Source organism: Suricata suricatta, chromosome 14, assembly GCF_006229205.1.
Source record: "Suricata suricatta isolate VVHF042 chromosome 14, meerkat_22Aug2017_6uvM2_HiC, whole genome shotgun sequence".
NCBI lineage: Eukaryota > Metazoa > Chordata > Mammalia > Carnivora > Herpestidae > Suricata > Suricata suricatta.
In genome coordinates, this window is record NC_043713.1 from 19,927,372 (window position 1) to 19,999,460 (window position 72,089).

At 41.7% G+C, this 72,089-nt stretch overlaps 1 protein-coding gene across 1 annotated transcript; it reads right to left on the bottom strand.

Annotated features, from left to right (window-relative positions):
* Positions 1 to 47,446: 47,446 nt before the first annotated feature.
* On the bottom strand, positions 47,447 to 59,683 carry LOC115277380. The gene is made up of 9 exons (XM_029921548.1): positions 59,600 to 59,683; positions 57,970 to 58,203; positions 57,260 to 57,535; positions 53,962 to 54,192; positions 52,904 to 53,057; positions 51,022 to 51,131; positions 50,085 to 50,198; positions 48,686 to 48,832; positions 47,447 to 47,786 (listed from the first exon to the last, which is right to left on the bottom strand). The coding sequence occupies exons 1-9, from the start codon at positions 59,681 to 59,683 to the stop codon at positions 47,652 to 47,654; spliced, it is 1,485 nt and encodes a 494-aa protein (XP_029777408.1). The 3' UTR covers positions 47,447 to 47,651.
* Between the last annotated feature and the right edge of the window lie 12,406 nt (positions 59,684 to 72,089).

Genomic DNA, 72,089 nt, shown 5'->3' on the forward strand with positions numbered 1-72,089 from the left:
GAAGACAGAGGGTCAAAGGAGGTTTTTGAGGAGTTTTTGTTTATAACTCTATTTAATGGGAAAAAGACTTGAGAAAATGTATATGCCAAGGGAAAGACACACTGGAGAAAGAGAAAAAAAGAGGGGGACACTGGGCTGGGGCTTAAAGGTCTGGGCCACTTTGGGTACAGTAAATGCATGTGGGTGATGTCACAATATCTGTCACAAGATGAGGTTGGGTTAGTCTTCAGTGAGCATTAATGTCTGAGTTGCTACTGATCTGTTTGTCAAGAAAGTTTAGAGCTTTAATGAGACGGAGAGTACCAGCTTGGAAAGCATAATCTCTTAATAATAATAATAATAATAGTAATATTTCTGAGATGTGCCCACATCTCCAAGAAGCTTTTCTTCCAGATCTTTAGTTGACACTCACAAAATACATAGTAATTACAAAGGCAAAAATATTAAGTCATGGTAGAGAGTCCTGGTGGGCACTGCTTTAGCCAACTGATCATGGTTAACATCACCAGATATCAGTTAAAAAAATCAATGTACAACCAGATATAATACACTGAAAATGTATTTTCTAAGTTGATCTTCCCCATAATGCATAAGCTCAATCTGATCATAGAAAACAACAGACAAATTCAAACTGAGGAACAGTCTACAAAATAATTGGCCAGTGTTCCTCCAAAATATCAAGGTCAGGAGAGATAAGGAAAGACTAAGGAACTATCACAGACTAAGGCAACAAAACAACTGAAGACAATGGAGAATCCAAGATTTGATTCTGGAACAGACAAGAACACTAGTAGAGACACTGGTGAAACCCTACAAAGTTCTGTTCTTTAACCAACAGGATTATACCAAGATTAATTTCTTAGTTTAGATAAATGTTCTATGGTTAGGTGTTAATACAAGCAAAGGTAATCAAAAGGCACATGGTAACTCTCCTTTTTGCAACTCTAAATCTAAAATTTCTTTAAACAAAAAAAACAAACCAAAAAAAACACTGGAAGTAAAGTCTCCACAGTTCCTTCTGCAATTCTATTCTTCTCTTTCTTTCCCTCCAACACTTACAAGGTAAAATTCAACATTCTTTTTTTTTAATCTTTTTATGTTTTTATTTATTTTTGAGAGAGAGAGGGAGAGAGACAGGATGAGTGGGGGAGGAACAGAGAGAGAGGGAGACACAGAATCTGAAGCAGGCTCCAGGCTCTGAGCTGTCAGCACAGAGCCCAATGCGGGGCTCAAACTCACAAACCATGAGATCATGACCTGAGCCAAAGTTGGACGCTTAACCAACTGAGCCACTCAGACACTCCTAAAGTTTAACATTCTTAGTTTAGTCCATAAAAGGTACATTTTCATCTCTAGTTTCCCTCCTGCCACTCTCCAACTTTGATCCAGACAAACAAAAACACTGAATATTTCCCAAATATTTCAATGTATATCATGTTCTCTGCACCTTCACTCATACTGTTTCTTCCGCAGAGAATGCCTTTCCATGCCTATATTCACCAAATGCCTACCAGATTTTCAATCACCCAAGTGCTCTCCTTGAGTATTATATCTCAGTAGAGATTACCCTATGTTATCAAAGTATTCCATGCATTCTGATATCATAACACTTCACTTATCACACTGTATATTAAACTGTAATTATACATTTATTTGTCTATCTTCTCTACTAGATTATCAGCTTCCCAAACCTAAGGTTACAGGGTACATATCTAACAAGTAGAAAACCTCTAATACACTCAATAAATGCTTGATGAAATGAATGAATATCCACCCAACCAACCATATGGCACATAAGTATCTGGAATTAAGTAGCCCTATTTTAATTACGAACAAAAGCATAGCCCCCAATTATGTTTGATCAAAATGAAAGGACAATTTTAATATCTTAAAACCATGAAATACACTATGAAATTTAAGTTAACAACAATGATTTACCCAGTCTAATCAGAGAGCATCAGAAGTTAAACCACTAGAAAAATAGTTTCAAAGGCATAAGGTAAACAAAGGATTTATATCCTAAGGCATAAAGAGTTAGAGTGGGCATAAAGAGTCTTGAGTGTAGGGACTGACACATAGAAGGTATTGGTGTGAATATAAATTGGTACAAATTTTCTGGAAGTCTTTTTTAAATGTGCATAATCTTTGACCCAGTAATTAATATGTGTTAACACACTGCCCAAAAATAACCCTTAGCCATAACATAGACATGTTTTGTGTTGACAAGTTTCTTTAGCAACAGTGTGACTGCATGGTGCATGAGCCGAGATTTTTGTATGACTTCATCTTTGCTCTTTTCCACCGGAGCAGAAGACAAAGTCCAGGACGCTACATCATGTGAAACTATAAGTCAGGACTAACTAAAGTCAAAACTAATTGGGAAAGAAACTTTTTAACCTTTATCACTTTTAAATTTCAAAATTCTACAGATGCTGAAAGGTCCTGGATTTTTTCAAGCTCTTTCTCCTGATTAAAGAAGTAGGTGTGTAATTCTTGTCCTGCTAGCTCTGAAGACTTAGCCATCCGGGTGATGTCCTTCCAATACATATCTTACATTTCTATGATATATTTCATAATGCACATATTTAAAATAATATTAACTTACATGCCTCCTTTTCTTCTTGTTCTATTTCCTATTTCCAGTCTGTTCCTTCTCTTATGGTGAGTGGAATTGAATATTTAAGAGAGGATTCCCTTTTTAAAGAAAAGAAATCATGTCCTGTCTGGCAAATTTTCAAAATCAGGAAAGAGAGAAGGCAGTGACTTCATCTCTAGATTAAGTTGAATAACTTTAATTACTCAAAGGGTATAAAATGGAATACATGTAAATCTACTGTTGAGGCTCTTAAACCCTGTGCCTCTGACCCAAGGGACACACACATACATCATGCAACCAACACCTAATGAAAGAAAGTTCCAGGCAGCCCATCCCAATGTATGACCGATGTCTTGACCTCTCTCATCTCTGATTTATGATTTTTCCTGTAGCTATACAATGCTGGGAAATTCCCCATACTTGTCCTACCACTGTCCTTCCCCTTACTGATGACCAATTTGCCATAATTAGTTTTGATCCTGATGACTTCTTCAGGTATGGTTTTGGCATCGTCTTTTGTTCCATCCTCTTCTGTCTACTATGGATGACTAACCTTCAAAATGCCACCCAAGTCCCTGTTCTGTAGCCTACACCCATCTCTGTGACACAGCCAGGAGCAGCAGCCTGACTTACCTGGCTGCTCTTGATAAGAGACTGTACACATTCCAACTTTAAAATTTGAAGGAAAAAATGTTTGAACCACCATAAAATATCGCCTTAACATTTGAGAGGGTAGGAATAAAAACATAGAGAACAAAACCTCTCGTATGGCCATCTTTATATCAAGTAAGTCTGAACATAAAAATATGAAGTTTGTTTCTGTGGAGAGAGGCACCTGTTGCCACTTCTACAGGTCCCCCATAATGATGCCCTCTCCCCAAAACAAGAATGCTATTGTCTGACTTTTGCCAGGGCAACTGCATGTATCTTTAAGAAGTGCTTGTTGGGATCTTTCCCCACCAGAACACGCTCATTTACCCTAGTCAGCAGACACACAAATAAATGTCTGTCGATGTTTCAAAGGAGGACAAGAATTGCAAGTCATGGCCAATGTGAAAAAAAATTAAGGATGCATGTCATGTGCTGATGTCGCATGTCCTGCTGCTGATGATGAGAGGAGTGTCTCCTTTATTAATAGCAATTAAAATAATAATTCGCATTTGTGCATTGCTTAGCGTCTGCCAGAGTGTTTGCTAAGTTACAGTCTGACAAGCATTGTCCAAGTCCTCACCATGATTTGTAAGGTAGGAGCTATGATTATCTTCATTTTGTTTAAGAAGAAAGAGAGGCTTAGAGGAGCCGATCCATGTTCCAAGTCATAAAAGACATGAAAACAAATTTCCATTAAGAAGCCACCCCATCTTGAGGCGCCTGGGTGGCTCAGTCAGTTAAGCGTCCCGTCATGATCTTGCAGTTCAGGAGTTTGAGCCCCACGTCAGGCTCTGTGCTAACAGCTCAGAGCCTGGAGCCTACTTTGGAGTCTGTCTCCCTCTTTCTCTCTCTGCCCCTCCCCTGCTCACACTCTGTCTTTCTGTCTCTCTCTCAAAATTGAATAAATTTCAAAAAACAATTTAAAAAAAAAAGAAGCCATCCTGTCTTTTGGACAAGAACACAGATACATCAACCCAGTGAGGTGAGTATCAACATTAATTTGAAAAGTCAAAAAGGAAACTATAGAAAGTTTTGCATTGACCAATTCCTGTCTTGAAACATCCTAGAGGAAGTTATTCTCCAAGAACTTTTACCCATATTCCTCCTCCTACAGAATTTATATATTTCTTCCCATGAAGGGGATGGAGAGTAAGAAATCATTCTTCCTCAGTGTCTACAGCTTTTTGTGAAGAAAGATAATTTCTTCCTGAAATTTCAACCTTTCCAGTTCCACTGACATTTTAATTTTCTAATGTTTCTCTCTCTTCCCCAAAAGTAGTTTAAATATGCATATCTAGACCCAAACACTTAATAAGGGGATTAGAGGGAAAAAAATCACTAACTTCATTAGATGATCCAAATTTGACAAACTCAAAATTTTTGCACCAATATATTTGACAAAAGGGCTATAAGGATTTGAGAGCTCATCAAAAACTCTCCTACGAGAAATCTATCCATGTGCTTCAAAAGGCTGATGAAGAAGGAGGGGACGCTGAGCGGTTCCCCAGGAACACTTAACGGCGTATGTGAGGTTGCAACTCCCGATGCAAGTAGTTTTCATTACTTTGTTTTCATGTAAATCTTCTAAGTGCTACGATACAAGTGAATTCTTGTACACAGGAGAACACCATGGGTCAGTGTGGGGCAGAGCAATAAAGAAGCACCAGAAGACACAGCAAGGGACCCAGAAATCTGTTTTGATTTTTCAGAAAGTCCACGTCATGTTAACTCATCTCCATCATGGCGCTAAGATTTCAGGAGAGGAAGGCTGTGGCTTCCCAACTACATCCTTAACTATCACACTCCGGCATGATCCCACTTAGCCCACGTCCATGATTAACCTCAAAGGTCATAGCTTAACTGTCTCACTAGTTCTTACTCTGTCAAAGAATCTACCTCTAAGGGGAACTAATAGGCAATGCTGGACTTGTCATTATCAAAGCACTCATCACATCAACAAAGTGAGACTCATGGTAAGCTCCGTGGTAAGCTCCCCGGTGGCTTGCTTGGGGTCTAACTCTGGCAGCTAGCACTAGGGCCTGAGAAATAGGTACTCAGTAAATGTTTTCAAATGATCGAATGATTTCTCTTGGAAAACACTAGGAAAATATGCCATAATATGTTTTTCCATGTAGTTTATAAAATGTTGGATTTGAGAGAGTTGAATGTTCCCAGGCTTTTTATTCTAGAGATTTTATTTGCCAAACTATTTCTAAATTTAGTCCTAAACTTGAAGAATGAAAAAGTAAATACAGTGAAAAAAAGAGGTGATCTTGCTATGGTTTTCTATTTTAAAAAGTCTATTTTAAAAAGTTTTAGTATCATATCATTGTTCTCTACAAAGTAAATATATTTCATCTGAATCATGAATATGCCAATAAGTGCTATATAGAGATTATTATCATACATGCCCTTAATTCTGTCAGTTTCTTACACAGTTAAAAAAAATAATAAACACAGATGCAAAAGAAAAATAGCTGCAAAAGAATAGGTCAGTGACGTCGTAGGACAGAAAAATACACCATTCCAAAATGTAGCACTTTGACCTGAGACTTAACTCTGAGCTGAAGGCAACCGAGGAAAAGCAGACAGGAGAAAAGCTGTCTGCTGTCCCCCTATTTGCCTACAACAGGACATAAGTGGACAAAGATGATGACGAAAGTCCATCACCTGAGACAACTTGAGACCCCGGTGGGCCCAGGCGGGCACCAGAGGGACAGACATAACAAACTTTACTAACCAGCCCCTACCTTCCATTGGTTCCCATATATTGGCCTTTCGACAATTTGCTACCCCTGGAGACCCAACGTCCTTTTCCTTGTGTCCCATCACTTCTCCCAAAATTGGTTCCTCTGCTCAAATGCCAACCAAACCTTTGAGTTATTCATCGCTAGTACTCCATGTGATACATGCACGATGCACAGGTTAACAGACATCTGTTTGTTTTTCTCTTGTTAATTCTTTCGCCAGTGTGACTAACGGAGCCCCAGCTGGAGAACCCGAAATGGGTCCCGTCCCTTCAGTACCAGCCATGGAAAAACTAAAATGGCGTTTGTGGCAAACCACAAGTATTTTAATGTCAGCAACAACCTGTATTTTGCATCCTTACTAGGTTTATGCACAAAATAATTATTCACAACGTTTTTCTATTCATTGGATTTGTATGTTTTTAATTTCACCATTGCTTCCAACCTTTAAGAAAGCATGGCTTTCTTAGATACATTTATTTTTAAAATAAATAAATTAAACAAATATATTCAGGAAGAGCAGAGTACATGGAGAGACAAGAAAATGGCAATAAGAAGACTGTCCTGGGGAACAACACTGAGGGTCCACCATCCACTGTGGGTTTCTAGGGACCATATAGAAAAACCATTAAAAATCATAAACTATTATATATAGATGACTATTTAAAACACACACATAAAATTAAAGGACTCCTTGAAAGAATATTAGGATTTAAGCCCACTGGCAGAAACAGGATATAATGATTTGGCATATCTGCCCCAAATGAACTTTTTTGGTGAGCTGAACAGTTCCTTATACAAATAAACAGTATGGCCTGTTTTACATGAATTGTTTTAGGAAGGAAAAAAATCTCTGAGATTATCCTTCTCCTAAGGCCCAGCGCTCTGGAGATGGGCATGCCACTTAAATTCCCTACCTTCTTTGTCAGTTCTAATGATGTGTCTAGACATGCAGAAGGAAGTAAAAAATTGAAGCAATCAACTACATCATTTGGACAGAAAATCACATACAGCTGAAATACTGAGTTGATTGGATAAAATGAAATAAACTTCCTACCAGTCCTCACTTTTCACTGCCTGTTCAGACACAATTCTTGTCTAGGATGTAATAACTGGGCTCAAAATTGGCACAAACAAATAATTTGAAAATGTCTGCGATTCAGCTAAGTCGCTGATGGTCCATCCTCATCAGAGAGAGACCGCTAGTCACAGGGAAATAAACCGCCAGTTCTCCGTGTCACAATTCCTTGGCCAGAACCTAAGTTTGCATGTATATTACCCCAAAATAACCGCATAGAGATTGGCATTTTGCCCAGCTATGCAGATTTGATGAACATGCAGATATGCCACCTGATCTTTTGTGTTTCAGTTTCACTGCATATTTACAAAACATCTATTAACTAAAACCTTTTCTACAGATACGGAAGCAAGACTGAACATTAGGTATGTGGGTGGGACTGTTTGGGGAGACAGGAAGAAAAGAAGATTCCAGAAAGCTTATATGTTATCTCTTGCAATCTTCACAAGAAAAAAAAATTGCCATTCCTCCCTTCAACAACAACAAAAACCCACTAATTTGAGTGTCCACTGTGGCAACACAGTTACTGTGAAAAGGGTGACAGTCCCCCTCTCAGAGTTCACACTAAGCAAATATTCAACAGTAAAGTCTGAGCTCTAGTGAAAAGGAATATAATGCTCTGTGAGTATAGAACAGAGCAGGCTGGTCCAGACTAAGGATGCCTCATTGCAGAGATGAGGTCACAGAAGATCAGAGAGGTGAAGTAAATTGATCAAGCCTCCATAGCCAAGAGGTGGGGAAGGCGGGATCCCTCTCCTGCCTGACTCCGGAGTTCTACATTCTTTTCCTCACGCTTCTCCCGAGCTCATTAAGACAACCGCATGAAAGAGGAGGTAGTCACAAAACCGGGAAGATTCTTCGCAGTGGATTATACCTCCCTTTCTTCCAACTCATCCAGTTTAATGTTTTCCTACAAAGGTCCCTCTAAGTCTGAGGAAAAGGTTTACATATCCTTGCAGAATTGATTACTTCTAATTTTGTGCAAACACCACACCTTCTGGCTCCATGATGAGACTTGGTGTCGGTAGCTGAGCTGGCCCGTGAATTCCTGGTCAGTAGTTACTGTTCACTGCCGCATGTTACAAACACCATGCAGAAGATGATGATGAAAACACTTCTGAGCCCGAGAGCAACTGCAGGTGCAGAACATGGCTACTACTCTGTTGTGCAAATTGTCAATAGTAATTAACATTAGGTTGATTTCACACTTCCTGCACTAATATTAAAGGAACCACATGTTGACCAACTTTTTTACATCTTGGTATGACACTGTTAGGGAGATCCACTGTACATCACTTCCAGGAACTTAGCTAATTTTAAAACTAGATGGGGACACCTGGGTGGCTCAGTTGGTTAAGTGTAGACTTTGGCTCAGGTCATAAGCTCACAGTTCATGAGTTCAAGCCCCGCATCAGGCTCTGTGCTGACAGCTCAGAGCCTACTTTGGATTCTGTGTCCCTGTCTCTCTCTGCTCCTCACTCCCTTGTGCTCTCTCTCCAAAAATAAACATTAAAAAAAGGAAAAGAGAGGCTCCTGGGTGGCTCAGTCGATTGAGTGTCCGACTTCGGCTCAGGTCATGATCTCACAGTTCGTGGGTCTGAGCCCCACGTCGGGCTCTGTACTGACAGCTAGCTCAAAGCCTGGAGCCTGCTTCAGATTCTGTATCTCCCTCTCTCTCTCTCTCTGACCCTCCCTTGCTTGTGCTGTCTCTCTCTGCCTCTCAAAAAAAAAATTAAAAAAAAAAGAAAAAGAAACCTATACATACATCCTAATCCTAAGAAACTCCTCAGACCCAGGCAGACGAAGAACGTTGGACCTGAGTCACTGTGCTACCCAGGGATTCGGGAGCTAGCTACAGGGTAACTACTATACATTTTGGAAACATCAGCAAATATACAAATTTGGTGATATTGGATTAAAATACATGGGGCGCTCAATGAAATACATGGAAGTTCAATGAATTTCCCCTCATTAGCCGTGCCTATTTCATTGCAATGTACAAAATGGTAACGAATGAAGTGCATTAACCCAGCATTGCTATCAATCCTTGCATACATATACACACACCTCAGCAGTGCATTGTGTCAGGTGATTTTGTACTCGTTAAATAAACCTGTGCCTTCAGCCTACACCGGAAGAAATAACCGTGGCCTTCATACCCCACTCCACACAGCCACGCAGTCCAAGGCAGTTTGGGCCCCCCGCCAGTCCCTTAACCACTCCAGCGCAGCCCTCCCCCAGCAAGTCAAACGCAGTCATTATTTGATGTCCTGACAAGAGTTTAATGTGACGTGTTTCTAGACTTTATATCTACGCTGTTATAAAAGGCATGGGTTTCCGGGTAGTGTGAATCTATGTAGGACGTAGGATGGGTTTTGTTCCTTTATTTTTGTTTTCACAATTGAAACCAACTGATAGGTAAAATTGTTTGGTTTTGTATTTTTCTACAGAAAGCAAAAGTAAGAGGTCAAAACTGATACACATTCAACTCATGATGCTCTGTTTAGTTCATTTTTGCCAATACAAGAAGTTGCAAAAATGTTGCAGACCAAAGTCAAAATGTTACTTTTTTTAAAAATGACAATTTTGACAACAGAACTTTTGCAGATGAAAAAGCAGTCCTACAAGCATAATCATACTACAGTCCACCTGAGTCACTGTTTGTTCTCTAACGGGTACAGTCTACAGACTCAAATTGTGTCTTACGTTAGGAGCAAAATTCAGCCTTTTGGAGTCTTAGCACACCCCTAAGGTAATCAACAGAAGTTGCAGCAGTTAACCAAGGACAGATTTTGGACAAAAGTAAATAATTATTCCAGGGTGTTACAGGAAACAACGCTACAGCCCGAAAAACATGTCCATCCTGATTATTGTAAGTAATTAAAGTATTTTTCTCTCTTCCTTCCAAAAAAAAAAAATACAGTGAAGTGTAGATATGTAAACAACACAATGCTACTTAGTGTTGAGTTACTTGTGATGTTTGATATAAGCAAAAGCCAATATGTAATAACTTGCTGTAAAACATAAGGTCAAGTCTCCATTTTCACACCCAGCTTCCTCCAGCACAGAATACCAGTCACGCCAGAATCACCTTCGAAGAACCCACTTGCTTCGCCACCAGTATTACTTTGCTTGCTCGGTCCAGCGCATTGGAGGTCCTTTGGGGGCTCACCTCCCGCACACTGCTTAGGCTACCCAAGGCTCTATCTATTGTTGGTTTCATTAGTAAAGCAACAGCCACCAAGTACGGCATATTTAATGTGTATCAGGCTTTGTCTTAGGCTAGCTGCATAAACTATTGTAAATCCTTACAACTATGAATGATAGTTATTGGGGGGTTTTTTGTAATTTTACGGATACGGGAAGCAGCACAGAGGGGTTGCTTAACTGCAAAGATCACCGAGCTGGAAGCGGCAGCAACAGGGCCAGAGAACGCACGTGTGTCAGATTCCGTCCATATATCCGTGTGTGCAGCATGACACTTTGAAGTGTTAAACTATGGCATAAATTAGTATTTTTGCTTCTTTCAGAATACCCCTGTTAAAAAGCTCTTAGTTTTGTAAAACGTGGTGGGGGTTTTTGTTGTTTTATTTAAGTGGGGGCACAAATGCGTTATCCAGACTATTCTTCCCGTGATGTCTGAAATATCTTCTTTTTCTCTCCGGTTTGCTCATGCTTTATCGATGCCGACGCTCCGGCCTCGCCCGCGGACTCCCGCAGCCGGCGTGGCCGCTCCTCCGCCGTCAGGCTCTCCTCGCGCGGGGCGCGGGCGTCTTCCCGGCCGCAGGTGCCGGCGCTCGGCCTTCTACCCCTTGCGGGACTCCCGGAGGCTCCGTTTCTGGGTCTGGTCGAGGACCCTGAGAACACGGGCGGTGGATGTGCGAACAGCTCGGATCCGGGAGAGCTTAGGAAGCCCCTCAGCCTGTCACTTGGGCGACGACGCCTGGGACGGCTCCGCCTTCAGGTCCTGCAGGTGTTTGAGCAGCTCCCGCGCCTCGGTACCGGCGTCTGGGGCCTGCACTCGGCCGCCAGCGCACAGTCCGCCTGCGCGAACCTCCCCGGCCCCGCCCCCGCAGAGGGAAAGAGGCTAAGAGAACGGAGAGATTAGCAATATCTTAACTATTCAGCACTAAAATAAAATAATAAATTATAAACGTTGATGGCATCCAGGATGATTTTATTTTTGGAACACAAATACTGTATGTTTTGTTCAGATGTAGCCTAATGTCTATGAAAATTCTCAGTAGTTGGAGGTCTTGCGCTATTCTGACTTGCTATGGTTTTGTTTTCATTATTCTCATCTCCTTCCAAAAAACAACTGAAGCTGATCAGAATGTTAAAACGCAAATGACAGGAGACAGCTAATTTTTTACAACTGTCAAATAACTGGAAATAGATGTGTTATGTATTAGAATAAGAGAATCGCTAAAGTTAAGCACCAAATTTAGTTTTGCATCTCTATCAGTTTGTTCTACAACATAGGTAAACAAGGGAGAGTACATAGTTCTCATTGTTCATTTTATTAAAAAATGAATGTTTTCTTAGAAGAATCTAATACTTTTTTTCTGCCAATAAATCATAAAAGGGATTTTTAAAAATTACCACCATTTAGTGAGTGTCCACTTTATGCTAGGCCCCCGGCTTGTAAGAATACATATATTATACAACTATTGAAGAACAAACATCATTTTGATTCTTTTGATAGGCTCAGGGAATAAAACAAAATATCTCTGACTATAGTTTTGTAATTGTTCTGATTCATTTGTCAGACGAATATTTTTTTATCTGCCTTCTATTCAAAAATACTTTATAGCATTAACTATTAGTGCAGGAAGAACATTTCTGAAAATTAAGACAAATAAAAGATGATGTGGCCTGGCAAGCTTTGATTTCTGAGAAGCTGACTGAGTGCAGGAATGGAAGGAAAAAAACTAGAGAAAGCAAGCAAGCAAGTTCTTTCACCAGCTCTGTGAAATATCAAATACTTTATAAGTAAGCATTTGGCATTTGCAAAACTGCAGTCAGTTCATAGATGAATTCCTTAATATGTTCCTATTTCATGGTGCTCTCTGTTGCCAAAAAAAACAAATCCTTGATATGCAAAAAGCAGTGTTAGAATTCTATGGTATCGCTAAAACTTCTCATGTCTAGAATCTGTCATCCTGCCTTTGTTTTAAATAAGCTGAATACATATTTTGTAACTTGGAATAAGTAACGTTCACTTTAGAATTTGCAAATAAATACTGTTTTTTAAATGGGAAATATGGTTATTTAGGATGCAATCTCTATCACTGCTGTAGGTAAACTCTGAACTTCGCTTTGGCGTTTTATATTCCCCTTCCAGGTTTTCTGTTTACATTGTCAGAGATAAGCAATGCCTACTCTCTGCAACTCTTTTTCTCTTTGTGCTTTGTTAAAAAAGAGAGAAAGAGAGACAGAATCCAAAGCAAGCTCCAGTCTCTGAGCTGTCAGCACAGAGCCTGATGCGGGGCTTGAACTCATGGACTGTGAGATCATGACCTGAGCCGAAGTCTGACAGTCAACAGACTGAGCCACCCAGGAGTCCCTCTTTGTACTTTATTAAATGAAATGAAGGGATGACTAATAAGGCATTTTCATTTTTTACATTTTTGGTACTGGAACATGTTTCATGTTTAGACCCATTCAATCCCGTCACAGCACTTGGGAGTGACTTGAACTCGGGGTTTTATGAAGACCACCAATGGATTATATGGAAATACAGTAAAGCCTTGGATCGTGAGTAAAGCGTTCTGCGAATGTTCCATGAGACGAGCAAATATTTCTAATAAATTTTAGCTTGATAAACAAGCGATGTCTTGCAGTGCAAGCAGCACGGGATGCCGAACATGACATGGTCACAACGGAGCCCCTGGTTCCTTTCTCTCTTGCTGCGGGACTGTGGATAGTCATCTCCCATGCTCGGATGCTCGGTCTCAGACCACGGTGTTTGGCAGGAATCAGTGCTTTTCCATAACGCTGGAAGGTGCCCACATTGACACTGGTAGATTTTTTGTCACTTCAAAGCACCTATGGACAGTCCTTTGCTTTCCCATACAAGAGGAAGCTTAGGAATGGTTTGCTTCAGTCTAGTCAGGCTGCCTGCAGATGGAGACCACTCCTCTTATGCCTTATCGCCAGTTACATTAAGTACAGTCTGTGACAAGAGTCTATCAATACTGTACCGTAGTCACCCTCTGTGCGGGCATATACAATGGCCCCCAAGCAGGAAAGGATTTCATTGAGCCAATGGATGGCAGTGGTTTCATTAGTGATGGTGAAAGTCGTCCTCCACAATAACCCTCCTCTCTCTTGTCTCCTTCACAGCAGCCACAAAGGTTTTCAAAGGTAAGTGCGGTTAATTTATTTTTCTTTATATTTTGTATTTTTTATTATTTTGTATTATATTACAGTATTATAGATGTAAGGTTAAAATCGGCAAAAGTGAGAAACTCACAAACAGAGAGACTGGGAAAAGAGATCAGAGCACGCTTTATTAAAGAGCTCTTGGGCGAGGTTCCATGGCTCAGAGGGAACGAGCCAGGGAAGTGGCAGAGAGGATACAGAAAACCAAGGTCAGAAATAAATGTACAGGCCCTTATTGGGAGTGCTCTCAGGTGAGGTTCCCTGGTCCAGACGGGATGGGCCAGGGAGGTCACACCAGGGGGACAAAGATCGAGGCCTTATATAGGGCACTAGTTCCGGGGGTGTGTCCAGGGGCAGATGACGTGTTTCCCAAGAAGCCAGCAGTGGGTGGAAAGTTCCAAAATGGTGGTCCATCGGCCATCTTGGTGTTGTTTGGTGGGAAAGTCCTGGGATGGTGGTCTGTTGGCCATCTTGATATTCCTTTCCCCGAGCCTGCCAAACCTATCAATAATCACTTTCATATGAATATTTTTGGGTTGTGGAACAAATCATCTGAGTTTCCATTATTTTTTATGGGGCAATTGGCTTTGATATACAAAGCATGTTTCCGGGGCGCCTGGGTGGCTCCATTGGTTAAGCGCCTGACTTCGGCTCAGGTCATGATCTCACCATTCGTGGGTTCGAGCCCCGTGTCAGGTTCTGTGATGACAGCTAGCTCAGAGCCTGGAGTCTGCTTCGGATTCTGCATCTCCCTCTTTCTCTGCACCGCCCCTGCTTGTACTCTCTCTCTGTCTCTCAAAAATAAATTTAAAAAAAAAACTTTTAAAAAAAACAAAGCATGTTTCCAGAATAAATTATGCTCACAAACTAAGGCTTTATTGTAATTAAAGAATATACTACTCTAAAATGTTACATTTCTATATATGTATATATATACACATACACATTTATAATGCAGTTATAATACATACATAAACACATATATGTTTTATACACAAACACACAATAAATATGATTCAATGTGTTTAGTTACTAGTGAGAAATAACCAAGACAACATCTTTGCTCCTGGGCATTCTAGATTCCTCTGGACTCCTCCTTTCTGGGTTCTGTAAATGTCTTCTTGCTGTGTGGCTCAGTTCTGCACTTCAGAGTTCTGACCTTACATTAAGACCCTGTTACAACAGGCAAAACAAACCCTTAGCTTTTTGTTATGAATTTCCTCAAATCTCACTTTGGTCACTGTATGTAATTTATTTTCTGTGCTGTCTTACATCCCCCAGAAATCACACTCAAATATCTCCACTTACTCAGGACCAAGGTGGGCTACTCTCTCCTTAAACTGAAAACAAGTCCTGTTTGTATGCGCTGTATTTTCATCTGTGAATAGAGGCAGGAGTTTCTTCCAGATCTCTTTGGCCAAACATTACTGTCGGTGTTTCAGAAAGAGTATTTTGGAACGAGTTAACATTTGATTTTTTTTAAGTTTATTTATTTGTTTTGAGAGAGAGAGAGCATGAACAGAGGAGGGGCAGAGAGAGGTGGGGGAAAGAACCTCAAGCAGGCTCTGCACTGTCAGCACAGAGCCGGATGCAGGATTCAAACTCACTAACCCTGAGGCCATGACCTAAGCCCAAATCAAGAGTCAGATGCTTAACCGATTGAGCCACCCAGGCGCCCACGGAACGAGACTGACATTTAAATGGGTAGAGTTTGAGTAAAGGAGACTGCCCTCCCTAATGTGGGTGGGTCTCATGCAACCAACCGAAGGCCTGAACTGAACAAGAACAAAAACAGCCTCTCCTGAGCAAGAGAGAATTCTCTGGTACACTGCCTTCAGCCTTCATCTGCCACACTGACTCTTGCTAGTTCTACAGCAGAATGCCTTTGCACTTGGACTGGAACCTCAGCTCTCCTGGGGCGCCACCCCGCCAGCCTTCCAACTGCAGCTGCAGCAGCCGCCTCCACTATGCTGTGAGCCATTCCATATGATAATCTACACACACCCCCCCTATTGGTTGTTTCTCAACCCTCACAAACACAGAGGGCTTACATCACAGTACCTTCCTCCTGTCGTTTAGTAAAGGAAGACTCTGAAGACTTCTGAGCCAGGGATGGCCTGGCCAGGGTGAAGCCAAGCCATAGGAATGTCAGAATGAAGCACAGCATCGGTTAGAAAGAAGAGACCAGAAGGACCATGCCAAAGGAGGAGGACCCTAGGCTCCTCTCGTCTCGAGAACACAACTAGGTAACTGTCGAATTATTCTCAACACCCCAGAAATCAACCTGATGATGGACGGAACAAACTCCACAACTAACAAGAGAGTAGGAAGGAAAGACCAGAGGCAGATTGGTCAGTTAGGAAGTCACTGTGAGTGTTCAGGGTGGTAACACGGAGAATGAAAGGAGGGAGGTGCACGGAAACTTTTAGATAGAACTTGGTGACTGGTTACAGGTGGAAACTGAGCAAGGGTTAGGGAGGAGTCAGTGAGGACAGAGGTTTGAGGACAGGAATCTAGAAAAGTGGTGATGGCCTTAATCTAAGTAGGAATGCCTAGAAAAAGAACTAGTTTGTGAGGAAGTGTTCATGAGTTCAGTCTGGAATACTGAATTCGGTTTGCCAGAGGGACATCCAGGACAGCTGGGAAATTGAGGCCAGTACTAAAGGCACTGACACAGTGTCTCACACATTACAAGCCTAATCCGCTATAATCTCTCTAAGCATCATGAGATGGAAAATCTCAACTGTACAAATATTCCCTTTGTACAAAGGGAACTGAAGCTTCAGGAGTTTAAGTCCCTTAGGAGACGGCGTGCACAGTGAGTCAAGAAGACCCGTAAGAAGGCCAGTGTGGCTGGAAGGGTATGAGCAAGAGGTGAGGGAAGTAGAAAACTAGACTAATGACATGGCCAGGAGCCAGGTCACAGAGGGCCTCAGGAAGGCATTTGCCTCACTTCTAAGGGGATGAGAAGTCACTGGGGAAGCAGGGGACTCAGGTTTTTAATATAATTTAATGTTTCATAAGACCGTTTCTGACTGCCATGTGGGAAAAGGCTATAGGAGGCAAGAGTAGAATCAAGGCACCAAAGTAGGAGGCGCTTGTGGGAACCCAGGCCACAGGAGATGATGCTTTGGACCAGAGTAAGAAAAATAGGGTTGGGTAGGAAAACATCTTGAAATTTGAATGTCTAGGCTTTATTTAGGAGCTCCCTGGGGCTATGGAGGAAAAAAAAGTCAAGGATGACTGCAGGGTCTCTGGACTCAGCAACTAGGTGCTTGGCAGTGGCATTCACCACTGTGGGAAGCACAACGAGGAAGAGGAAGAAGTTAGAAAGGGACACCACGAGATCTATTTTAGACACGGGAAAGTTATCCGTGTAACTTAGTAGAAGTACCCAGAGCCCAAATGTGGACACCCTGAGCGTGGCTGACAGAGCAGGATCGTAAGTACTGAGAGGATCTCCAGACAAACAGTATCTCGCTGTCGTCCAGGGAAGATCATCGCTCTGAGGACGGAGTCATCTTTATGTGTTAGAAACTGAACCTGAAACCCACCTATCTGCCTCATTGCACTGAGCGCCTGAAGCAACAGCAGACAATACACATGTGTTAAAGGAAAGAACAAAGGGGAAACGGAAGAGAAACACAGAGACATGGAAGGAAATAAGTTAGAAAGAAGAGAGGGAGAGAGGAAGAGAGGAAAAGAGGAAGGGGAATGTTAAGGTGGTAAAATTGGTTTTTTATGTGTGTGTTTAGGAAGTAATTACACACTGGAAATTTTTACTGTCAGACTTTTCAGATTTTCTGAAGATCTAATTCTCCAAGCTCCAGTTTCTTCATCTAAACTTGCCACCTAATGTGCCAATGTTTTTTTTTTAGTATCACAAACAGTTGTTAGCAATAATATAATTACCATTAGGTATACTTTCTTCCTCATTCTTCAGAGTGTCTGAAGGTGTAGAGGGTGTAACAGAGAGAGAAAACACCCAATCATCACAACCGTAAAATTCTATTATTGTTGCTTATGTAATACATTTACTACAGCTCTCTGTGTTTTTCTTTTTCAAAATGATATATAGTTATATGCCGGTTTCTTTAACAAACAGAAATTAATCATGAATAGAATCCTCTGCCCAAAGACCTAAGATTTTTTACTCAACATGTTTGCTACACAAATGATGTCTTTTTAGGTACAGACGTAGCTACTTTTGCCCTAAAGGTAACTATCTAGACATGCAAATACCTTACATAAAATTTTTAAAAATGAAAGGATGTACTAATGGAAAAAAATCTCTGGAAATTCAAACACCTCAGTAATACAGTTCACAGTGTGCACTGCATTCCAGTGAGATGTGTTAAAATAAATCAGGCATATGTTGTTTTCCAGTCTGTCTTTTCAAGACTTCATTCTGTTGTTTGCTTCCTTATTTCTTTTTTCTTTTCTTTTTTTTTTCCACCTCAAATTGTCATTTATATGTGAGTTTAGGCCTCAAGATTCCGGTTTTATCATGCCAGAGAACCCTAAGCACAAAAGAAAGTACTAGAATTCCTGGGATATGGTCCTCACTGACTGCTCCAACAATGAACAGATTGTCATAGATACTCTCACTGGAAATGAAATACAACAACGTTTCCCCAAAAACTGTCCCTAAGAATTCTCGGTATACATGTCATAGTTAGCAACAGTTACGAAAACTGAGAGGATTCTGTTTGGTAGCAACACAGAATACTGGTCAAGTGCAAGGCCCTGGGGTCAGGCTACACAGCTTCAGGTTCAGGCCCAGATGTTCCCGATTTCTCTCCACTGCGGTTTCCTCTCCATAAAACAGCTGACAGTACTGGTGACGACAGTGGCACCTAACGCACAAGACTTTTGTGAGGAATAAAGAGGTTAATTTACATAAACCATGATGCTCACTTGGCACTTACTATCATTTCTTCCTAAAACACACATGGCTGGTAGACAAGCCACTTCCATTAAATTAAAAAAATAAATAAGAATCTTTAGTGATCTGGGATTTAACCAACATGAAGATTTTCACCCAGGGAGAGAGACTGAATTCTCTGATTAGAATGGGAATTGTCTGCTGCTATGAAGTTCCAGGAAAAAATAAATCTAAAAATATATATCTGAGGAGATATATCTGGATTTGTTTTGGTAGACATTCAAAGACTTGGTAAATGATTGTTTTATTTACTTTAATTTCATAAATTTTTAGTTACATACAAAAATCTGACCCTAGCTCTTTACTTTGCCCCAATAAATCTTTTTTAAAAGTTCCCCTTGGCTGAACATCCTCTAATTGTTTCACATCTATTACACTTGTTCTCGTCTGAGTTCATCTGCAAGTTCACTGCGATCTGAAGTCATGTTGGGCTCCTCTCTATTTTTCTGGCTCAAGCACCAAACTTCAAGTTCTCAAAATCCTTGTTGACTAATTGGTGATAACCCCTTAAATTTGTGTAGTACTTTATAATTTACGAAGCGCTCCCACATATACCATTGCATTTTGGACTTATTAAGAAGTTATCAGGGCGCCTGGGTGGCTCAGTCGGTTAAGTGTCCGACTTCAACTCAGGTCATGATCTCGCGGTTTGTGGGTTTGAGCCCTGTGTCAGGTTCTGTGCTGACAGCTCACAGCCTGGAGCCTGTTTCTGATTGTGTATCTCTCTCTGCCCCCCCCCCATCCTGCTTTGTTTCTCTCTGTCTCTCAAAAAATAAATAAAAGTTTAAAAAAAATGTTTTAATTATCAACATTTTCCAGTTTCGGAAACTGGGGCAAGGAAAAATTAATTAATTTTCCAAAGGTCATACAAATTAGCATTAAAAGTCAAACTCTGAGTACCAGGCCTTGGAGCCAGCCCAGCATTCTTCACACTACACAGTCCCCACAATTTGCTCCCATCCTAACCCCTACCAATGGGGGGCTCTCAGGCTAGTCATGGGCTTAGGTATTCAGGAGGTAAATGGCTTGTCCAAGGCCGAGGTTTGGAATCCAAGTCCTGATTCCCAGCTCTGTGCTCTTCCCACAAATGACAAGGGTGTGAGTTGACTATGGACGGAAAAGGACAGCTGGAAGTAAAGTCAATGACTTGCTTTGGTGTGAAAGATCAAGATTTTCCCCTCAAATCAATTCGCCATGAATTAATTCTAGTGTAGCCGATATGAATCTCAGCCCACAAGCTCAGGTGTTCTAGAAATATTGCTGTTTTATTGCTTTTTAATCAACTTAAGATGGCCCCAAGCCTGTATTTTCATCCATCATATAAGCACCCCTTCCATTCCTGGGTTACACCAGCATCAGTGGGGTCACGTGAAGTGCACACAATATTCGAAGAGTCTTGGGTGAACATCCTCATCCTCCAAACCCAGAGTCATCCTGCAAAGGCAGGGGTCCTGGTCTCCTTGCCATGAATGGGCCACTAAAGATCTTCTCCTGGACTTCCAGTCCTCAGGCCAACGGTCTCCCTTCTCTTAGGTGCCACTGCCTAAAGCAGGGCATTCATTCCTACCCCCCAAGGCCTCAATCCTTTCTCATCAGTTTGGGAAGAATTTTCTACTCTAATTTCTCCTGGACCTCAAAGCCTTATCTAGTTTCCTTCTCCTGGCAGGACATCCCCACTAGTTCTTAGATCATCAACTCTTTTCCAAGAGAGGGAAAGAAAGAGGGAAGGGCAGCTTCTCCTCTCCATCCCACAACAGTCTCTGAGGGAAAAAAAAATTAGACCAGGAGATACTCCTCAAAGAGAGAAGGAGGGGAAATAACAGAAGAAAATGGCCAGCTGATTGACCTGCCATATTTCTTCTGCTCCTAGGTCTTGGGCACTGATGCTACACAACTTTACATAGAATAGGATTTAACAAGACTAGATTCTCAAAACATGAAGGTGAGCATAATAGAAGCCACACATTGAGGTCTTATGCAAATATCCACTTTCAACAGGCCCTGTGGATACAGGGCCAAGCTGCCAGATGAACCATCCATCCTATGGGAGGGAAGCAGGAGAGAGGTGCCGACGGCTGAGGCCTTGCCTGACAAGGGCAGAAACCCCTACCAGATTCCTGCATTCTTTCTCCCTGATCCTCTCCTGAGCACTTTCAGGCCTTCCACTGTTTCCATCTCTTCCTGAGATCACCAAGAGGGCTTTTGGGAGATAAGAAACACGTATTTTTCACTTTTCCAAAAATATCTGACCTTTAGCTAAAGGAACAGTTTTGAATACCTATAACATAACATTTAAGGGGCATGGTGGGTAAAGATGGAGAGAAAGAGAAGGAATGACATTATCAAAGTCTTCTCTCTGACATGTCAGCAAACTAGAACTAAATTTGCCAGCCTCATTTTTCTGAGTGAGAGGAAAAATAAAAGGATGCTAAGGAATCAGCAAAAAACGGTACAACAGGATTACAAGCTTAAAAATTATTTAAAACAAAGGTGGAAAGACTTCAAGGGCTCCCCTTTCCACAGACAGAAAGTTATTAACATCATCTTAAAGCTTTACAAGCAATTATCTCCCGCTGATATCCCTAACCTTTCCAATGTTTAGCTCACTATCATTGCGTGTTACAAATTCTTTAGGATGGCCTGGGTTTTTTCTGAAATTAATTTATTTACCATTAGACACTTTGTTTTGACCTGGGATTGAAAAATGTGTTGGACTTTGGATTATAATTCAATATTACTTTATTTATTTTGTTGACTGAATTGTTCTAGAGTTGTAAAATGGGGTTTTTAAAAACCAAATAATATTAAGAATTTTGAAACAGCAATAAAAAAAGACAACCCTATGAAATAGAGATTATTATCCCCATTTTACAAAGGAGAAACTGAGTCTCAGACATCTGAAGTGATTTTTCAAACTACAGGGCTCCGAAGCAAGTATGAATTTTACAAACTATTGCCTCCAATGGCTGCCAGAAAAAAAAAAAAAAACAGAGAGAGACCAAATCAATGTTTTTTATTGCACTTAAAAGAAAAATGAATGGTCCGTTAAAAGGGACTATTATAGGGCAGAAATGTAAGATCAGTCAAACATAATCATTTAACATTATTCTATCTGGACCCACATCAGTTCTTACTAAATATTGAAGAGCCAGTAGATGCAGAAAAAACAGCAAATAAATACCTACAAAGAGCAAAGAAATCTTTGAGTAGTAAACTGAAGCAATACCAATACTTTCACCAAGGCATCACCAGCTGGACCCGTGTCTCCAAATTTTCAAATGTGAAAATTTGAATTTTCTCTCATTCTCCTCCACTTCTAACTGTCTCACTTTTTTAAGCTCCCTTTAAAACCCCTGGATTGCAGAGATTAACTGATTAAAGGGGCAAATCTGTAAAAAGCCACTTCGTTAGATGTAAAGGTCCAGGGCGAATCTAAATGGGCGTAGGCTCGGTTAGGAACTGTCCATGGTCTTGCAGTGGGGAAGCCTGGAGAGAAATGGTGTAGGGGAGAAGCAGGGTGGGTCCAGCCTGCTTTATTCAAGACCCTCAGTGCACACAGGGCCACCAAGCAGTCTGAAAGGGATGCTTGAGAGAAGATAAGTTTAATTCTATTCCTGGGCTGGGGATTCATCCTTTCCTGTGCACTTATCCAAAGCACAAAATAAACCTAAATCTTTATACTCAAAATTTTACCTCAAAAGGGCGAGAAGCAGAGCCCAGGCCTGGCTGTGCTATAAAATCACCTCTTCAATCTTTGAGACCCAGGCCACGTTCGAGACCAAGTAACACAGAAGTACTGAGACTCAGTTGTTGGCATTTTAAACCTGTCCCCAGGGGCCCTAACGGACCCTCAGTCTGAAAACAATCGTGCAGAGCCAAAGTGCCAGCTGCCAAGGGACACACACCGTAAAGGTTCACTTCTGCTTCACTTCCGAGAAGGAAAAGGCTGACAATATGAAGCAAAAACCACTCTGACTGCATTTGTAACCCTTTTCTACTATGTCTGTTCGACTTGTAACTTTAATAACATAATCTTTTAGACCCAGATTATCCACAAGTTCTGAAAACTCCGTTACAGTTAAATGTCTCTTTTGCTTAGAAAGGAAGATGCAAGGAGAGAAGAGAAAACAGAGCTATTTGCCTTCATGGCTGCCACTTAGAGGTTCTATATTTCTATATATTTGTTTTAGATATTCATGCTTTGATTCTGGAGGGGAACTTCTAAAGAACAGAGCTGCTGCGGAAAGGCAAGTGGGGGTTTGAATAAAAGTAACTTCTTAGCAGCTGACAGGAGGGACACGAAGGTCCCCAACAGAGCAGAGCTGGGACTAAAAGGTGGCAAAGCAGATGGAAGCAGGTCAAGGACTCCTATCAGAAAACTGCATCCGGCCAGAAAAACCACTACCACCAGAGAATACATGAGCTCAGAGAATTCTCAAATTATAAGGGAACATTTTACCAAATCTAATTAGAAATACAAATCTAACTACCACACCCACACAGACACTATGGTTTACTCTGAAAACAAGCAAATACATATTTTTACATTTTATTATGGCCATAGACTAGTTTGGGGAGACAGGAGTACGTGTTGAAAACCTTTTATCTGACCCAAAGGGGAAAAGGTGTAATTTCAAACCTTCTTAAAATAGCTTACCAGCAGTCATTAAGGGACAGGGGGCCCTGATGTTCGAGAAGAGGAATGATTGTCCCGTGAATGAGGAGAATCACTAGTCCACATAAATCATGTGGCTCACTCAACGCTGTGGGCTGCAATGTCTGTGCAGACGGTGAGCCTTCCACAGCACTTCTCGCTGTCAGTTTAGATTTAGACTGCATCGAATCCAAGAATATGTTTTGTCTCTAGAAGTGGGATATGGGAGCATGTCTGTGTATATGCACCTCAACAAAAGCCAGTGCTGGGGCTTTCTGCTCATGCCCCTTGTAACTCTAGACAAAACAACTCAGAATTTGGCAAAGGTGTGGCTACAGATTACGGTGTCGACTAGTAGATTATTGTGTCACCCAGAAGAGGGTCTGAGGGAGGAACTACTTCTCTGGAAAGGAGTTCATAGATTCCTTTAAAAGAATGGAGAGGCACATCGGCATCGCCCTCCCCCTCTCCCTTCCCCGCCCAGTCCAAAAGCAAGAAAGCACACCTGAAATAGGAAAGCAAAGATTGTAACTAGACAATGTCTATTAGGCAAAGCATCCCTCCCAAAGAGATTTAATAGTTTAGTCTTTTCTAATAGACTCTTGGTACAGCCATATTTACCATCAAGTTTTATAGTTTTATCCTTTTTTATAATTCTGAGGCAGAGATTGATAATTAGCTCTCAATATTCATTCTTCTCTTTTCATGGTGATAGACCCGTTGAGCTTAAGCTGGCTCCTTGGTCACCCAGAGCACAGACAAGATTCCTCAGCTTCCCTTGTGGCTAGCACCCTGTGACCATGCTTTGCCCGAGAGGATGACTGTCAAAGTGATGGGTGCCACTTCCAGGCTTTCTTTTAAAACACCCAACTAGGATGGGTTGGTGCAGCACCATGGACCTTACACGAAGCTGCCACGGAGAGGCACATTGGCATCGCCCTCTCCCTCTCCCTCCCCCGCCCGATCCAAAACAAAGAAAGGTGGAAGTCTGGGCCCCGTCCCTGTGCTAAAGAGAGCCATGTCACAGCTCGGGCTTTTATGTGGCTTAGAAACAAACTCCCATCACAGTGAAGCCATTATTAATGTTGGGTCTGTGTTTCCACAACTAAACCTACATCCAAACTAAGATAACCTCCAGTTCATTCCTTCAGTTAATGACGTACCTTAATATTTGGCACAATGCCTGTCATGTAAATGCTCAATAAATAGCCTTATGAAAAAACAAAAACAAAAACAAAACTCCCCACTCCGGCCAGGAAAAAATCATCACCTTTCCTCAAAAATCAGTCCTTTTCCATTCCTGCTCCAGGTCACAGGATCCCTCCACTCCTAAAGGACCCTCCGGCCTCCCCTGTCTGCCGTCTAGGTCTGAACAGACTCTTAGCATCCTCATAAGGCCCTCGCAGCTCATTCTCTGCCTTCTCCAAACTCCACAGACGCATTGTCTTGTCTATATCACTCATGGCCACTTAATCCCACAGGGTTTCATTGCAACTTATGACTTTCACGTGTGTTACACCTGTCTTCCATTAGATGCTAAACTTTACAGAGTGCGTCCTTTTCCTTCAGATCGCGTGTCCTATCTATCCCAGCATGGTGTGCTCTCAGAGCTCTCATTAAAGGAATAACTGATACCCTTCAAACAAATGTGCATGTGTGGCTTACAGAGAGCCAAGTAGAATAAATGTCATTCTATTCATATACTGAGTAACCAAATGGTAGAATACCTTAAACTTTAAAAATCAAATTAATGGAATTTTGACATTTGCAATCATAAACGAAGCCAACACTATGTACTTTAAGTTTTTTCCATGACAGGAATCGTTCCTTCCCCAGCAGCAGGTGAGTTCTAGCTGCAAACACAGCTCCCCGGACAGCTGTTTTCCCTGCCGTTTCAAAGCCCATCATCGTGCTATATTTCGTTGGGCTTATAGTTAATAATATTCATTAATTTACTTCTCAAACATTTATGTGCTAAGTAACACTTGGGGCATCACATATAAATAATTCAAGAGACTTCCAATCTAGTGTCGTTTCCTACTCACCTACTCCTGGACGAGCTTTGATACCCATGCTTTATTCTCCCAAGAACCAACTCAGGGGAGGACAAGAAGCATCTGCACCCACCGTAGGTCTAACCTCATGGGACGTTACTAGTCGTTACTCTATAGGAATTGACTAGAATTAATGTTTTGCACAGAGTAGTCAGTCTACGTAAATCACTTAGAATAGCCCCTGGTAATATGGTTAAGTACTTACTTAGTAAACAAATGTTAGCTACCGGCAGTAGCGGTATTCACATTATTAATATTAGTTAGATTGTGAAATCACAACGTTCAATGTAAAGTCAAAAACAATGCACTCCTAGCTCTGAATATCAGTAACACTTGAAACCTAGGGAAGGGTGGAGGTAAAAAGCACAATGTGGTAGGTTTGGTGCAGTTGTGCATAACTGGGAACTTAGCCTGTTACGAGCTGGAGTTAGTTAGGATTATAAAAATTGAAGTGTGATGAAGGTATTGTGTAAAAATAGCCCTAATGTATCTATCATGTGTTTTCACTGTAAAACAGCAAAAATGTTGACTGCTGTTTGAGCAAAAAAATGCTCCAATGGGACACGTTTAATGAATGACACATGCAGCCCTATACATTTCTGAATGTTAGACTTATAAAAATAAAGAAATGCATTCAGATTATTTAGTTCAAAAGCTTGGGAGATTTTAAAAAGGGAGATTTTAAAAAGATATACAAATGGTTAAGATGATAAATTGTATGTTACATGTATTTTACGATTAAAAAAAGGTTTTTAAGTTTACTCATAACGATGTAAATATTCTCAAAAGGTGCAACAACCATGATGATACTTACAAACTTTTATAATGTAATGATTTTAAAGAAAATGAAGCCTATACAAAAGAGTTAGCCAGCAATCATAAGATGAACTAATTTTTTAAGCGAAATAGAATTGGGAAAATTGACTTGCTTACGACCTTGAAAGGAGAGAAACTTAACAGGTGCATATTCAAGATTTCCTCGGCTTTAAAAGGAAGCACTACCCTAGACACCGAGCTAACTAGAAGCTTCTATTTGAGGAAATGATATGAAATATGAAGTCATAACAGAAAAAAATCAGCTCTTCAAAGGCATGCTGATTTAATCGTAGGATGAACGGTTTAGACTCTAAGCACCACAGGAGTCTGGGAAGAGAGGAATCGGTGGTGAGGTCCTGGGAAGGCTTCCGTAGAGAGGCAGGTTATGCTTTGGATTCTGTGTCTCCCACTCTCTCGCTCTCTGCCCCTCCCCTGATCACACTGTCTCTCTCTATCTCTCAGAGATAAATAAATGTTAAAAAATAAATAAATAATGAGCTGTGTGCCCTTTAGTCAGGAAAAGCAATGATGCTGAACTTCAGGGAAAGGAGACAAAAGACAAGATTTTCAGCAACAATAAGTAAAGGAGTCACGGATAAATGTCATGGTGTGGCTAAATTTATCACCCACTTTCCCCTTGAGGTCATTCCGAGTGGGTGTAATGAAGTCTACATGGTCCTCTTAAGCAAAATAGAATTGCTACCAGGGTCTTGAAATCTCCACTCTGGCTCAGGCCCCACACCCAACCCAGAGAACAAAAGGAGCGGAGAGAGAAAAGCAAGAGCATACAGTGGAACTGTATGACCTGCCGGCCGTATCTTACAAACCCAAATGTTCGTTGCTTCCATCACTAATTTACTCACTTACGTCACTTCAGAAACAATTTACAACTGCATTATGACAGTGCGCTCCAAGGCATGATACACCGGAACAGCAAAGCAAAGCAGTCAGTGAGGAAGAAAAGAGGTGCGTCTTCACATCTATATTGTTTGTGACGAAGCTAAGGCTCCAGGGCCAGTGTGTCCTGTCTGGTGGTGGCTTCCCAGCTCCTCCGGCAGCCGGTTCCAGAAGTCCTGCTCAGCTACCCCTCCATCACAGCCCTGTCGGACTGTAGTTTGTCTCTCTACATCTCTGTCCCCACAACCAGGCCATAAGCACCTCAAGAGTGGGGACCCTGTTAAGGCTCAGGCTCGAGAGCTGAACTGCCCAAGTCTGAATCCTGTCACTACCATTCCCTAGCGGTACGATCTCAGGGAACTCACCTAACCTCTCTGGACCTCACTGTGGTTTACCACAGGGACTATAAGCCTACGAGTTAACACATAAAAAGTACCTTGAATGGTCACTGTCTATAGTGAGCATCCGAAATATGTTAGCGATTTGATTCCTCTGGAGCCCAGCTCAGCAGCATGCATGTAATGTGTGCTCAGGAAACAGTTGTGGAATAATGAATGAATGAATGAATGAATGAATGAATGAATTTCTTGGCCAGGGTAGGGGGTGGTGGTGGAGGGGATGATTTGTGTCCTTCTCTGCCTTCTCCCAGAACCTAACTTGGCAGGATGGATCGACACATTTGTATTTAAAGAAAGGCTGCGAGGCAAAGATGTTACGTGAAATGAAGAACCGAAGTCATGGGGGAGACTCCACATCCCCCTGAGATCTGGTCTTTATGTCGTTCCATTTGGCGCCTCTTCCGCTACCTACTTAACCTACCAACCCAGGAGACACACGTGACTTCACCTCCTATCAAGGAGGGGTGGATGTAGATGGGAACGTGAAAGAATTCATCTCCTACTCTTAAAACACGGATTGATTTTCTACAATTTACACCATAGTGTCACATCACCTCTCCTGAAGTTTTGGAATCATTCTTTAATAACAACTCACAGAGGCACTGGAATTTTGGAGCTAATCACTGGTTCGTGAAACACACCCAAGAATCAGCAATTGGCAGGTGTGAACCCATCCAGAATCTGACGGGTGGAGTGTAGGTGCTGTGGATAATTCCACTGGGATTAAGACCAGTACTACCGAGAAACAACTGATTCCCTACAAGATTATACAGGTTTTAGTCTAATGCACAAACTGTGTCTCTCCTAAGCATTCTTGCATAGTGAAGAAAAATTCCACAAACAGTAGGATGAAACTTTTTTAAAATTTTTTTTGTTGTGTTTATTTATTTTGAGAGAGAAAGACAGAATGTGAGTGGGGGAGAGGCAGAGACAGGGAGACACAGAATCCAAAGCAGGCTCCAGGCTCTGAGCCGATAGACCGATGCAGGGCTCGAACCCACAAGCCGTGAGATCATGACCTGAGCCGTAGTTGGAAACTTCAACTGACGGAGCACCCAGATACCCCAAGGATGAAACTTTAATTCCAAAGAGTGAAATACTGAGAGCAACACTGGAGTAAATATCAAAAATATATGTATTGGGATCCCAGTCCTTGTGACTCCCTTGTGACCCCCTTGTGACTCATAAGGCCAGGGACAAGTCTTACAAAGAAGCAGTAATACCCGCCTTGCCTACAGCGGGGGACCTTGTAACTACATTCATTCAACAAGCATGCAGCGGGCACCCGCAGTGGGTGAGGGGAGACCGGTGCACCCGACACGATAAATATGTTAATATTTGTTACAGAACAGATGGTATTATTACATTATCATAAGCACAGCTGCATTTATTATATCAGAATAATAAGAATTAAAATCTCAGGACGCCTGGGTGGCTTGGTCAAGTTAAGCATCTGAGTCTTGACTTTGGCTCCGGTCATGACCTCACGGTTCATGAATTTGAGCCCCGCACTGGGGTTCTGCACTGGCAGCACAGAGCTTGCTTGGGATTCTTTATCTCTCGCCCTCTCTCTCTGCCCTTCCCCTGCCCGTACTCTCTCTCTCTCTCTCCCTCCCTCCCTCCCCCTCTCTCACAATAAACAAACATTAAAAAATAAATAAAAATCTCGCAGCAGGTGTTCATGGATTGTTTCCCAGCCTACTCCAGAGGAAAGTATTCACCTCTGTCTCCGTTTCCTTTGTCTTTGGATTTTGCCTCCCCAAAAACACCTTCCCAGACCATGGTAACTAACATATCCCTCCACCCACTGTTACTTTGTTTACACAATGACACTTGTTTGTTTCTTTCATAGCAACTATTTGCAATTACATATGTTTACTTGTTGATTACTTATGTCTGCCACTAAACATACATTCCATTAGGTCAAGGATTTTGTTCTTTTTTTAAGATTATTCATTTATCTTAGAGAGACAGAGAGAGCATGAGCAGGGGACGGGCAGAGAGAGAGAGGGAGAAAGAGAATCCCAAGCAGGCCCAAAGTGGGGCTCGAACTCATGAACTGTGAGATCATGACCTGAGCCAAAATCATGAGTCAGCTGCGCACACAACTGAGCCCCCCCGGTGCCCCAGGGATTGTGTTCTTGTTGCCATAGTCTCAGAAGTACCTAGCACAGTGCCAGGAGCACACTGGGTGCTCAATAAACATTTGTCCCATAAAAGAATGATGGAGAAACACTATTGTCAAACTGAAGAGAAACAAATATGATGGCTGAGAAGTAATAAGACTGAAAATGAATCAGTGAAGATTTTATTTTGTAATTTTTTTAATTTTATTTATTTTTGAGAGAGAGAGAAAGAAGAGGGGTAGGGTCAGAGAGAGACACAGAATCCGAAGACAGGCTCCAGGCTCTGAGCTGTCAGCACAGAGCCTGGCACGGGGCTCAAACCCACAAACCATGAGATCATGACCTGAGCTGAAGTCAGAGGCTTAACTAACCAAGCCTCCCAGGCGCCCCAAATCAGTGAAGATTTGAGACTCAACTTCTTGGTTAGTGTTAGTCTACATTTGTTGTTTCTTTAGAGGTTTAAGAAAGTACATAATTGACCATATATTTACTATTTTGTTCAATTCTTACAAAAACAACCTTTCCAAGTATGTGTTGTTAACCTCATTTTACAGATAAGTACACTGAGGCTCAAAGAGGCCACTAGCTCAGGAGGTAAAAGAGAGGGAGATTATAGCACACCAGTGTTGCAGAGTAAGGAGATGAGAGGTGACAAGACATGAAAGCACTGAGGTAGCATCCTCATTCCATATAAGAAGAAACCCAGGCTTGCTCACTGACACAATCAGGTTTTCCTGCACGTATATGGAACCCTTCTTTGGAAACAAAAGCAATGGCCCAGAAGTCCTCAGGAAATCAATTTGTTGCAGAATTTCCCATAGTGCCAACTCTCTCCGTCAGTAAACACCAACTTCAGACTAATGTCAGCCACAAAACATTCTGTGGTGGTGTGTGGGCGCCATCTGGTGTCCAGAGGCAGGATAGCTCCAACATCAGACCTCCGGTTTCAGACTTGACATTCTAACCACAAAATGCCACCAAAACTGCTGAATCGCTATACTGTACACCTGAAACTTATACAACTCTGTATGTTAACTATACTGGAATTAAAACAAGAACTTAATTAAAGACTACAGAGCCACCTGCTCAGATTCTATGAATTTCCTTGTTAATAATGCATAAGCCAGTAATATCCATTATAACTTAAAACCTCAGTTGTAAATTTGATGTCCATATTTTTTTCTCTATACGAATTTTACTTTATAGCTGTGGCATGAGTCTCATTGAGGCATAGTTCATATATTTATATTATGTATTTATATTATGTCACCTCCAATTTCATTCATTCAACTAGTATCTGTTGAGCACTTACTAGGTGTGATACCCCATTCTTGGTACTGCAGAGGAAATAAAGGTGGATAAGGAGGGAAAAAACTCTGTGCCCCAGGAGTTTCCACTCCGGCAGTGGAGATAAAAAATCTCAACAGCCTGGGGGAGAAAAGTCAACACAAGGAATTGTTTTTCAATCATTTATATGGTGGGCATATTTTATGAATAACTAAATCTGCAGTTTCAAAAACAGATTTGAAGCACATATATAATATGCAATGATCTGGTAACGGCATCATTTATGACACTTAAGCTTATGATAAAAAGTGTTTAACTATCAATTATAAATGTGAAAAGGGCAATGAATGTTTTCCAAATTACTTGGAGGTAATGCAAGAAAAAAAAAACAAACAAGAGAGAGGTGCTGTGCTATTAAACCAAAGGAAAAGTTACCTAAGTCAAGTCCTGGTTGTCATTTTTCAGTCCTTGAACCTGGACCCGAGTCTGTGTGACTCTGGTGCAAGACAGGGCCCCCAGGCATGAACCAAATGTGAGCAACCAGCTCACACAGAGGTCCTCCTCGGGGCTCGGGAGGATGCAGGCAATTCAGAATCTCCTTCCTGTCAGTTAAGCCCAATTTGAGATCTGTTGTTCATTTATAAACACTCTCTTCAGTACACATCGTTTCTCGCTTTGTCTTTCATGTGTTAGTGTGACGTCCTTTACTTAGGGCCAGAGAGCCGTACCACAGCCTTCCAGCTCTCCTCCCCACCTCTTCCCCTTTGCTGTAGCACAGTGCACCCAAACTGCTTTCTACAGAACACGAAAGCTGTTAATCAGTGTTCCTCTAGAAGAGACCCATGTGTAAATATGGGCATGCCCCGTGCCCCTTCTCCTCGAGATTCACAGTCTATATGAGGATTGTCTCCCCCTCTATCCTGCGGGGGCCAGGCCTGTGGTACTCACCAGGGAACCTCGTCTGCCTGGTAGAGGCTCAGGGAATGGGACTTGAACAGATCAGGACACCAGAGACCCAGAATGAATCTACTAAGAACACCTGTCCAATATTGTTTAACCCGCTGTTTCCGGGATTACGTCACCCCAGAAGTGTGTGTGTGTGTGTGTGTGTGTGTCACTAAAATAGGATGCAAAGACAATCCCAGAGACAGGAGTAAACTGTCTGGTTCTGCTTGGGCTCCTATGGCCTATTTAAGAACAATTCCTTCGCCTCCCACCCCAGGCTGCCTTGGAAACACTCTAGCTCATGGGTGCCCCAGGGAACAAAGGCCTACCCATGGCCCATATTTTGCAGGCTCTGACGCTTAACCTGCCACACAGGACTCTCAACCCCTCAAACCGTGCTTCTGTATTTCCTGAGAATCCCCGCAGACTCCTCGAATGCACTGACAGGGAAGCCCAGTTAGGTTCACATGGAGACTCAGCCACCATCTCCTCTCGGGTCATAAGGCACCACCATACCCCCCAGGGACTGCCTCTGCCTCGGGAAGCGCCTGTCAGTCCTTCCAGCCACTGCTGCCACCACCGGTCACGGTTACGTCTGGAACCAGTGACTGTGCCGCTATGCACTACGCCGTGTGCCGGGCACCGCAGCATAAGCTGCTGGCAAACACCTGGTCCGCTGGGCTGATGGCCTGGTGGCCTTGGGAAGCCAGAGCCGCCCTGCAGCCTCTGGACTCCTCAGGGCTGCACATTCCAGCACAAAGCAGGGAGATCCACTCTCTCATTGGCTGTCACTCTCCGTTAACGCCCACAGGGGCTCAAGCCCTAATAGAAATGGGCTTCCGGTGTAGCCACCCACAGGGGACCTTCCCAGGCACACATCTGAGCCCCAACAAGGCATACGAACCAGCCAGCAAGCCAGTGGACAGCCTGCCCCTCCTTCTGTCCCCCTGTGGAGCTCTTCTGTCCTTTCTCCCCTCCCACCTGCTCTGCAATCAGTCCTCGACTCCACCCCTCCCGTGATCCCAAGAGCTTATGAGTGACCTTCCGAAAGCTGACATCCGTGGGCTTGTCACCCACAGCTCCCTGGACCACTGTCCCGAATGTCTCCTCATCTGTCTCCATTGTGTCCGCTTCCCATCTTCAGTTTAGCTTCATACACGTCCTCCCATCCACGCCCCCCCAAAACACCCTTTCTGTAATGGCAACAGTGATTTTCCTGACACATTAAGGACCTAAGTAGCGCGTTCATAAACTTAAACCTCTCCAAGTTCCAGATCTGTATGTTCAGCCGCTGGACATACAACTCCGTTTAGAGCTGCACAGGCACTTTCGACTTAGCACGTCCAAATCTGAGCCCCTACTTCGCTCCCACCCAGCCAGCGGCTTTCCCTGCGCGTCCTACCTCCGTCCGTTTACTCAGAACTCCCTCACTGCCCTTCCCTACGCGTACGGTCTCAGTCTTCCCAGCAGACTCGTGACACCATTACGGCCGCCCTCCAGATTTTCAGGGGGTAAAGCTGAAACTGAGAAAAGTGACATGGGGTGCCTGGGTGGCTCAGTCGGTTGAGTGCCCAACCTTGATCTCAGCTCAGATTAGGATCTCACAGTTCCTGAGTTCGAGTCTGGCATTGGGCTCCACACTGATAGCGCAGAGCCTACTTAAGATTCTCTCTCTCCCTCAAGCACACACTCTCTCTCTTAAAATAAATACATAAACTTAAAAAAAATTTTTTTAAAGGTAAAATAAGTTTTCCAAACTCCCACAACTGACGGGACACAGAGCCAGGGTTTGGCCCTGGTCCTACCGAACACAAAGCTCACACAACATAAATGGACGAAAGGAGGCCTGAGGCTGTTGAACCCCAATCTTCACACCACACCCCCCACCGCTCCGAGTACAACGTCTGACACAGAGGAGGTCAGCAATAAGTGTCTGATCCTTGCACTACTGAATCTGTGTTTTTTGTCAAGTATGAGCGAGGCTCTGAGCAAGGGTCAGGGGGAAAAGAATAAAAAACCAAACATGAACTGTGCTCTCAAAGAGTTACTGCCTTATTTAAAGAAAAGGACACAAGCAAGATTCAGGGAAGGGTGACCCTGTCACCACGATTCTTTAACATTATTCTGTCAGGGCTACCCCAACAAGATTCAAAAACAACACAGAAGGAAAAATACGGGAAAAGAGAAAAAAAATATCAGTATTTGCAACATGATTCGTATAGTTGAAAAATCCAACTTGAAACATTTTCTTTAATATAACTGGAGTTCAGGAAAGTAGTCAGTTACAAAATTAAAACACCAAGGTCGATAATTTTCCTAAATATAAAAATAAGCAACTATAAAATATGAAAAAATAGCCCTTTTTAACAGAAAACTTAAAATATATGGGGCACTTGGAGGGCTGTTAAGCATCAGACTTTGGCTCAAGTCATGATCTCACAGTCGTGAGTTCAAGCCCCACACTGGGCTCTGTGCTTTGGATTCTGTGTCTCCTCTCTCTTCTCCTCCCCCCTCATGCTCTGTCTCTCTCTCTCTCTCTCAAAAACACATAAACATTAAAATTTTTTTCATATATAAAAGACCAATTTAATAAGAAATGTGAGAAAGGTCCATGAGGAAAACTATAAAATTCTTTTAAAATATATAAAATACGACTTGAGTGATTCAAAATACTGTTTCTAGAGAAAGCACTTCAATATTTTCTAAACGTCAATACTTTTCACAAGATATGTTTAATATCATTCCAATCAAAAGCCCACCATATTCTTTTGGAACATGGGAATATTATGCCAAGTTCATCTGGAAGAATAGAAGAGCTAAGATTTGTAGGAAAAATGAGCAACAAAGTGAGACCTACCTTTCAAGATACTGAAACATACTGAGCAAGGCTATCACACAAGGACAGACTAACGGTTAGGCTACAATGGAGAACCCAGAGGCAGAACTAAGATACCGCATTTGGAATAAAAGGGACGTTTCAAATCAGTGAAGAAAAGACGAACTACTCAGTGATGATGTCAGAGCACATGCTAACCCCTGGATAAATAAATTGAGACTCCCTACTTCATACATCAGTTTTGCATGCTCATTACAGGGCAAGTTCCAAACCTGAGGGGCCTCAAAACAACCATGTGTTGGGGAGCCTGGGTGGCTCAGTCGCTTAAGCTCAGACTTCAGCCCGGGTCATGATCTCCCGGTTTGTGAGCTGGAGCCCACGTCGGGCTCTGTGCTGACAGCTCGGAGCCCGGAGCCTGCTTCGGATTCTGTGTCTCCCTCTCTCTCTGCCCCTCCCCTGCTGGCTCTCTGTCTCACTCTCTCAAAAATAAATAAAAACCATTTAAAATTTTTTAAATTAAGACAACCACGTGTCTAGATCCCTTTTCTGTGGGTGACCCAGGGGAGCAGCCCTTGCTCTGGTCTTGGCTGGGCTCGTTCACGTGTCTGCGGCCGTCAGCTCCCGCTGAGCCGATACCCTCGCTCGGGACCAGCCGGTCTAAGATCACCTCATTCACACCTCTGACGTCCGCTCGCTTCGGCCAAGCTGTCGTCGGCTTGGGTGATGGGAGGCAACGGGCCGCACGTGTCCCCTGGCCCGGGAAGCTCGCTCACACGGTGGCCCACAGAGCAAGCAGAAGCATGAAAGGTCTCTCAGGCATCTAGGCTTGGAACGGGCACGTGGTCACTTCCACTCCATGCTGTTGTTGCGCAAAGCAGGTCACAAGGCCAGCCCGGACTACCCAGGTGGAGGGACGCCTTTCCACCCCCTCCTGGGCAGAACTGCAACACCACCTCGCAGAGAGGGCTGCGCACTGACGAGGGTAGAGGACGATCGCCAGATTTGCAGTGAATGCACATATTTAACCTGAATAAACTCTGGTTTCAGAAATATTTTAGTGTAATGATAAAATCACAGAAAACTTAGAAGAAGCTATGGAGGGGCACTTGGGTGGCTCAGTTGGTTAAGCATCCGACTTCGGCTCAGGTCATGATCTCATGATTTGTGGATTCGAGCCCCGCATCGGGCTCTGTGCTGACAGCTCAGAGCCTGGAACCTGCTTCAGATTCTTTGTCTCCCTCTCTCTCTGCCCGTCCCCTGCTCACACTGTCTCTGTCTCTCAAAAATAAATAAAAACCATCAATAAAAAAATTTTTAAATAAGTTTAAAAAAAAAGCAGCAGCAGCTATGGATACGGATTCATATGAGGACTGACAGACAGTTTTCTAAGCAAGACAACAAACTATACATCCCGTAGAAGAAAAGGTTGACACAGTCCACCGTCTAAACACTCACAACTTTCCTGACCAGCAATACACCACGAGAAAAGACAAAAACTAAACCAGACGCAATGTTTAAGATGAAGAAACAGTTAATTCAAAACGACCTTTGTTAATTTGACAATTAAAAAATAGATAAAGGATAATTCGTAGAAGTATAAGTCCCAAATTGTCAATAAAGATGTAAAAGGATGTTCATCCTTAATAGTAATTAAATTACTCGGCAACCAAACAGAATAAAATCTTGCCATTTGCAACTACGTGGATGGAACTAGAGGTATTAAGCTAAGTGAAGTTAGAGAGAAAAACATGATATGACTTCACTCATACGAGGACTTTAAGATACAAAACAGATGAACATAAGGAAAGGGAAGCAAAAATAATATACAAACAGGGAGGGAGACAAAACATAAGAGACCCTTAAATATAGAGAACAAACAGAGGGTTGCTGGAGGGGTTTGGGAAGCAGGGGATGGGCTAAATGGGTGAGGGGCATTAAGAAATCCACTCCTGAAATCATTGTTGCACTATATGCTAACAGAGATGTAAATTTTAAAAAAATAAATTGAATAAAATTTTAAAAAACACAAACACAAAAAAACATAAACTCCAACAGTAATATATAATTCTTTGCCTATGGGACTAGCAGAGAATTTTTATGATGATAACGGAGGTGTTTTCAAGGGTTTGGAGTCCAGAATTAGCACACTGGTGGTGAGAACGTGAACTGCCCGAGTCTTTCTGGATGGTAGGCGTGGCGACAGCTGGAGAAATTTGAATGAGTAGCCGCCCCACCCCCATCCCAGCTGTTCTCCCCGCGCCTCCCCACGGGCCCATCTACTGACGCGGCAGCAACATTTGCTCAAACGCAGCTCTTACCTGTCCAGCGACCCTGTCCGGCGCTCTCTGTCGCTCAGCTGTCAGTCTGCGGCCCACATCGTGGTGTGTTCCTTTTCCACCACGTCCAGCCCCTCCAGGGGGTGAAGCCTGGGCTGATGTGGCTGGGCCCGACGCCGTGTCGCTGACGTCCCCCAGACACCAAGCCGACGCCAGCGCCCCCGGAGGAACAGGTGCAGCTCTGGGCCCACAGCGCGCAGACAGGAGCAGTTCTCGCGGCAGGGAGCCACGCTTTATGCTCGAGGGTGTCCGCCGGCCCAGGGGTGTTCCCGGACTCTGAGGAAGGCAGCCAGAGAGCTCTGAGGTCTCCCGCTGCATGTTCGTGTCCGGGCACTAACTGCAAGCAGCATGCGGTTTAAACGCCTCCGCCGGAGCTAAAGTAGCCAGGACGTTGTGCACCAGGTCTCGCGAGAGTTCTGAAACTTGCCCCAGCTTCTTCCCACCTAGAGATATTCCTGGGCATATCCGTATGCAATAGTGGGTGGAGGGTGGCAAGTGTTTTCCCGTGATAGCGAGGAGGATTATTGAGAAAGTGACATTTGGGCAAGCTGTGAAGTTAGAAATCTGGCTGGAGAGACCCAAGCAGAGGGAACCCCCAGTCAAATGCCCTAATTCAGAAGCAAAGCCAACGGAGTTTGAGGCTCAACCCAGAGGCTGGTGTGGCTGCAGCGGAGTGACCAGGAGTGAGGGGAGCGATGCGTGGAGGGGGTGACCATGGAAGAGAAGGGGCATGGAGGGGAAGGGGGCGTGGCTGATAGGGTGTGGGGTGGATCTGGGGTGTGGCACGTTGAGCCCTGTGCTGTAGGAGGCCGAACTTTCCCCCTGTGAGTGAACTGGAGAGCCCCCGGAGGGTCTGAGGATAGAATGACATGATCTTACTTATTAAAGGATCACTCTGACTTTGCTAAGAATAGACTGAAATGGGGTGCAAAGGCAGAAAGAAAGCCAAGTTAAGATGGTCCTGAAGCAAGACAGGAGGAAAATGATGTGGCTCCGGCAAGGTGGTAGCAATGGAGGTAGTGAGAACTGGTCAGATCCGGGATTTGCTGACAGAGTGGATGGAGGGTGTGAGACAGAGAGGAGGCAAGGATGACCCTGAGGGTCTTGGCCTGAGTAATCACAAGGTTGGGGTTGCCATTCACCAAGATGAAAAGCATTCAGGTGGAATCGATTTAGGAGAGACCATCAGAAATTCACTTTGGGTCTGGTTGAGTCTGTGATGTTTATTAGACAAGTAAGTGGAAATGTCAAGTGGACAGTTGCATGTTAGAGTCTTAAACTTGGGCAGGGAGGGTCTAAAGGAGCGATGAGGTTAGTCAGCTGGAACAGTGAAAGCGAGGATCTCCAGCAACGTCACAAATCAACAAGAAGCAGTCGTCCAGGAAACAGCGGGCATAGATTAGACAGGCTTATCATCTCATCATGGTCTTCTCTGTGGGTGGGAGCTGTGGACTAAAGCCTAAAGTCAAGTAACAGTCTTCACCACAGTATCCCCATGCGTGGCCATACATTGCCATAGCCGAACGTTGCCACTGAATTTCTTCCTGAAACAGCCTGCTTGACACTCCAAAGCTGAGTTCCAAAAATGAAGAGAATCAAAAGAAGGTATCAAGCACATCCTTGCCAAGGTTAAAATCTCTCCGTAAAACCGAAGCTTTCCAAAGTTAGGTTGCCCTGGAATGCCCTCCTCCTCAAGTGAGAGCTGGGCTTCTGGTTCCCAGAAATCGTCTGTTCCTAGAGCAATTTTATCCCCACCACTCTCATGCACTTCCGATATGGAAAGTCAGCTCTTCAGGCCTCAATGTCCTTATCTGGGAAGGAAAGGGATTGGACTAGGTCATGGGGTTTCAAACCCTTTTCTAGTTCATTTCAAGCAGGGCAGTATGAAGCCAGACCCCCATTTTGGCTTGCTCCTCTCCAACTCCCAACTTTTTGGAGGCTGCTTAGGAGACTGCAGGAGCACAGCTTGGACTGCCTGCCGTATCTGTACGGTCCCTTCTCAGCTCTGAAGGTCTCTCTTCAGCCTTCCTGAATAGCGGAATAGGGTGAGGTCAAGCCATTGTGAGGATCTCAAAGGCAATGAGCATAGCAGCACATAAGGGGCCTTGGGTGGATGAAGTGGGGTCACCGCAAGAAGGAATTCTTCTCTAAAACACAGTAACAAGCCATATGGCGTTCCACATGGTTATGGTGTGCTATGGCAGGTGACAGAGTAATCTGGCCTGTGACATTTAAGGAATAAGGTTCTTCTCTCCCTTAAACAAAAGTGCATTGGGGAAAGGCTTCAGAGAGTAAATCAAGTTCATATTAATTTCCTACTGTGGATGCATGACCCAGCCCTGCATGTACGCCATCACTCAGATCAAGCTGCCCTTACCAGCATCTGTCCCAAAATAATTAAAATTTCCCACCAATATTCCACCTCTTAAGCCTTCAAAAGATGGGTCTTCTAATCCACTTGACCTTTATGTGTTTGGGGAACTTTTAGTGCCTGCATATACAGAATTTTCCACATTTCATGTTGCAAGTCCAAATGGTTTTCATGCCCCAAGAAGAGGAGAATGGAGGGGCCCCCGCTGAAGGAGCTGCTGCCTCTGGAGTGGTTTTTCCAACCAGTCAGCCGGTGTCACTGAATGTAAGAGCCTCGTCAAAAGGATCCACCAGTCCCGCACCATATGACACCACCCTGCCTCCCCTTCCTGCAGTCACTGCAGAGTTACAGGAGGGTCTGTATCTCCCTTAGTGTTTAACATCATAGCCAACATTACTCTTTCTCCCACTTCCTCCTAAATTCCTCCCAGTGCGGCAAACGCTGAGAGTAGTATGTAAAGAAGGAGCAGAAAAGAAGTGCAAAATCATCTTGTAAATAACCTTGTTTCATAACCACCTGAGCTGTAACCTCAAAATCAGAGTTGACTTCATTCTAAGCAACGTTCCCTGCTTTTGAAGCCAGAAGAATAAGTTGCAAGAGTGGTGACACATCCTATTGATTTTCTTGGTACTGCATTCGCATTTGAAGTTGACAACTTCAGACAGCCATTGACTTTATCTCTGTACAGCACTTGAGGATGAATGAATTTGAATAGTAGTTAGTAAAAAGATGACCTACAGAATGACAGAGCTACTATTATTAGTTTTATGCTGCAAAGGGACCTGGGAAAATTCTGTGTAAAATCAATTGCCGAAACTTGAATGGATCAAAACCTTTGTGTTACTTCATCTAAACTATGTGCTTCTGCACTTTAAATCTCTCTCAAAAAAATGTTAGTTCTCACATATTTTATAAAGCATTATTCCATTTCTCATGGACAAGCTCACCAGAAGAGGGGGAAAAATCATGAACAAATTACCAACCAAACCATCCCTTTATCAAAGCTGATAATCTGTTCCCTTACCATGTCCCTCTGCTGCCCCCCCCCCAATTAGAGAGGAAAGTGAGTCCTGTTTGGAGACCCGTTGCCATGGAATCTAATCCGGCTGGTGCGATGGGCATCTAACTCTGTCCTGCTAACTGAGGGACTGGGCCGGAATGGTGTGGAGACAGGAGGAGATACCACAGGGGCAGAGTGCACCGACCCTGACCTCCTCTCTTCTTAGCTCTCAGTTCTTCCTGTTATGGAAACCCAAGTTCGGCTGCTCTTCACTAGAAAGCCAGTAGAAACAAGCGTTGGTTAGAAAGGAAATGTTGCTTTATTCAGGAAGCTGGCAACTGGGAAGATGGCAGACTAATGTCTGAAGACCATCTCCAAAGTCCCAGACCAAGCAGGAGTTTGTTTTTTCAGGGGGAAGCACAGGAAGTGGTGAAGGTCAACGTGCAGGGTAAGCATTCTCGATGTGATCTCGGAGCACACTTGCTGATATCAGGCATGGCTACTTTCTAGCATGGTCAAGTTTGATCTTCTGGGAACACCTGGTTCCTTGCTTCCCCAGGGTCAGTGAAATATGAAATCTCAAAAAGGCTACAAGTAGTGGAACTATAAGCTAAGAGGCACAGGTTAATGACTTAGAGACATTCAGCCCTTAAGTTGCTTGGAACACACTTCCATCCTGATAACTACGTAGAGCTGAAAAAGCAGGGACAGCCTAGCCTCACCCACCCAAGGCCACCATGAGGGCCACTCTGTGTATGTGCCGTGGCTGTTGACACTGCATCAAGGAGGTGACACATAAAAGCCACGGGTTAATCTGAGGAGAAACGAAAGGAAAAATTAAGAAGCATAAAAATTAAGAGGCCACAATACAAATGAGTTTCACAAAATATAAAGTTGAGCAAAAAAAGTCAGGTATAAAAAAGCACATATAGTTCGATTCCATTTATATAAAGGTCAAAAATATGCACAAATAACTTTATCATATCAGGGTGCAGTGACCGAAGCAGACCTCTCTAGAACACTTGATTGAGCTGCTGTTGGATGGGCATGTCCACTTTGCAGAAATCCATCAAGCTGTAAACTTAGGATGTGTACCGTTTTCTCCATGGATGCTATATTTAAGGAAGCTAAAAGTTAAAAACCTAAGGGGTGGTAGCTAAAAATATAGGCTGAACTAGACCATGGCTGGTTAGAAAAGTATACCATCAAAAAGCAAATACTTTATGGAGAACATTCAGGGCATCTCATCAGAAAAAAGACCTCTGCTCCAGCCCTTGATCAAGTCAGGAAATTAAAAAAAATTTTTTTGAATGTTCACTTATTTTTGAAAGAGAGAAGAGGAGAGGGGCAGGGAAAGGGAGAGAGATGATCTGAAATCAGCTCTGTGTTGACAGCAGTGAGCCCAAAATGGGGCTCAAACTCAGGAACCATGAGATTATGTCCTGAGCCAAAGCTGGACACTTAACTGACTAAGCAAAGCACATGCCCCAAGTCAGAAAATTTTAAAACAAACACTAGACTCATACTTTTCCCTTTTATTTTGTTTGTTCCTGCTTCTCCCTGTCCTGTAGCTGCCTGTATGTTAAGAATGTTTTCCCTCACCCAGGCCAGGTGGGAGCTCTATACTATAAACCTGTAAACCCATCTCCAATTACTTATTTTAAAAGAGAGAAGAACAACTCATCCTGGCTAACAGGAATTTTTCTTCTCCACTTTTACTATCTATAACTCCTTATGGTAGGGACAAATCGTCTCAAGGATAATATCATCTGCACAGTGCTAATACTCAGCAATACTAGTAGCCGTTCTATTTTTCATTTAACTTATTCCTTATGGTACTAACACCTACAGGACTCTGCATCCTTAATACCAAAACAAAAACAAATTTAAAACTCTGCCTGTTAGCTGCTCAGTTTCCCGAAAGGAGGGACAAAGACAAAATAAAACAATGGTGCTTTCTAAATGTTTTTCTGGGTGATAATTTAAATTGTTTAAATCTTGTCATTGTCCTGACATCCAAAGTGGACTTTTGGATGTGCGCTAATGCCCTGTCGGACATTGTGTGAGTCCAGGGCCCCCTTACGGCCGCCAGTCTGGTACAATGCCCCATTCAGCCTGCACACCACAGCTCGCTGCCTTTCAGTTGAAGCTACTCCACCCTCTGAACCAAGGAAAAGTCTAAATACATCAGGCTAAAATAATAATGATAGATTTAGTGCCAGCAGGATGATGCTGGGTATTAATGAACCAAGACAAGAGATATGAAAGACACCTGTTGAGGCCATTTGGGGATTCTTGTTAATATAAAAAAAAAAAGCAGAGGAAAACAGTCTTATCTGGATTTTTAAACTTCAAAGACTAGAATGAAGGCTCAGGCCCACACACCCCAAAAAAACCATGGGTAAACAAATTTTACAGAGTCTTGAAAAATCTCAGAACAAATGACTAAGGTTAAGACCCTGGAATGGGAATCACCAAGGGGCTGTATGTTGCCTTCTCTGGAAATAAGAGAACTAAGATAGATTCACCTCTATAACTTTTTTCATATCCGTTATGGACTTCTAAACATAATCTGAATGAAGAAACATTCTTTGAATACTCATGAGAAGGGCTGACCTCATCCAGGGAAGGGCTGGGAAGGGAAGCACATAACTGAATAAGAAACACTTAAATTACTAATTTTCCATATCTTGCATATCTTACCACAGTGCTAAGCACATAGTAAAGGCATTTTTTTTAAATAAACAAGAATCTCATAAAAATGAGCATTGAGTAATATTTTATTATTCCACCTATAGGAGGTACCTAGAATAGGCAAATTCATATAGACAAATAATAGAGGTTACCAAAGCTGGAGGAAGAGAGGAATGAGAAGTATTTTTTTAATGTTTAATATTTATTTAAGAGAAAGAGAACAGGAGAGGTGCAGAGAGAGAGGAGACAGAATCTCAAGCAGGTTCCACACTGTCAGCACAGAGCCCGACACGGGGCTCAAGTTCACCAACCGCAAGATCATGACCTGAGCTGAAGTTGGACATGTAACTGACTGAGCCACCCAGGGGCCCCAAGTTAGTGTTTAATGGGGACAGTTTCTGTTTGGGATGATGACAAAGTTCTGGAGATGGTAATAATGGCTGCATAACAATGTGAATGTACTTAATGCCATTGAACTTTACACTTAAAAATGGTTAAATGGTGAATTTTACCTTTTGTATATTCTATCACAATTAAAAAATTTTGTAATAAAAATTTAAAATAAAACACAAGCAGTGAGCATTTGGCTAGAGAAGGGTAGTGACCTGTGATCTCAGGAGGCTCTGACCACCTCCTTGGTAGAAGCAGCTGGAAGCTGGGCACCTGGCGTGTGGGAGGCCCACAGAGGAGACGTTCTGGCACCGGGGGCTGCCTGTATGTGGATGATAGAAGCCGCCTCCCCCACTTGAACATGGTGCATTTTCTACTATAGATTCTGCTTCGTGTGGAGGAATCTTTCAGACATTTGAGGATAGTAAACAAGAAAAATAAAAAATATTTTAAAAACACTACACAGGATGAAGGGGAGGGGCGCTCAAAAGTTCTGGACTTTGTTGCAATCTGGGTGAAGTGACTTAGTTTCCATCTCTGCAGATTAAAAGTAGTGAGACCGAATGACACATGGCCTCTACCAGCTCTATGACTTTTTTTCCCCACATAGTTCCAACAAAAATATAATGAAGAACAAATACAATGAAGAATACAGGTGCCCAACTCCTCAACCATCACTGTTCTTTTATGAACTTTCAAGTGTCTTCCTCTTCTTTTCAAAGGAACAGTGATCCAAAATGAACATACCAGCTTCATAAAATGATCATGTAGCACAAAATCACTGTGGCTTTCATTTTGGGGGCTTTCTTTCTTTTTTCTTTTTTTAATATGTATTTATTTTTGAGAGAAAGACAGAGACAGAGAGCAAGCAGGGGACGGGCAGAGAGGGAGATGCAGAATCTGAACAGACTCCAGGCTCTGAGCTGTCAGCACAGAGCCCAATGCAGGGTTTGAACTCATGGACCGTGAGATCATGACCTGAACCAAAGTCAGATACTTAACTCACTGAGCCACCCAGGTGCCTACTTTTTTTTTTTATTTCAGTATAGTTACCTAGGGTTATATTAGTGTCGAGTGTAAAATATAGGGATTCAACAACTCCATCACCCAGCGCTCAACACAAGTGCCCTCCTTCATCTCATCACCTATTACTTTTTTGCATCATACACAAAAGTAAATTCAAAATAGATTAAAGACCTAAATATGAGACCTGAAACCATAAGAATCCTAGAAGAGAGCACAGGCAGTAATGTCTCCGACATCAGTCATAGCAGCATTTTCCCTCTGGAGGCAAGGGAAAGAAAAGCAAAAACAAACTATCGGGACTACATCAAAATAAAAAGCTTGTGCACAGCAAAGGAAACTGTCGACAGAACTAAAAGGCAACCTACTGAATGGGAGAAGATATTTGCAAATGACCTATTTGCTAAAGGGTTCATATCCAAATTACGTAAAGATCTTTTTTAGTTTTTTACTTTTTTTTTCGGTTTAGTTATTTGTTTTGAGAGAGAGAGAGAGTGCACATGTGCACATGCAAGCAGAGGAGGGGTAGAGGGAAAGGAGAGATGGAATCCCAAGCAGGTGCTGTGCTGTCAGTGCAGAGCTGGTAAATTACACCAGGCGTGAGATCAAGACCTGAGCCAAAATCAAGAGTCAGATGCTTAACCAACTGAGCCACTCAGGTGCCCCTGTTATAGTTTTTTAAAGCAATGATATTATACTGCTAGATCATTTTCAACCATTGAGAAAATAGAGTCATTGGGAATCAAGTTGTATAGTAACATTAAACCATTTTCCTTTTCCTTAATCAGTTGGGCGATAAAAAGAAGCCTGATTGCTTTTCAGTAGGGAAGGGGTGAGCGTATGAACCAAGAAACTTTTTATAACCACCTTTCTCTATTTACAAGTAATAAGGAACATTTGGGGTTGTTTACCTAACCTGTAGTTCCTCTATTCAAATTCATTCTATTCAGTTATTCAACGTGCTGTTAAAAAAAAAAGTTCTTTTGAAAGAATTTTTAAAACAGCTAAGAACTACTCATACCATTTCAATGAATCCACTGTGTCTGTATAATAGACCATATATATATATATATAGTTATGGTTATAGTTATGGTAATATATGTATGCTTATATATATATATAGTTAAGGTGGGTTTCATTTTAAAGGAAGTTTTCAAATGTCTGGGCTTTGTCTGAATGATGCCAAATAATCAGTCTGATCTACCAGTTCACTTTTTAATCTATTGATCTGGTAATTAATAAAGGTGATATGCCAAAAAGCCTAAAAGCACTTGAGCATAAATGGATTAAGGTATCCTAGAGAATAAAATGGTATGAAAACTAGAAATCAGCACCCCAAGGAGGGATGATGGGCTGCAATTAGAGCAACAAAGTAGAAGTTGAGAACACTTCCCCCCCATAAAATAACATACCAACAATATTCCAACTGAATTGTCTTCATTAGATTGTTTTTATTTTTAAGATTTTTTTTAAATACATAGTGGATTAGATTCCTAAGTCATATTTCAAGGATGCATATAGGGAACCCAATAATGCGTCAAGACATAAAACCGTAAGAACAAATTTCATTCAAAATTACAATGACAAAATAATACACAAAGATGCATAAAATCTTTATTAAACAAAACCTAATACAATACTTCCTGATATAAGAAAATGGATTATGAACTGGTTTATAGTATATAAAAAAAGTTCCTAAGGTAAAACTAAATTTGTAGGTAAAAATCTCTCTACACACATTGCCGGTTACCTTTTATGACTATTTCCCCTCTATCTGGACACCCTTCTTCCATCCACCTGTGGCCTAGTGCTGTTCTCTGACTCTTCTCAACCATGTTCTTCCACCTGGATGGTAACCCATTCCCTATAAAGTCTCTTCAAGTCAACATCATCATCACAAACCTCCCATTATTACCAAGCTTTGATCTTGGCTTCCTCTCCCAGTAAACAGCAATAAGGTAATACACAGTAGTTCTAAGTGATAACAGGCATTTTGTTATCTGACTACGTACATTATCAAGATGGCTACTTCCTCCTGCTAAAAGTGAGCCATTTCTGATTCTCACTGAATTCTGTACTAAACTAGCGATCCAGACAGACAGAAAGAGAATTAGAAATAGAGACAGAGAGAGAAAGGAACGTACAGATTCTTTTTAGTCTGGGAACAAACATCTTAAAACATCCAAAAATCCCGTTAGGTATCAAGGGAATATTTGAAAGGGAGTGGTGACCAAAAGTATTAAAAATCAGCTATATTGACTTGAGAATTTTATGTAGAGTAGCCCAGAACTAATGGAGGTCCCCAAGCACAATGCAGGGGGTACCAGATACCTGTTAAAATAAATTGTAAACAAAACACGGCACAGATTACATCTGACCAAATTCTACTTAGAACAATGACCCCTAACTTGGAGACCACCGGCTTCCAAGTGACAACAAGTAGTTCTTTTTTTTTTAATGTCTTTAATTTATTTTTGAGAGGCAGACAGTGCAAACAGGGGAGGGTCAGAGAGAGAGAGAAGGAGACACAGAATCTGAAGCAGGCGTCAGGCTCCAAGCTAGCTGTCAGCACAGAGCCCGCCGCGGGGCTCAAACCCATGAACCGCGAGATCATGACCTGAGGTGAGGCCAGACGCTTAACAGACTGAGCCACCCAGGCTCCCCGACAAGTCGTTCTTGAATACACACACATAGCCAGCATTGCTGATGGACTAAATAAACCACATGCTTCTCATATATAGGGATGACTACTCCTCAGGTGTAAATAGTTGATGATGTGATTAATGAAATCCAACACACTCAAAGAAGGTATTGAACTCATTATTACTTTATCACCAAATATTTTCTCAGCTAATATGCAATAAGTATACAACCAAATGAGTGAGCCCTTGAAAATTTTGCCATTATAAAAAGTATTTTCAAATCAGCAAAAGAGTTAAGCATCACCAGTGTAGGGTTCTATACTTAACTCTCCAGTCAGGGTGTGAGGTTACCTGGGTTCTATCACCTCAATATATACACACGTAGGCTGCCTTCCTTTCACGGTGATGAATGACAAAGTATATGTAGTGTAGAAAGATTTACTGATAAGCATAATAAGAATGGATTTTCATTTAGAGTAATAAAGTTTACGTAACAAAAGGAAAATAAATAAATACATATACACATACAAAAATCCATATAAAAATATATTAATTTAATTTAGGATCTTCTCCATAGATCTGCTAATCTGCACAGAGTATTCTAAAATGCTTCCTTAGCATACAGGGGCTATCATCACTAAACTAAATGAGCCCACAGGGCTGTTTCACACCTGTTTTCCCACTTCTACTCTGTGAAGAGCTCTAGGCTCATTAGCAAAGTAGTCCTTTAAAAACAATAACAAAGAAGGAAGGAAGAAGAGATATGAACTCATCAGCAAATCTAAGGCAGGTTGATTGCCTGGTCCTCCTTGAAAGTGGAGATCTTCTTAAACTCACTTTGCTTCTTGAAAAAAAGTTGGGCCAGGATGTGGTCTGCTGTGGCCTGGAGATAATCGTCCATATCAAGGGTTTGCAACTGGCAGCGGAAACACACACAGGACATATCAGCACTAAGTATTCCTACAGTACTAAGAATCAGTACTAAGATTCCTACAAACATCTCAGAGCCACTGAGGTGCTCGCAAGACAGCAGGATACTTGGCTTTGTAACTTTCCCAACTTGGAATTCCTGGGAATGGTCACCTGTATGCCTGTCCTCCCTTGGCATGGGGAGCTCACCTTTTCCATTCTGAGAATGAGGAAAGTTTGACTGATGGGCAGAGGTGCTGAGGCATCCCCTTTGGAAGGGATGTCTAGCCCGCTGAAAGGTAGTTCCGTTTGATGAGGGAAGACCTTGTCTTCCAGTGAGCAAGGACTAGCAACAAACGGGCTTCTCAGAGTTCCGGGCCCAGCAGCACATGACAGAGGCTGCCTAGTAAGTGGTCCTCATGCCTCACAGCCAGACACAGGCCTCTCACCACCGGAATGATCCTCTCTGCCCTTCTGGCCTGGCTGTCCAGTCGGCTGGGTCTGAGGACCTGTTCTTGTTCCCTCTATCACTCTCTGTCCTTTCTTTCACTACCTCTCTTCCTCAGTCAGCCTCCCTAGATTTGTCCCTCTGTGTTTGTCTCACTGTGTGTTTGTCTCTCTGTGTATCTATGTGTGTTTTTTTCTAAGTTGGTTTAGAAGGTGGGAATTAGGAGAAAAATTCCAGAATCCTAGAATGACTAGAAATACTAGATCCCTTTATAACCAAATGAGATTATTTGATTCTCTTCTTCACAACAGATTCTGCCAGTCCATTCATTCATTCATTCATTCATTCATTCAGCTCACATTTGCTGAAGGTCCCCTGTGGTCCAGATACTTCGTTAAGCAGGATATTCTTCACATCGATGGCATTCAGCAGTCTCTCTTAAACTGGCTTCTACTCACCTGGTCTCCAGTGCTGAAGGCGAGAATGAGAAGCAAATCTTCATCACATGTGCTCTTAATGTAATGCTGAGTTCCCATGGGGAAAAATACCACATCTCCAATATGAATATTAAACTCCACGATACCCTGAGTATTAATAATGCCAACCTAAAGAGTAGGGGGAAAAATGGTGTTGAAGTTAAGCAAGTAAAATCAAATATTCATTAAGGAGAAGTATTAATAATGAAGAACAGATGAATAAAACCACTTAGTGAGGGTAAACAGCAGAAAATGGAGGCCATCTCTCACATAAAATCTTCTGTTTCTGAGACATAGTCCCATAAAAGTCAAAAGATACTCTGTTATGGTAAATATTCCTCAAGATGCATTAGTGAGTTCAAAACTGTGGGACATCATACAAAATGAGCACCGGCCACTATGTTCTAGTTAAGGGTGTTAAGTTACATTCCCTAATTAGGCAGAGGATTTACATTTCAGGGTTTTACACACCCTCCCCATGCCCTCTTTTTTACTTGGTTGGGAAAACTCAGCCTTCTGGGAGAGCAGAAGCCTAACAGTCTTCATTAAAAGAATTAGACACTAAAGAAGTACACAAATGCACACCCATGAACATACAAGCATGCCAAGAATAAAATCTGATGCTTGAAATATAATTTGTGAGAGATTGCAATGCCCTTTTCCAGTTTATTAAAGCCTTCACCTCTAAAAACATAAAAAAGAACTTTCACTATGGATGAAATAATAAGTGCATTTCAGTCTGGTTTGGGTCCTTCTGTCAGGACTGAGACAGAAGTCCATCTGACGTGTGTAAGCCGGTGTAGAAGCCCTGTGAAAGTCCAGAAGAACTACCATCAAGTCTCTACCATAACATGCTACTCAGTGTGGCTTTTCTTATGGTAACATGTAGTTGATCATCCAAGCCAAGACTCTCTGAAGAGTCACCAGTTTCACCAAGACAAGTGTCCATCAGAAGGATCCTGCATAAACAAGGTTACACGGCCACCCTAGTGACACACCACAGCCCTCCCCAGCCATCCGCACTCACATTACACTGAGAGGCAAACAGCCCTTTCACACTCCCCGAAGGGCAGCACATTAAACCTTGCATCACCTAAAAATGCAAAGCTCTGAGGATGTAAAATGTTCCAGATCCTTCACCATAAGTAACAACCTCTTTATTACCACTGAATGTTCTTAGCCTCTTCTCACGCCAATATCAAGGTTGGAAGCTAGTTAGCAGGACCTGCATGGTATCTTCTGTGGAAAGTGTGCCCTGAAAGCTGTTAGCAATGAGTCTTTCAATGTTACAAACAACTGAACCAAAACAAAGGAAAACGTCATGTTTGCTTCCTTCTGAACCAGAAAGGAGAGTTCAAAAAACTGTTCACAGTGAAATTACCTTTGCACATCCACTTATTACGTATCCCATTTCATTTGCATTAAAATGAAAATGTGGCTGTCGTAATCCATTGTTATAAATCCTGAGTGTACTCAAAGTGAGGGCATTTTGATGCTTGAAAAAAGAAAATAAAAGTTAATCTAGTTTTTCACCAAACATCCTACTTGGCAATGTAACTACTCACATAATCATAACTAATCTTTACGCAGCCCTCACTAAGAACATAGAATTTTTTATGGCCCTTACATTGATTGTCACTTCTTCCTTATAACCATCTCACAAGGTTGGCAGTATTATCCCCCACCTTTTTTGCAGGGCACAAAAGTGCAGTGTAGATTAGTTGCATAGTTTACTTGGGGTCAGCAGTGGAGGGACTGGGATTAGAACCAGGGAACTTGTTAGTCATCATGCAAGCCAACCAGTTGAGCATTAGAAAACGAATGAAAGAGAAATCTCGAAGCATCCAATCCTTTGAGTAATGTCACCATCCATAATGACAGAAGTTCAGCTCCCAAATCCACATTGAGGCCTCAAGTAATAATTTCCATTAATCAAATGAATCAATATTTGACTAGATGTTTCCTTTTCCTTTTTTTCCAAAAGAAGGCTGAATCCAATCCAAATCTCATATGCCATCCATTTTAATGATCATCAAAAAATTTTTTCTCTCAGGGGCCCTGGGTAGTTCTGTAGGTTAAGTGTCCGACTCTTCATTTGGGATCAAGTCATAATCCCAGTGTTCATGGGATCAAGCCTTGTGTGTCAGGTTCTATACTTAGAGCACAGGGCCTGCTTGACGTTCTCTCTCTCTCTCTCTCTCTCTCTCTCTCTCTCTCTGTCCTTCCCCTGGCTTGCATGCTCTCTCCCTCTGTCTTCTGTCTCTGTCTCTCTCAAAAATAAATAAATAAACATTTTAAAAAATTTTTTTCTTAATTACCTGATTCAGGAATTCACTAAAAATTTGCTCATGGCTGCTTAGTTCACTTCCATTTTTCCAGTATTGTGCCAGTTGTATTACTCCTCCTGGAAATCGATATTCTTTTGAACCTGAGGTAGATGAAGTTGAAAAAACAAAGATAAAATACTTCAGCCTGGTGCTACAAAAGGAGAGCCAAATGGAGTCCCACTAAGGTACATGAGCTCTTCTACAGTCACAGGAAGCATGTGGTAGAAATTGCTACCACCAGACCCCATGTGCCCCTAAGATATTGATCTGATACATAAATACATAATTTATCAGATACTATCCTACCTTCCAAGCTCTCCTGAAATTTTGAACACTGTTCAACTCAGGGGACCTTACTAGAGTACTTGTCAGTCATCCTACATATCAATTTCTACCTCACCTTCAATCAGTCCACTAGGTCCCATCAGTCCTTTAAATTCTCCTGCTTCACAACAATTTTCTCCCTCTCAAAACTGTCACAGGTCAGGCCACCATCTTCATCAAGAGCCCCCTGACTCATCTCCCTGCCTCTTATGTGGCCCCTTCTAATCCATTCTCCACAATTCAGCTAGATTGACCATCACTTCAAAAAACTAACACTAACTCAAAAAGATATCTGTACCCCCACATTCGCCACAGCTTTATTTATGATAGCCAAGATATGTAAACAACCTAAGTGTCCATCAATAGATGAATGGATAAAAGAAGATGTGGTACGTATATACAATGGAATACTATTTAGCTGTAAAAAAAAGAATGAGACCTTGCCATTTGGGACAACACAGATGAACCCTGAAGGCATTATGTTAAGGGAAATAAGTCAGACAGAGAAAGAAAAATATCATATGATCTCATTTATATGTGGAATCTAAAAACAAAAAAAAAACAAACTCATCGATAAAGAGAACAGATCAGTGTTTGCCAGAGGGGGGAAGAAAGGTGCCTGCAAAATGGGTGAAATGAATCAAAAGGTACAAACTTTTAGTTATAAAATAAATAAGTCATGGAGATGTTATATACAGTATGGCAACTATAATTTATAACACTGTGTTGTCTATTTGAAAGTTGCTAAGATCTTAAAAGTTCTCATTACAAGTAAAAAAAATTCTGTGACTATGTATGGCGACAGCTGTTAACTAGATTTACTGTGGTGATCATTTCACAATAACACTGGATCGTGTTGAACACCTGAAACTAATAAAATGTTTTATTTATGTCAATTAACTTCAATTAAATAAATAAACAAAATAATTTTTAAAATTAAATACAAGAGTTGCCTGGGTGACTCAGTCAGTTGAGGATCTGAGACTTGATCTCAGCTCAGGTCATGATCTCACAGTTCATGAGATCGAGCCCCATGTCAAGTTCTGTACTGACAGTGCAGAACCTGCTTGGGATTCTCTCTCCCCCTCTCACTGCCTTTCTCCTGTTCATTCTCTCTGTCTCTGTCTCTCTCTCTCTAACTAAAAAACTTTAAAAATAAAATAAAAATAAAAAATAAATACAAAACCTAATTGTGTCACTCTCCTATTAAAACCCCTAATTCCTCCTCTTTTCCACCAAGATTAAGTATTGATTCGTTAGCATGGTTTCTACAACCCGCATTCTTAGGCCCCTTCTCTCTCATCAGCCTCTTCTCCTGAGACACCTCCAGCCCCAACAATACACCCCTCACACTTTGAAATCTTGTACGACATTCTCTTTTGCTTCTAATCCTTTTCTCTCATTTCCTACTCTGTAGAGAAATGTGTTTTTTCAAACTCCCCTTGACTGTGACTCACTGTAAAGTAAAAGCATGCTGTATCCAATACACTTATATAATCACATATATAAACAGCTAACTAAAAAGGCTTCATAGAATAACATACTATACCTTTAAGGTCATAAAAATATCTCCACACCAGACTGTCTGGAGACTGTACGTAACTAGGATTTGTAACCAGTTCTGCCAAGTTGGGAGGGAGGTTGACACCCTGATCCTCTTTTTGCTTATGGAATGTTCTAATGAAATTAATTCCACCTTCAGGCTGTAACACATAAAAAATCATATATGATATTGGTGAAACATTCTACAAATTTTAGTAAAAGAAGGATGGGTAAGGTTGTATCGGCACAAGTGTGGTTTTAGTGGCCCAGTCAAAGGAGCTGACGCAAATTAGCCTAAGACTTGTGATATTTATGAAAATCTTCCGAGTTTTCAAAGTACTTTGACTTTTAGTGTGTTGCTGTTTTATAATTATTATAACCCCTACAAAAATATACTCTGGTGCTCAGACTTACCAATACTCTCCTTATAACTCATTTTCTCCACTTCTCCCTATAACATCAGATCAGGATCTGCTGCAAGATAAACCTCAAACCCTCACTAGAGAGACTTCTAAATTTACCGCAGAACTCCTTCCAGTTGCCACTCACAGGCCATCCCCAATTCTTCTGATCACCCATTTGTCTTGTCAGCATCCACATCTGGCCCTCTCCCTCCACACCCAGCAGTCTGTGCAGTCTCCATGATCACGCAACTATTTAGAGAGTTAAAGTAGCTTCCCTTCAGGAAAACTATGGGCTTCTCTGCATTAGGTTAGGAAAACACAATTACATCATCTGTAGCCAACTCTTCCCTAGAGGAGCTTCCTGGCTTTTCAGAGATGTAAATTATAGTAATTTTTATTAACTCTATCAAAACTATTCGGCCAGTTCATTATAGTTCCCTATAGAAGTCCTTCATAAAGGAAAGTAAAAGGTAACTCAATTTCAACAAGTTTTATGTCTTTAGTAGTGTTCTACTTGTGTGAACTTGTGTTCACAAGTTATGTTCTTGAGTCTATTTCCCAACTCCTACCCTACTGACTACCCTCCCCCTAGAAACACAAACACTCATGCTTTCTTTGTGCCGATGTAAGGCAGGGATTTGTTCTCAGCAGTGGCACAGACCTTAAGTGACCTGGAAACAATGTCCTCAGGCAGAGAAAAAAATACATCATCAACATCCAGGGTCTGAAGTTCATCGTGTGTGGAAAAGAAGAGCAAGAAAAAGCAGTCTTCACTCCCCACATTCTTTATCCAGTGCAGAGTATTCTTAGGGAAGAAGATCACTTGGCCAGCTGTAACGTTGTACGTGGTGACTACACCACCAGCATCAACCACCCCAATCCACGCTGTCCCCTGAAACAGAAACAGAAAACACACGCAACATCACTTCAGAGGACTGTTTCTCAAACTTTGTTCATTATCTCTCATATAAGGTACCATGAGAGTCTGCATTTACTAATTGATTATCACCCTATGAAATGTTAACACCACAGATGCAGTAAATCTGTAAAGTGTACATACTTACTGCTTATGTAGGGTACACATATCTGTGCTTTGTACAGAAAAAAAAAGTATGCTATTTTTACCTTCCAAGGACCATTTTTTACCTCCTTGGGGGTAATATCACCCCTACTGAGAATTCAGAGTTCTAAGTTCATGCTTCAGAATTTGAAAAGACTTGCAAGCACATGTATGTGTGCACACTGACATGCATGCTTGTGTACATTATGCCTATGGATGCAAATGAATCTTTTAGATAAAAAGTCTACAAACAGTTTTAACAATAATGCTAATGGGAATAATGCAGTGCCTTAACTGTGTGTCCAGATATTCTTCTAAGCACTTTATCTGACTTAATCATCCCTATGAAGCAAGTACCATGATTATCCTCATTTTATAGATGAGAAACTGAATCTGGACAGAATGCACAATTTTCCCAGGCTACTCAGCTAGTCAGTGGCAAAGCTGGGATTAGGACCTAAGCAGTCCAGCTCCAAAGTCTACACTTTTTTAAAATGTGGTAAGAACACTTAACATGTGACCTACCCTCTTAAGTTTTTATGTGTTCAATATAGTACTGTTACTGACAGGCACAATGTTGTAAAGAAGATTCCTAAAACTTAATTATCCAGCCAAAATATGTAGAAGAAGAGATTTGAATGATGGTTGCCAGAGGCTGGGGGTGGGGGCAGAAGTCTACACTCTTAACCCATACAACACAGTACTTTGATTCTGATTATATAAAATCCTTTCTCTCATTCTCTAATCATTTCCCGAGCATTATGCTGCCAAAAAAGTAAAGAAAGTAACATTATTTCCTCCAGAGTTTTACTAGAAACTCATGGTTGTTAGGGAAGCATCCACGAGTAGTCTTTATTGTATCTACACAGACATGTACAACATGTTCCAGATGGGTATTAAAGATGCAGGAGGAAGGTGAATCTCCAAAGAGCTCTCTCCAAGTCCACAGGTGGAGAATGGCAGAAGTGTGTGTCTATTCATAGCAGGGAACCAACTACTCCAGAAGCAGAGCAGGACAGCTCAGTGGCCAATGGGACACGCACGCGGGGCCACACACGTTGGCCACCCTGCTGCAAGGCTCCTCTCAGGGCCGCTCCCTCCACAGCTTTTGTGAAAACACTCAGAAACAAAGACATCTTCCATGGGTGACTACACACAAGAGGTACTTCCTTCTCATCCTACTGATCGGTTCCTTACCATGTGAGTGATCAACTCTACCATTTTCCTGGGACCTAAACAATATTCTGGCCCACATATATTACCTATGTGGCTGAATTCTTTTTATATTTTTGTAATTAAGATATAAGTGACTTATATTTATTAGTTTCAAGTGTACAACATAAAGACACGATACTTGTATATATTGTGAAACAATCACCACCAGGCTAGTTTTAACATTCATCACCTTCATTAGACTTCTGTCTTACAATGGGAACTTTTAAGATCTACTCTCTTAGCAACTTCTAAATTTACAATACAGTATTATTACCTACCATCACCATGCTGTATATTATATCCCGCGATTTATTAATTTTATAACTGGAAGTTTGTACCTTCTGACCACCTTCTAGCCCACAGTTAGACGCTCAGATTATAAGCTTTCTCTGGACTTCCAGAGCAGCAGCCCCAGACAGAGCTGGAGTCCGGGCTGTTATCCACTGGAACATGCTCCACATTAACCTCCCGAGCTCTGGGTTTGTTTGTAAGGGTCCTCGTGCACTTATCTGCCTCTCCTTCCTCCTCCTAATATGCTGGCACTCAGCCAGAGCCATGGGAAGTAACCATGGGGAAACTGTCCTTCTTTACATATTTTGTATGTGTGGAAAAAAGACAAGTCAGAAAACATGGATTTTGTCCCAGTCCAGCCAATAACTACAGTCCATCTTTAGAAAACTCAATCTTTCTGAGCCTCTGTTCTCTCATAAGAAGTAAGAAGTGTTTGGTCTCAGGGGCACCTGGGTGGCTCAGTCGGTTAAGCGTCCGACTTCATATGAGGTCATGATCTTGCGGTTTGTGAGTTCAAGCCCTGTGTCAGGGTCTGTGCTGAGAGCTTGGAGCCTGGAGCCTGCTTCAGATTCTGTGTCTCCCTGTCTGTCTGCCCCTCTGCCACTCACACTCCGTCTCTCTCTCTCAAAAAAAAAAGTAAACATTAAAAAAAATTTTTTTAAGAAGCGTTTGGTCTCAGATGCAACTCTAATCTCTCTTCCTATTGTAAATTCTGCAACTGAATGAATTATCAAGTATAAAAAAGGAGTTTTATTAACAACAACAGCAATATGTCACATAAAACTGTCTGATCTATTAACAAGATCACTAGGATAAGACCAAACTCTGACAGCGACATGAGCACTTAGTCCCCATGGCTTCCCCAGTATTTGGAATACAAAATGCAACAATAAATACTTTTCAGAATTAGTGAATTATTTGAAATTCAAGCGAGAACACACATTTCACCTCCAGCTCTATTTCACTTGACTTCCAGACAATTCTAAAGAGTCCGAACCACCAAAGGACATCCAATTGGCCTGATCGTAGAGACTCCAGGCTGAAAATCAGCAATCTTCTTTTCTCCTCAGAGGAAAGCTGCCGTCTCTTTGATCGTTAGATCAGAGCTACCAGTTTTAGCCTTGGCTCAAAGGACAGAACAGTGATCCTATTTTAACAACAGCAAATGAAAAATGATTTGATACTGAAGAAAGAAGTTCAAAGTGATGCCAAGAATCATTACAACAAACAGGTTAATACTTCGAGGCACTGCTAACTAATCTGACTGAACACAGAGCCAAAGCCTGGATGCTGTCTGTCACTGAATTAAGAAGGTTCTGCAACAACTAGAACAATAGCTTGAGGACACACAGCTGAGACACTTGAGCAGAGCACGCGGGCCAACTGGTCATACCTGTGCAAGATAGCCATGTTCGTTAGCATTGAAATGCCAGTGAGGGGCTCGGAGGCCATTGCCTTTTATTCTCAGGGTCCCCAGAGTCATCTGTGATCTCTGACTGTTCAAGCTACTGCCGAAAGCCTCTTCTTCAACGCTGAGATAGTCTCTGACATCGTTCCTATACCGGGCCCACTGGATTGCACCACCGGGGAATTCAAACACCTGAAAAGTCATAAGCAAGCAACCGTCAACATGGAGGCCGTCTCCTGAGGAACACGAGGCCTCTGTTGTCTACACAGTAAGAGGAAGGCAAAACAGAAGAGGCAGTGGCGGCGAGGCGAATAGTGGAGCCCCAGAAGGGAAGAGGAAGAATAGGTCTGCGAGACTCAGGGAATGACAGAGGTGGTACCTACAGGGCTGTCAGGCTAGTCCCTGTGAGACATGGAAAGAACACCTGTCCTGACAAGAGAACGGAGAGCTTTGCATATGTCCATCTGCAGCTCTCTCCTCCCCCCCGACATGGAGCTATCTGCTACAGAAATCTCTGCCTGGAGCCACCAACCCGATTCTTCCTCTTCTTGACGCTCACCTCCCTGCATCTAGATGGCCCATAGCTGGTTCCTTCCGTGAGGAGGGCACAAAGCTTAGTAAACAGGCAATGAGAACTTTGTTTTGAAATCACCCTTAGAATACATGATTCTTTTTCCTAAATGTGTGATTCATACCTTGGATTTAGGTAAACGGTTAAGAAACTGGAATTTTGGATCCACAGCCTTCTGCACTATAGGAGTCGTTGCTTGCAGAGGCCGGGCTTCAAGTCCTAAATGAACTTCTGAACGTGGCTGAGAGTTCTGAATATAAACCAAGGAAAGTGTCAGCACTCCTACCGCTGTGGTGATGGCACAGGCCAAGAGACACACCAGGAAAATGCTCATCAATGACCACTGCCTCTTCTTTTCCTGAGAGAAATTATGAAGCCATTATGCTCTACTCTTAATGCATTAAAAATACCGCCTCCTTTCTCAAGTTGGTTTGTTTTTCTTTTATTTAAAAAAATGCATCTTTTGGATAAATATACTCATTAAAATAATACATGTTATTAATAAATACAAACACATACACACACATCCCATATATCTTGCTGACATCCAAATAAGCAAGGAAACAGCTAAACATATAAAAAGCTGAGGCACAGAATAAATTCCTAGAAAATTAAGTAGCTGGTTAAGTTTGTGTATCAAATATATTCCAGGGGCGCCTGGGTGGCTCAGTCAGTTAAGCCTCCAACTTCAGCTCAGGTCATGACCTCACAGCTCGTGAATTCGAGCCTCGTGTCAGGCTCTGTCTGACATCAGGAGCCTGGAGCCTGCTTCAGATTCTGTGTCTGCCTCTCGGCCCCTGCCCTGCTCATGCTCATGCTCTGTCTGTCTGTGTGTCTGTCTCTCTCAAACTAATAAACATTTAAGAAATTAACAATGTATTCCAGCATAGCAAAGTAGCCCCTATTTGCCAGTTTATTCACCTGAAACTTAAAGAGGCTCTAAAGGCTATTTTCTAAGCACTTTTTAGTTCCAGAATGCACATATGCATTTACATGTACAAGTAATAAGCATGAGAAAAGTAACATATCAGTAAACAACTGGCCTGACAGGTCTCCGCCTCTTTGTCCCTCCCTCCTTCACTTAAATGGCCTCATTGAACCCCCTCCTTCCATGTATTACATGAGTTACTAACCCATCACCAAGTCTGAGCACAGTATTTCCATGCATTTCCATGTTACTATTTCCTGGTTTCACTTTACAAATATATGCTAAAGACAACAGTATTATTTCTGTGAGTTACAATCCACGTTACTGAAAGGTGCAAGGAGAATACACTCCCTGTCCTTTGGACCAATTTGCCCTCACTCCTCTGACCACTACAGTGGCATTCGTCACGACTGATGTCACGGTCTCAGTTCACTGTTCTCTGAATTCCTTCCTCTCTGAGCAGGCATATCTCTGATGACTAGCCACTTGAACACAGATGTCAACATTCTTAAATGATACATTTTACATAGCATAATCATGTCCAAACATAGCCAGGTCAACACTGCATCGGGGTATTGTGCTGAACCATAAACAGCTCTTTAATACCTTGAGCAACAATTCATGGAGAGCTAGACCGTTACAGAGCTAATGCAGATGTGAGCTATGAGCTTATGAGAGAGAAAGCAAATCAAGAAATGCTCAGAGCAGGAGATGCAACCTTTCCAAAGAGGGCACGTAAGGAGAGCTGGTCTAAGGACGGATTCTTTCCTGAGCTCCTCAAAACAGTCTGGGGGAGTGGACCTCAGGGCATCAAGCTCTGCCTTACCATTCTGAAGACGGTGCTCCTCTTCCCCGCAGACAAAGTATTCTGCATTGCATCTTCATGCACTTCAAATGCTGAGTTGTCCATTCACAAAAAGAAGCAACCAATTCACTGAAAAAGAAAGGAGGTAAATGTAGCTCTAGCAAATAGGGAGCTCCCTGAGAGGAGAAGAATGGCAATTCTTAAGTAAGGGAGCACTTATATAGAGCTGAAAGTTAAGGAAACAAAATAAGGAAGCTGTCTCTTTACTATAATCTTGGTTTAAAAAACTCCCTAGAGAGAATTAGAGACCAATAAAACACTTTCATTGGTCCTCAACAATTTGCTCACTGATGACGCATACACAGATAATAAAACATTTATTTCCTTCTCTGTGGACCAGGCACTCTCCTGAGTGCTTCATACATACACTCTGTGATTTAATTCTTACAGCAATTCTATCCGGTACCATGTGTCTTCCCATTTTGTGGATGAGGAAACCGAGGCATGGAGAGGTACAGTAACTGCCCAAAATCACACAGTGAATTTTAGTGTCAGAACAAAGCACCCTTGATCAGAAGATTTTTAATGGCACTGGGTTTTTGCAGTTTCATAATGGGTGCTTAGCCTAGTACAATCTGTTTCACCTCAATCAGTCCTGCCTCTAAATAGTGGGATTTTTCCACATGGTTTATCAAAGAATTTTGTTACCTGAGAGTTAAATCTTCATCTAAAATTCATTTGCATCATGCAGCCTGATTAATGTAAAAAACCATTCCTAAAATCCACAAAGTCGTCCACCCTTCTTTCCTATCTTCCTATCTGTATTCCTTCAATACACACGATGAAGGCCTACCATATTCCAGGCTGTCACTTCTGTACAATGGCACGAGGCCTTTGAAAAGCTTGTGATCCAGCAGGAGAAATGGAAAGCAAACCAGTACCAAAGACTGCGCTGTGTTATGACAGAAGTACGGACAGACTCTGTGAGCATAGAGAAGATAGGATTGTGTCTGAGGTGGGGCTTCTCGGGAGTCATAATGCTGAGCTGAGCCTCGGAGCTCCAACACGGCTTCATCACCAGGTAGGCACAGTTAATTACATTCTTTTCCATATTTCCGGCTTGTCTATAAGCAGCTCTGGAACATTCCGTATGGTAGAAATGTAAACCACCCCCTCTGGGCTAGGCAGCTTAGGATCCAAGCAGGATGTCACTATGCTCAAGGGATAAAGAGTTGACACCATGGCCTTCCTATCATAGCTCATCAAATATAAGCAGCAGCTATGAGTCATAGTCATACTAATTTTAGCCTTTTCCAGCAAGACATGGAACTTAAATGCCAGGCACTGATTTTGGAGTCAAAAATTATTTAAAACAATTGCTTAACTGTGGGGCCAGTAAGGTGATGTCATCTTGTTATCAGGGTCCATAAAACACAATGTTTCTCCTGTTGGAGTTTCCCTGTGCGTTTGTTAGCTAGAATCCACTCCACACTTTAACATCTCTGAAAATCGCTTGTGTCTTACAGTGAGTGGTCTCTAAAGTTCAGTGAAAGTACGCTACTTTTCCTTGGTCTTATCGACAAATGGTACTATAAGAATCTTTAAAACAAGTTTTACATGATTTTGTATTTTTCTGTTTTTCTTACTCCCAAGTATGAAAACACAGTCCTCTGTCACCTCTGGGAGCTACATTTAGCATTTATTTAAATGGCAAGACAAGCAAATCATCAAGCTATATGAAAACTCACTTTTTTAAAATGTTGATTTATTTTTGAGAGAAATACAGAGTGTGAGCAGCAGGGGGGAGAGGGGTAGGCAGAGAGACAGGGAGACACCGAATCCGATGCAGGCTCCAGGCTGTCAACACAGAGCCCAATGCGAGGCTCAAACCCACGAACCATGAGGTAATGACCTGAGCTGAAGTCCAACACTTAACCGACTGAGCCACCCAGGTGCCTCAACTCACTTTAGCACTAAACCAAAAATGCTGCAGCCAGCTGAGATCCTTTTTATTTTTCAGATAAGAAAACAGGGGGCCAAGAAGAGAAAAAGAAAAAGAAAGAGAAAAAAAAGAAAAGAAAAGAAAAGAAAAGAAAAGAAAAGAAAAGAAAAGAAAAAGAAAGAAAACAGGGGGCCAGAGAGGCTACGGATTTTTTTCAAAGTAACACAGGAAGTCACTGGCAGAGCCAAAACAAATGCCCAGCTCTCCCACTTTCAGCCGGAGATCTTCCTATTTCCATTTGCTGCAAGGGGACCTCATGCCTTTGATATATGTGTACATAGTCCAAGGTGATTGGAAGCAAAACACTGGAAAGCATGTTACCAAAATCATGTTAAAACACGTGACTGTAACTGTGGTGCAGCCCAGAGCCCTCGGTAGTGGGTGTGCTAGCCATTCCCACCACCCACAGGGGTAGAGTCGTTTCTGCAAGACCACAAGTGCTTGGCAGGCTTGGAAGAAAATAGGCTGAATTGCAAACTGAACCAGAGTCTACAAATAGCAACCAAATCACCAAGCAGGCGCCAGACATACATAAAGAGTAGAACATTAGTGACCCCATTTTTCCAACAGCCCATTCTTTGTGATACACCTAATCACACATGTAATAATCACTTTTAAACAACTACCATCCTACTTATGTGTTGTGGCCAATGAAGAACATGGGTGAATATCTCAAAACTGGGAAGAACAATGAACAACTACATGCTCCATACTTTTTGTTCTGACTTCAAAATGATTAAGCTATTGTGCCTCCAAACATAAATATTTGCAAATATCTCCTAAGGTTCACTAATAATACTTGCCCAATTAGGAAATGCAAACATTTTTATTCATCAGTGGCCAGGTTTATACCCAATATTGAAGCATCTCGAGGGCACCGGCCCTGAGCAGGCAGCACAGGAGCAGTTGGTTGGTACGGCCACTAGGTGAGTGGGTGCTAGGTGAACATCAGCCCTGCCCATGGCTACCACCAGCGCATGGCTTTATAGTGGAGTGGTGAAGAGTGCAAATTCTGGAGCCAGACCACCCAGGTTTGGATCCTAACTCTGCACTTACTAGCTGTGTGACCTGGGGGCAAGCTATTTAACCTTGTGGTACCTCCAATTCTTTCATTATACACTGGGGCTCATTCCAATATATAATTCCATTATACATGTTGCCTTCCTAAAAGTGCAAGAGGATTAAACTAGTCAATATACATAAAGCGCTTAGCACAGTGCCTGCACACAGTACATACCCAATTAATGTTCATCTACTTCCTTTCTAGTAAGTACAAGCAGACTTGCTGTAACACCTGTTCTTTAACATAGCATAAGAACACTTGAGTTCATAAACCATCTATGACCCCTTAAAATAATTCAAAGTACTATATTCTCCTCTGTTTCTCTGAACAATTTATAACTTGTCCTTATTTTTAAAATTAGAAAATTAGGGTAAAATGACCTAATAGAATTTTAACTAAAACCTAGGTTTTCTTACTGCCATTCCAAAGACCTTCCTATCTGGATCATATCTAAGTACTACAAAGCAGAAGCAATATGATCTTTATATTCTCTTTTATATTTATATTCTCTTTTAACACCTTCATCTTCTTCTAATCTGCCTTCTCACATTTAATATTATTTAAACCATGGTCACTTTAATTCCCAAAATGGGCAGTGCTTGGAAGAAGGCAGGAATCTTTACATTTTTTTTAAACACCTATTCATTTTTTAAAGACAGAGAGAGACAGAGTGTGAGCAGGGGAGGGGCAGAGAGAGAGGGAGACACAGAATCCGAAGCAGGCTCCAGGCTCTGAGCTGTCAGCACAGAGCCCCATGAAGGGCTCGAACTCAAGAACTGTGAGATCATGACCTGAGCCGAAGTTGGATGCTTAACCGACTGAGCCACTCAGGCGCCTTTTTTTTTTTTTAATCTTTAATATCTATCAGTAACCATCAGATATCTAACAAAAATCCATTTTTGATGTAGGAAATAGAAAATCACCATTAAAATATCAAAGTAACAACTGCTGCATGCAAGATCCCTCAACGGGTGCTAAAATTACTGGTTGAAAGCTTAAGCAGAAAACAGAGTATTTGTATATTCTTAAAGTATCTCTCCCAAATACTTGATAATTACACAAAAGGGCAGATCATGAGTTCAGAATGGAGAATCCTGGGATGCACTAGCCTGGCCCAGTGAATAAGGTTAACATCATCTGTGATACATCACATGCCCTCTGATAGGATGCATGGCAGTCCTCCCAGTGATGCATTACCCTCGGTCTAATCATGTAACAACATAAAACAGACCCAGAGTGACCTTTTACATAATTGCTGACAGTAATTACTGACTCTTCCAAAGTGGCAAGATCATAAAAGGCAAGAGACCAAGGACATATGACAACTAAACAGACTGAATCTTGGAACAGAAAAATGACATTAAGTGGGGAAACTCGTGAAACCTGAATAAAGTCTATAGTTCAACCACTAGTGTTGTGCCAGATTTTGAAAGCTGTCCCAGGGTCATAAGATGTTAACCATTCAGTGAATGTCTGCAACTCCAAGGTCTGAAGTGTACGATTATCTTAAAAAGTCAAAAAGTAGAGAAAAAAAACAAGGAAGGAGGGAGGGAGAGAGGGCAAATGGAAGAGAAGAAAAGAGGAGGAGGGAGGGAAGGAAGGGAGAGGAAGAGAAAGAAAATCCTAAAAAATAACCATTACCCTTTTTCTTGGGCCCAGACTCGTTTATACCTCCCAACATCCCCAGCAGTTAGATGTGGCCATGTAACTGAGTTTTAGTCAATGACATATGAGCAGAAAGTCCATCCCAAGCTTAGACTCAAAAAAGAGAGAGAATAAGCCCCTACCATGCCTCCTCTGCCGGATGAGAGGCATGGCAAAGCCACTAGAGGGAAGGAACCTAAGTCCGCGGTTCACTGTTTAGACAAAACTCACTTACCAAGAACTCTCATTTCAAATTCTTGCACAAACAATTAATGAAGTTCCGTTCTATTTCACCAGTATACATCTGGGCAGTCTATTTTTTTTACCACAAACTAAAACAAACATATTTATTCCATCTCCAGCCATTATTTTTACTAAAATGTGCAGCCAGGTTTATTTTTTAAATGTTTACCTCCATCCCAAGGGCTAGGAGCACACAAACAATATATCGGGCAAGTGCTAAGAGCTGCTGATTACAATATCTATCAAAACAATAAACCGCAGGGCGGGGTGGGGGGCTCAGTCAGTTAAGCATCTGGCTTCAGCTCAGGTCATGATCTCACGGTTCCTCGGTTTGAGCCCTGCATCGGGCTCTGTGCTGACAGCTCAGAGCCTGGAGCCTGCTTCAGATTCTGTGTCTCCCTCTCTCTCTGACCCTCCCCTGCTTGCACTTTCTCTCTCTGTCTCCCAAAAATAAATTTTAAAAAAACATAAAAAAATAAACTGAATATATATTAAGGTATAACTCTTCATTAAATGACTTGAATTTATTTTCCTGGAACACATCCAATCATAAAAGAATACTGTTTTACTTAGATAAACTGGGCCAACTAGAGCTTACATGACTAGGAGGGAAGAAAAGGCAGTACTTCTATTTCCAATAAGAACATTTCCCCAACTTCCTCTATCTCCAGGTTATCTGCCTCTTATAATCATTCACTCAGCATGGGCCGATAAGACAATGTTGCGCAATTCTTTCTGATTACTTCCTTTGAAATCTCTACCCGTTACAAGATTAATCAATGCTTTCATTATGCAAATGTTTCTTATCTGTTGTTCAACTTTCAGACGGCCACTGGATATCACAGATATGCGAGGATGTACTATAAACCGAAACTGCAGAGATCACCAAAGTCACAGATGACATAGGCCCTTGCCTGGAAGACTCTACAATTCATTACAGCTAACAAATGCACAAGGAAAATCAAACAGGAAAAACATAATGTTTTATGGTACCCTGTTAACAAAATGAGGAAATCACCTTACTCGCCCCACAGAGAAAATTTAAACATTTATTTTTAAATATTTTATATCCTCAAAATCAATGTCATACATTTACATTCCAGATCTTAATGGAATAAGGCTCAATACCTACTCCCCCTGGTCTCACACTCCATCATTATCCATTCCAACATGTTCTCAGGAAGAATTTGAATATTACAAGAGTTATACGGGTATGAGCTTCTAAAATAAGTGTCAGAGACCACTGGGAATGAGCTCTGAACTTGTGAAATTGAGAAAATGAAAATATTCAGGCCCTCGGGTGCTCAGTCAGTTAAGCAGTCTGACTCCTGATTTAGGCTCAGGTCATGAACTCAGGATTGTGGGATTAAGCTCCACATCAGGCTCTGTGCTGAGCCTGGAGCCTGCTTAAGATTCTCTCTCCTATCACTCTAGCTACCACTCATGCTCACCCTCTCTAAGAAGGAAGGAAGGAAGGAAGGAAGGAAGGAAGGAAGGAAGGAAGGAAGGAAGGAAGGAAGGAAGGAAGGAAATGAAAATGAAAATATTCTATTAATTCAACTCTACATGACAATCTGATTTTGGACTATTTCCTTAACCTTAAGTCAGTTTCCTCATGTGTATAAAATTAAGGCTAGACCAAATAGACTTAAGACAGTCTAGCTCTACCCACTTGAATTGAGAATATAATTATTTTGAGAAAAAGCATTAGATTGCTAGCTTTCCAACACTCCCATTTTTTCAAGATTTCCTTGACATAATGATTCAGGATATTCAACATTGCAGTTATTTTTCCCCAAACTAAGACGCTTTGTATGTAATTTATAGTGTCGGTCTAAAAGCATATTAACATAGAAACATACATCCAGGAAGGCCGCTGAGTGATTATATGAACAAAAAACTGAGTGGAACTCCAAAAAATCCTGAAGTTTCTTGGTAACTCCAAGAAGTTACCACCGAAGGGGAACAAATTTTGCCACCCCAAGATATGCCTCTTTGGCTTACTGATTATTTTAAGCTGATTATTTTTAAGAAGCAGCAGAAATGAGAGAAACTCTGAAAACAAAGTGGAAGTTCCCCTAAGGGAAATATCATTAGTAAGAGTGTTTCCCCCACCGTATGTCAGAAAGAGGGAAGATGACTCAATCTTAAGAAAGTCTTATCAAGAAGAAGGCATGGACTTAAAGCTGACTAACAATCTTATTCTTATTTAATATGTTTGTCCTGGTAACCTCCCATAACTGCCTCCCTATCCCCATCATCTTCTGTCTTTAGCTGTCAATGGTATTTAAGGCGATGATTTTGGCCATTATGGGAATTACTCACTTTTTCTGACTTTCTTCCATATATGCTAGAGGTATACATGTTATTTTAAACATTTGCTTGATTTTCTCTTGTTAATTTCTGTCTCATGTTAACTTCTTAGACCAGCCAGAATAATCTTGAAGGGCAGAGGAAAAGTTTTCCTCCCCAACACAGCACAACTCCATTCAATTAACAAATATTAACTAAATGCCCCCTATGTGCCAGGTGCCATTCTAGGTGCTTGGGATCTATCAGTAAATGAAAATAACAAAATGTCTGGCCCATGTGTGGGTTACATTCTAGAAGAAGAAACAGAACAAACAAATAGATAAATAAAAAGTGGTAATTCACATTCTACATTAGAAAATGATCAGTGTTGTAGGGAAAAAGCAAGCAGGGAAAGGCAGAAGTGTGTGGTTTGGGAGGGAACAACTTTAAGAAGGTGATCAAAATTTCCTAGAAAAGGGAGGCTCAGCTGTATTGGTGCCAACCAAAGGAATATAAATTATGTCTTTCTTACTCTTAGGGTAAGTGGGTGTTGGTAAAAATAAAAAATAAAAAGAATTCAACAGAGTAAATTTGAAGATCTAATTGGCTTTTTTAAATGATTCATGAATGGGCAGCATCCTATCTGGCAAATAGAGGGGAGCTCCATTGAGGTAAACAAAAGAAAGGTTTTTAAAGAAAGCGGGCGTTAAAAGAAGAAGAAGAAGAAGAAGAAGAAGAAGAAGAGGAGGAGGAGGAGGAGGAGGAGGAGGAGGAGGAAGAAGAGGAAGAAGAAGAAGAAAGAAGAAGAAGAAAGGAGGAGGAGGAGGAGGAGGAGGGGGAGGAGGAATTGGGGCACCTGAGTGGCTCAGTTGGTTAAGCACCGACTTCAGCTCAGGTCATGATCTTGTGGCTCATGAGTTTGAGCTCTGTGCTGACAGTTCAAAGCCTGGAACCTGCTTTGGATTCTGTGCCTCTGTCTCTCTGCCCCTCCCCCTGCTCATGCTGTTTCTCTTTCTCTCTTTCTCAAAAATAAATATTAAAAGAAACTTTTTTGAAAAAGAAGGAATTTATTCACAAGGACTCCATCCTTCAGGCAAGGTTGCCCTTCTAAGGGGAACCAAAGGGGTCCGTCAGTAAATTTCCCAGTCTTGGCCAGGAAATGCCATGCTGATTGCTTTACATTCCTGAGGCATTAAAACCACAGTTAGGTCAGGTATTAAACCTTGGTTTACTGACTTGGGGCCTTAACCTAAGGGATACCATTTTGGGCCTGTGGTTTTCTTTTTAACACTCTGAACTAACATAGTCCATAAACTGTGATCCTATGCCCCTCTCCCTTTTTTCTTTTAATTCACAAAGGAAAAAAAAGTTTAAATTATTTATTTACAAACAACAAGCCTTCAATAGCTACAAGTTGCTCTCCTGTGTATGAATGTCTCTGAACAGCAAGCTCCTTCTGAACATAGGGCACTGTTCTTCACCATTCACCTGCCAGTGCCATTTCCTTGTCCCTTCTATCTGATCTAACACCCCCAGAACTAGGTAAGTCTTCCTACAATACATTCTCAGAATACTGTCTATGCTTCATATGAAGTTCTCATTTCAGCTCACTGTAAAATTATTTGCTGCCTGAATAGCCTCCACTGGCTGACAAGAGGCTACACAGAGCAGAGATGCTGTCATCAGAGCTTAGCATAATACTTGGGGCATTTAATATGCTTTAATGAATAAACAATCAATTCTACATGGTCTTTACTTTCCACACAATCATATCTCTTCCCCAAAACCATTACTTCCTAGTGACCAATGCACCGGCCTTCATCAATCTCCCCCGATCTTACCCTTTTTGAATGTTAAATAGGGGGAAATTTAGGTGGTCAGTGAAATCATATACAGGGCAGTATTTAAATAACAAAACAGGTATGATATGGCGATACGATAAGCTAAATAAGAAACATGAGTAGGAATTCATGTACACATTTCCAGCTCTGTCGCTACTAGTAACAGTCTAAACACACCTATAGAATCCATACTTTTGCCCTCCATCGACTCTCATGTTCTTCCCTAGCATCCAGATTGTGGTCTCTAATACACTTGTCCACCCTGAGGAAAAAAAACTCCTGATTCCTTGAAAGGAGGTTATGACTATATCTTATGGCAGGAAAAAATAAGAAGGGGTTGGAACATCCCTTTGTTTCCAGAAACCAATCATATTTTCAAGAATGTCAACACAAAGGCTTTCCAGGGCCTTCACAAGCCAGACTGTGATAATTTCAACTTCAAGTAAGTCCTATTGCGGTTAACTGAAATACATGGAACCTGTGAAATGTTCAATGATACTCTAAGTTTATAATGATACTCAAGGGGTAAAAAATAATATAAAAGGATAAATAGGATATAGTCTATATTTTAATAAGTAGAAGAGTATTAATCTATAGGGACCTGTTTCTTTTACTAATAATATGTTTATAAATTATACACATACACTGGGGTGCCTGGGTTGCTCAGTCGGTTAAGTGTCCAACGCTTGATTTCAGTTCAGGTCATGATCTGTCACCAGTTCATGACATAAAGTCCTGCATCGGGATCCACGCTGTCAGTGAAGACTGCTTGGGGTTCTCTTCTCTCAAAATAAATACACTTTTTAATTAACTAACTAATTAATTAATTATAGATATATATTTACTTCTCTGTAGATACTGCAGTAAACACAGGGAAGGGAACAGTGAGTGAACTGAGTAACCCTAGAGAAAGCAGATAATGTAACCAAACCAACAAGGACTGAGAGCATCAATGGTCACATATAAAACTAGAAGAGGGGCTCACCCCTTAATCAGAACACGTGCTTACACACGATTGCTAAGTAAAACTAGGGTTCACCTGTGCATTTCAAAAGAACAAATTAGATAAATTTCTAAAGAGAACGTATAATTATAGAGCCAATCTTCATCTCCCAGGGGAAAAAAATTCTAGATGGTCCTACCAACAATAACAAAATTCTTGAAGGAATGCATACAATTTTTAAAGTGCCAATATACCACGGCAATAAAATATAATGACAGGACAGTGACTCAGATATTGTGGCCTGTAGAGTCCCCACAAGGCCATAGGGATTCAGTATATACTTAGAGAGTTACTCCTCAATCCAATATTCCAGAAACAAATTCTCTAGTGCCAGGGATCAACAAAACATTCCTGTAATGGGCCAGATAGCATTACTTTAGTCTTCATGGTCCAAGAAGCAGAAGTAAAATCAAAGATATGACATATGTACTTATATACCAAGAAAGAAAATAAATTTCAAACAATGTTTTGAAAAAATTAAAATATAATGTGTCTAATTTATTTTTTATAATTGAGTCTACTAATGAAGAAAATTGAATTCTTTGGAGGGAGATAACATTTTGCTTAACCGGGATTCAAAGTTAATGCCCCTTTATCATCAAAACCAATGACAAATGTTCATCATTTAATGCTGACCTATATGAGATTTCACATATTTCATTTTTGAAAACATCTTTTCACACAGAGAGTTACTGACAAACACTGATACCGATCTAGAAGCAAATTATTTTAGTTGTGCATATTTATCATTTAGGAAGCATTTATAGAATTTATTAGCATCTGCACTTGATATTTGGCTTTTTGGCATGTCATTACATTAATCACCACCACCTGAAAGAAAGGTGAAAGCTCTTTAATTGTACAACTGGATGGATTTCTTAAAATATGGAAATCCCCTTTGTAGTCACAGGGGGTCCAAAAAATGTTGCTGAAACTAGTTGAGCTTCAAAAATATATCCCCTACAAATGTGTGTAGGAGTGGAGATCTTGCTTCTTGTTTTAACATTTCAAAGCACGGGAAGTGTTTGATATGATGAGATTCAAACACTAGTTGTCGTCAAAATAACTTTACCAAGGTATAAGATTGGCATATAACTGATGTTTCACCTTGCAATTTTAGGCTGAATTCACTAAAACACATTGTGAGGTCTGCCTCAAAACCTTACTTCCAAAGCCACTCAGAATTCCCTTATGTCTGAGGCTGGTTCTTATTAAGAAAATTTCAAGGGCGCCTGAGTGGCTTAGTTGTGAAGCATCCAACTTTGGTTCAGATCATAATCTCATGGTTTGTGAATTCAAGCCCCATGTCGGGCTCTGCTTTGACAGCTCAGAACCTGGAGGCTGCTTTGGATTTTCTGTCGCACTCTCTCTCTGCCCCTCCCTCACTCATTTCTCACTCTCTCTCTCTCTCTCTCTCTCTTAAAAGTAAACGTTAAAAAAGAAAAGAAGAAAAATTTCAGGGGCACCTGGGTGGCTCATTTGGTTGAGCATCTGACTCTTGATTTTCTCAGGTCATTATTTCAGCCCAAGTCCGGATTTGGGCTGACTGGAGCCTGTTTGGGGTTCTCTCTGCCTCTCCCCATTCGCTCTCTCTCAAAAATAAACAGTTTTTAAAACTTAGGATAAAATTAATAAATTTCTTTCACCAAAATTAATTCTCAATATAGATATTAATATATGTGAGATATATGTATCAGAAAAATATTGTCTGTAATTGTTGGAGGAATGTACACTGCTGTGTGTCTGAATGTGTACTTGCAAATGATACTCTCTATTGACCTCTGGCATAGAACATTACCTACAAGAATAAATTTAAAGGAGAACTTTGAAAAATAAATAAATAAATAAACATTTTTTAAGTTTCAATTTTGACCCTAAGGTTAAAAATGTCACAGGAAAACTTTACTACTGCTGAGCCGTCACACTGATGTGTGGTGGAGCAAGAGAGAAGACTCTGCTTCAGTTTCTGACAAAAATTCACAGAACTGATGAGGGTTAAGTCCACAAGAGCACAGGAAGTGCACACTGACATTGCTGATTTGGTAACACATGGTAGACTCAGATACCTTCTGCAAAGTACTTGCTAATGAATAGTAACCAAAAATAAGCTTTAGACACCTTACATTTCCACAAGAGCTGTAGATTTGTACTATTAAGCTTTCATTTTTTCCTGCTTCACACATCATTTTAATTACTGTAAGTTGTAATACATCTTAGCAGATTCTATTTCATGTTTGATTTTCATTTTCATGATTAATTTTTCTGTTTCTTTGAAATATTCCTCCATTAGTTGTAACATATGCAGACTATTCATCAAGGCTATGGGGCACCTGGGTGGCTCAGTCAGTTGAGCATCTGACTCCAGCTTGGGTCATGATCTTGTGGTGCATGGGTTCAAGCCCCTCATCAGGCTCTGTGCCGAC

What these genes read in the sequence shown, in the direction of transcription:
- LOC115277380 (XM_029921548.1), bottom strand. Translation starts at nt 59,683, where the DNA reads ATGGACAACTCAGCATTTGAAGTGCATGAAGATGCAATGCAGAATACT. An exon ending in ATATTTTTATGACCTTAAAG is followed by an intron (nt 51,132 to 52,903) that starts GTATAGTATGTT and finishes CATCTACCTCAG; the next exon opens with GTTCAAAAGAATATCGATTT. An exon ending in CCTTCAGCACTGGAGACCAG is followed by an intron (nt 47,787 to 48,685) that starts GTGAGTAGAAGC and finishes TTCCGCTGCCAG; the next exon opens with TTGCAAACCCTTGATATGGA.